Source organism: Hypanus sabinus, unplaced genomic scaffold (genome assembly GCF_030144855.1).
Source record: "Hypanus sabinus isolate sHypSab1 unplaced genomic scaffold, sHypSab1.hap1 scaffold_93, whole genome shotgun sequence".
Taxonomy (NCBI): Eukaryota; Metazoa; Chordata; class Chondrichthyes; order Myliobatiformes; family Dasyatidae; genus Hypanus; species Hypanus sabinus.
This window is the reverse complement of record NW_026781783.1, coordinates 216,776-288,864: the sequence shown is the minus strand read 5'-3', so window position 1 is coordinate 288,864 and position 72,089 is coordinate 216,776.

Sequence of the window (72,089 nt, the reverse complement as noted above, 5' to 3'; positions counted from 1 at the left end):
AAATCCAACTGAGCTTGTATATACATCACAAGTGCAGAACACGTGTTGTCCATTATATAGCTCCACATCTCAGTTTCCAATGCAACTCACAGACTTTCTCTCTCTCTCAGTTGCTGAATTAGCACACAAGCTGTTCGCTCCCTGTCTGTTTTTTTTTTAAAGGAACCTTACACTTTAGAAAAATCTTTCTGATCTCATCACGCTCTCCTATTCCTTGCGTATATATCGAGGGTACAGGAAATCCAGTGGGTTTACACATGGTTGGTTTACTCTACATTTATAGCACGGTAACTTTCGACAATGTGCGTTTCATCCTCGGAAATCATCCTCGCACATTTTTCAGATGTGATTCACATACAATTGCACCACGTCAACTTATGCCTCGCTCAACGTTATTCTCTTCCATCGATCAGCCTGTTTTGCCCAAGGACATTCAAAAATTCACGACAGCGTGAGTCGCGTTGCAGGTGTTGGTCCAAAGATTGACATGTGGACTAGTGGAACTCGTCCAGTAAACCAGACTGCGTGGAAAGTAAAACCAGTTAACACTCACCCCCAGAACGGGGCCAAGAATATAAATGTGACAACTTTCACCATCGGGAACATGGAGCTTTATTCAAAGAAAGTGAAGCACTGACTGATCTTTAGGGTTTTATCGCACTCGGACGTGAACGGGACACGTGTATCACCATGGAATCGACGAGAGGGCAGCTCAGCAACTTTAAGCAAAAAAGAAACTCAGTTCAATCCGGATAGTTGAAAAAAAAAACACCAATCTCATTGCCCATTGTTGTAAAGTGCCCAGTTTGAAGTTTCGATCCTCCACGATGTCCTCCTGTGCCCGGAACTTATCCAAGTCATTGCCTTGTGACCACAAGTCATTTTTCTCCTCTCATTTATGTTCTGCTTCACAATGGCAGCTGAGTTGGCCGCAGTCAGAGAGAAAAGTCTGAAAGAGAGTGGGATAATAATTAAATTTTGACGACAAAGGGAACAGTCAAACACCCAAACCGATCTGTTTATTTCTCTGCTGTAGGGGAGATATCATTCTGAAGATTGAAGGTGCAGTACACGTCTAATTCACTGAGACATTTTCTTCCATTAGAATGAATATAAGAAAGATTACGCTAACTTTCATTGAAACCTACACTTCCACGTATCCTTTGTCCTTTTCTTAGAAGCAACTGATACAGAGAAATAGTCACCACTGCTGATCACAAGTATCTGGATAATATTGATGTTTGAGTTTCCATTTACTTATCTCTGTCTTCATCAGCACTCCCGATATCTCCGGTCTCTCTTTCTGAATATCCTAGCCCCAATCACGCATCGCAGGTGTTCATCTCGTAGATCAGTATTGACCCCTGTCTGCATTCACTGGCGCTTTAAGAAACTGATAAATTTCATCACATAACAGAGGACACTTTGGTTCAATACTGCGGACGAACTTCGTGAGACGTGGATGGGTGTTCTTGTGAACTGTTCAGCTCAGTCCACTGATAGTCACATTGATCGAGGTAGTACGTCACGGGAAAACAGAATATACAACGTTGCATTAAATTTACAGGAAAAAAAGTGCAGTCCTTTGTTAAATAACTGGATACGAATATCAATATAGTTACCAATTTAGTGTAGTGGCAAAACAATTCTTCTACAAATAATATAGATGCAGATGCTCAGGCATTGAAGCATTTACACCAATTCGAAGATCATGTGTACACTGATTGAATTACTTTGCTTCATAACGGTGCAGAATCTAATCATAGCTGGTTTACCACGTCAGAGACTGCATCACTCTGGTGCACGGAGCAGGTCACGCAGCCGGATGGAACGGAATCAACAGAACGAAGTTTCGGGCTGACACCCTTTATCGGGGCTGGAAACGAGGAGTGAGGTTGCTAGAACCAGAAGGATGGTAGAAGGGGAGCAAAACAAGTTAGCATGTAGCAGGTGAAGGCAGGAGTGTGGGCTAGGGAGTAACATGTGTCTGGGTGGCGATTACTGCATAAAAATACAAATCACTGCAGAAGTAAGCTGATATTACTTTATATTTTAACAGAAATTCTATTGCGCACATAACCTCTGGTGCCGGCCGGCTAGAAATGAACGCAGCGAGAAAAAAAATGTTTACGAAACGTGAGAACTTTTCTTCGTTGTACTCTATTTTATTTTACCTTTCAGTTAATTAAGAAAATCAAAGAATACGAGTTTTCAATTTTCATTCTAAGCATCCATATTAGTAGGAGCCACGGATCTTTCACGTCTTCTAACTATTTCCTGCTCGGAGTATTTGAATCACATTCAAATAGAGGGGACACTGATCTTCACAGTGCAGATAATATTTCATTAGACTAATAATGCAATAGGATGACAGAAACTTTGCTCATTTCACGATTTGTTAAGAAGGTGACAAACGTTTTGAATTCCTACGTGTTCCATATAGAACTACACATCGGTTGAAATATCACTCTCTGCGTTCCTTTGAACATAGTTAGCTGTGAAACAGATCTGACAGGATCCAAGGATGGGTATTTAAACAAAATATAATTGGTAAAGACGTACGCTAAATGAAAATACCTTATAATAAAATATAAAGTAATATATCTTTCCAATAGGAGAGAATTGGCTCAGTGATCGAATATAGAGATCTCTGTAGTTGGGGAGAGAGGTGAACCACTGTCTGCTGGATGTGCCCAGGCTCTCCTCTCAGCACACGGATCAGGCTGGTGGTGTTATTGCCCTTCCTGGTCTATCACTGACCGCACTAATAAATGTGTTACCTCTGCGGAATCATCACTAAGCAGATCCTCATAAACCCTGCAGTAATGGACAGGGTGAGATCAGACATTTGCTAGGGAACTATCGGTAATTGTTTTAGTTATGTGTATAACCAAAGTGGTAAGTGGTAGAAGTAATATTATGAATAAAATTTGAAATATGCCTGAGCATGGTAAAAATAGTCGAGAAACAAACACAAACAGTTCTAATGAATTGTCTTCATCCTGTTAATCCGTTTATTATTGCTAAACCTGCCGAATTGTTTCTGAACAGCTTATGAATCTACACAATTTTCATGTGGGAAATTATTTAACAACACAGCCCCACTCCATCCACTTAGCTATGACGCAGAAAGGGATAACCATTGGTTATTTGATAAAATCGATATAACGTCATTTCCCCAGAGTTTTCGGCGTCACCAGGGAGTTCCCACGTCATATTAATAAGCGTTGAACAAACTGAATTCTCCCAGTATCAGCCTGAGATTCGGCTCCCGCACTGACAGCGATTGGCAAATCCACAAATCGCGACAGAGAGGTCATACTTTGGGGAATGAAGATTTGCTGTCTCCGAAATGGATCAGAGTCGACGAACAACATCGTGGAACGTAACGGGAATTCCCCGGAATGCCTTCTGGGCTGCTGAATTTCTCTTTGCAAATTATGAGTGGATTACCTTAGAACATCGAATCGAGTACACAATAAAAGTCATTCTGGTGATTTTCTACCCCGTCTTCGCTATGGTTGCTCTTCCCGGTGAGTCACTCTCCGAAGCTTAATTATCCAACATTATTCTCATTCTAATGTGTACCACCAATTTGAAACTATCGCTGCTGTCACACACTCCAGTCAGGAAATCTTCAGCGGTTTAAATTCTGCAGCCGATGTTGTTCACTGTTCCTCTTGGGACTCTGCTGGTGTAATCACCATTGATCTGATCGGTACACTCAGTTCAATCGTTGCTCAAATCAATTCGTGTCAAAGCTCTATTTTAGCTCCGTAAACGTTGCCTCCTTTCAGTCGCTCCATCCTTCCCACTGGAATATATGCTGCTGAATCAATTTGCTTCATCGCGTCGTGTTTCTATTGAATTTGATCTGATCTCCTTAAGCGCAATATTCCCGGAGTCAAGCGCTCTGTTTTGTACTTCCCGTGGCCACTGAAATCTGAGATCCCAATCCACACTAATCCAGTAAGGAATTGTTCAGACTGTGTCTTCCGCAAGCCAGGGTCACTGCACACCAGCCACAATCCACAAGCGTGCTGAAGCTTCGTACATGAATATCATATCATCAATCGGAGCATTCCGCCTTTCCTCTCCTCTCGGAAACAGCTGTTCATTCTGACACTCTCGCGATGTCAAGAGAACCCCAGGTTCTGTCCTCACGGTTCAACATTTGCATTCGTCCCACTGCAGCTCCATCTCCACAATATCAACACATCACTTGTTCCTCCCCTTCGAAAGTTTCCATTGTCCTTTACTGCCTGCACAAAAAAAAAATGAATTTATTATTTTCCTTTATTCTCTGACACAAAGCATAATGTAATAATGAAAGCAAAGGGAGACGGTCTTCTCTGAAAGGAGGCATCCGATTATGAACACTCCCGCCTCTCTCGTTCTCTAGTCATTTCAAAAACATTGATCCTAATATCAACTACATATGTTTCGGCGTTCTCGCTCTAAGTTTGGAATTATTTCTTGATTTCCATTTGAATATTTTTCCACAAAATACAGGGATCACGACTTCCACTATCCGTCCATATGTTCGGCGATTTACGGTATTCGTCGTCTAAAACTGATTCCAGTCTCCCACAGCAATTCAAAAATGTCCTGAGCTTATTATTTTATTACCATCTGCGTTTGTCTTGTATTGTCAACTGAATTCTTGTTCAAAGGCGGTAACATATCTGCAAACTGAAAGATTGCGAAAACGCCGTGGTATTCTCACTGCGTTGCGCTGATTTGGTGATTAAAGAGGATCTTCGGTGCAGGTAAATTATATTTCATCAGGAATGGGAAAAATGCGTACGAATGGAGGAAAATGCCTTAAGTACCAGGAACTATTGCAAGGAAATACCATCTGCACATTTACCCTTCAGTCTGTGGTCACAACATTGGTGCAGCGAAATCAGATCGTGTCCTGAACGGTCCACCAATGTCTTCAAGCTTTGGGTCAGATGTTTCGAATCAGTTAAGGGTCGTGTGAAACTTGATGAGATTCCGCTGCCCTGTGTCACTCGCTCAGTGAGCAAATGCAACCGAGCTACTGCTGACAGCTTGGCCAGTATGAGCACTTTATTGGTTAATGTCTTGGACCGTGGAAAAGTCGGACACAGTTAAATAGTTAGGATGCCCCAGATCTTTTCTTAGTACTGCAGTAATTTCATGTATTGCCCCATAATGGAGCCGCAAACAAAATAGCTGTCGTCTTTGCAGACGAGAGTGATGTTAAAACCTGATTCTGATAAGGGTCTCTGTTGTGGATAGAGAAAGGGGTGGGGGCAGCGAATGTCGAGTCATGGTTGGGAAAACGAGAAGGGAGAGGGGAGGGAGAGGGAAGCACGACAGAGATATTCTGTGATGAGCAATACAACAATTGATTTGTATCAAATTACCTTGCCTGATATCTCAGGACTCGAGGAGTCTGCACCCGCGCCAACTCGCCCCAGCACTCCTTCTCTACCACCTGCCCCACATCTCCACCCTGTCCTTTACCGAAATACTTTGCTCCCGCCAGATCTATAACCACGCTATCCGCTCCACGTTGATAATTGAAGTCGCGTTTCAAAGTCAGAGGCATCCCAGTTATATTACGTATGCTTAGGACTACTGCATATTACTTTATCACGATCAGGAGCGGGGACAATGTCAGAGTTGCGGTCACTTATTTAATGGCAAACACGTTTCTGCGGAGTTGGTTTTTAATGGCCCAGCTACCTCTTTTCCCTCAACGAGTTCAAAATTGGCCAATAACCATTGATCGTTATCTGTGTTATTCAATGCAGTTTGTTGGGAAATACGTATTCGCAAATTCTGCTCGATTTTTAACTGAATGAATTTGTATTTAATACTAATAATTGATTTTCTCTCCGAATATGTACATCCTGAGATACAATGATTTGAAAACACGACCAATCACAGTTTCAAATGAGATGAATTATATATGGTTTTTACAGCGAACGTTACCCGATGTGTATCCTCTCATTATTTTATGCTCCTCACAGTGAACCTGTTGACCATTTTAATCTTGTCCAGAGGGAAGTGCGGTCTCTCCAGAGTTGTCACTCGCTACCTGGTTGCCATGGCAGCGGCGGATCTTATGGTTGTTGTCCTGGACCTGATATTGAGCAAGATTCCGAATATTTACGCGCCGGTCTCAGTTTTCTTCTGGTCTCTGGCTACTCCGGTGTGTAACATCCATGCCGTCCTGCTTTACATCGCCACAGATTGTTCAGTCTGGTTCACCGTCACCTTCACATTTGATCGATTTGTCGCCATTTGTTGCCAAAAGCTGAAAACAAAATATTGCACAGGGAAAACCGCAACTTTGATTCTGGGGTCAGTAACTGTGATCATCTGTTTAAGGAATATTTACTGGTATTTTCGGTTCTCAGGATATTATACACTGAATATTGCTCCATTTATTTGTTTGGGAAACGTGTATTTGGACTCCTTATCTATATCGATGACTTTTGACTTATTGAATTATATCCTCAACCCTATAATCCCATTCCTATTGGTACTCCTGACGAATGGATTAACCGTCCGGCACGTTTTAGTCAACAGCAGAGGGCGCAGTAGACTCCGGTCTGTTAACAAAGGTCAGAGTGCCAGAGATCCGGAGATGGAGAGCCGCAGGAAATCCCTCGTTTTACTGCTGATCATCTCTGCCAATTTCGTTCTGCTGTGGGCAACGTACACTGTGTATTCTACGTGGTCACTGCCAGGTTTTTATACATCGACTACTCCACCAGAATATCTGCGAGATCTGGGCTCGATGTTGCAGCTTCTCAGCTGCTGCACAAACACGTCCTTTTACGCCGTCACCCAGACCAAATTCAGGGAGCAACTGCGGATCATAATAAAATATCCAGTGGTTGTCATTGCTTCGAGATTAAGGCGTTATTGATGCCTACTGAGGAGTAACGTGTGCAGATTTGTCATTTACCTAAGGATAGATGAAAATTAGATCGATGGAGGCAGAAAAAAATTCAGGGCTGTTGCTAGGGAAAATTAGAAACTTAATTTAAAAGGAAATAATTAATAGGTTAGAAATGTGTTGTTTACTACGTAGAGGATTGAGGGGACATTCGATAGAGGTTCACACAATTAAGAGCGGTATAGATAAAGTAAACGCAGCCAGGCTTTATTCTGCTGGTATGCAGGTGAAGGGTGAAAGGTGAAGTTGGTGGTGAGAGTGCGGACCGAACTGCCAGCGCAAATGATGTATGCTGTTTCGATTTTAACCTTTAAGAGAAGTTTAGATAGGTACACGGATTGAAGTCTGCATGGATTAGTCCGGCCTGACCTGACTAATTCTTCCAGCATGGCAGGTAACTCCTGTAACATAGGAGCCCGGCGCATTTCTTCTTCGACTCGATATTCACCCATTTCCCTGTGAATCGTTACTCTCTGTAGCGAATGTTCCTTGCAATCAAAATTTGGAAAACATTGATAAAGGTACAAAAATAGGGCAAATGCAACTCCAGGGCCGTCGGAAGCGACCTCGCTGATGTACGATTATTGAATGATTGCCGAGTACGTTGATGTAGTCACTAAACTTCCCAGTCTATCTCGCTGTGATTTCTGTCATTTTTGTCTACTTTTTGTGCCGTGTACCTGCAGTTGTTTCACTCTATTCAGCATTGTTGTTGTTTTACCTTGGTCTACTTCATTGTTCTATATAATGATTTGTTTTTTTTTACGATCAGTACACACGATTTTCACAGTATCTCGGCGGAGCTGATAATATTAAAACGACTTGAAATCCATCCATCCGCGGTGTAACACAGAATAGATCTAAGGAATAGGTCTAAGACTTCCTACCACGGGGGAGTCACACTCCAGGGACACATCAGGCCGACTATATTGAGAACCACAGACAGAATAGAAGATCATATCACGGGTTCACAAATTCATAGAATACGAAAAGGAGTCACACCATTTCCGGGTCAGGCATTCTCACTGACTAGAACTTGATGATGATATTTCCATGACCATACGAACCAAATGTCCATCCAAATACTTCTGATGTGCTGTCAGACACACAGCTTTCTTCGGGAGCTCACGTAATGTGCTTCAGATCTCTAGCAAATTTCACTGTGAGGAAAAAAAAAACTGATATTCTCTGTGTTTGATATCATTCGTAACCTTTTGTGCCCGACTTGAAACGCGTACATGCCTGGAATAGATTAAAGTTGGCTACCATCTGCAGATAATTGCTGTACACTAAGCCTCATTGCGTTTCGCTACAGTCGACGCAGACCTATCCAGAATATGTTCCCTCTGTGTTTATTAGTCTCCCACAGCTTTGGAATTATTATTCACACACGTACCGAGATACAGTGAAAACGTATCTTAGGTTTCGTTCCATTAAAAGTCCAATGTATTGAGTAAAACAGTGTAATGCAATATTACATTTCCGTTCCTGTATACTCTGCCTCATGTACCTAATGGCATTATCTAATGATCTTCCCTTAGACAACATCGGTGGAGTCGATAGAGGAGACATGCAGCTTGGGCAACTGCCCTTCTTACACCAAAAAAAAACCTTGCCCAGGCTTGCGCCCCGGAAAATTTCCAAGGTGCAAAGCAATGGTCTATCGAGACTAACGGAGGCCTACTACTACTAATGGAAGTACATATTGCAGTTTAGATGGAAATGCTGGATGGTGGTACATCGTCCATTGGCTCCGGGAACCGGCTGTATCCAGGAAGCCATTGTCTGCTTCCGTCGGTCTGGGCAAAGAAATCCACATTAACAACAACGCACATTCTTCCGAGCAGGTACCTGCAGCTATGCATGGAATTAAAAGTCTAAAAGGGCTTCTCCCTTCAGGCTCAGCGCAGACCAACTATCACTGTCATGTGTTCTAAACGAACCAGCATTAAAGCCATTGAGTCAACGGACCAGCTGAACAAATTGTATGAAAAGTGGCAAATGAAATTTCCTTCAGATAAGTGGTAACTTTAGTACTTTGCGAGGACCTGCGCAATGTTAGTGCATCTTGGTGTGCGGTGGAATGGAGGGATGGGGGATTACAGATGCACAATTTATCGATATTTGCACCACAGGTATTCAGGGTCTTAAAGACAGGCTTTGGAACATTGGCTCATAAGTCATCGTGTTGCATATAGGAGCTGCAATGTTATGCTGACGTTGAAAAATAAGTTTGAGACACCTAATTGGCGACATTGCATGCAGTTTCCTTATGTATTTCAAAAGGAAATACATATGTAAGATCGAAAGAGTGCATAGCAATATTAAAGGGATGTTGCCAGATCTTGAGGACCTGAGTTATAAGGAAAGGATAAACAGGTTAGTACATCATTCCTTCAGTAGCAGGGGATTGATGGGAGATTTAATATTTTGAGGGGTACAGGTAGGGTAAATGCAAATAGGCTTTTTATTCCTCTGAGTTTGGGTAAGACTAATGGTTAGGGGTGGAAGGTGACATTTTAAGGGTAACATTAGCGGCTATTTCTTCACTGGGAGTGTGGAGAATAAAAAAAAAACTGTCAGCGTAAGTAATGAGTGCCTGTTCGATTTCAACATACAAAAGATGTCCGGATCAGTTCACGGATGGGAATGGCGAGCTGTCCCAAGGTCCAGGTGCAAGTCAATGGGACCGGGCCGAATAGTTCAGCATTACTGCGCAGGCCGAAGGGATTGTTTCTCTGCTTTGGTTCTCGATGTCTTTGGAAATTTCTTCACTTGATTCTTCCAACTAAACACACCGCGGGATAAGTTCTCACAGCCTTGGGGAATTATCCATATTTAAATACATGAGGGTATCAACTTTATTAATGGAGATCCGCACCCTTTTTTAGTGAATACTGCAGCAAAAGTCCGACTTCTTGAACAATACCGACGGAAATTCTTAATTTATTCCTTCCTCCATACCATCTGACTCAATTTAGATTGCGCATGCAGTCAAAACTATATTCGCAATCACAACACTATCCACGAGCGTTCCTTTGTCCAGGATAAGCTGAAGAAAGACTACGCATTGATTTTCCTCTCCAGCCAGTGAATCCCTTTGATCAACACTTGCACTTGCTTATTTCAACCTAATCATATTCAAACTTTCATGCACATGACAGGCCACAGCTTCTCCGCACAAACCAGACGATGTGACTCCAGGTATCTCTGGAATGAGAGCAAACTTTCCAATGAATCGAGTAATACTTCATCGTATAGCGTGAAGATTAACAAGCAAGGGTGAAATAGCTTTGTTGTACTTCTCGAACGTAAGTGAGGTTATTGGTGTGGTATCCTTTTTTAAAGTGATCCGTCACTTCAACAAACAGTAAAAAGAACTCTCCCGACTGCTAGGGGCACATCACTGACCACACTGTGTATTTAGAACTGTCATTGACCACAGAGTTAACGCCACTACTGGTCTGGCTCCCTCAATGAAGGAAACAATGTTAGAAATCATTTTTTTATTTTCAACTCCATGAATATCCAAACAGATGTGTACTTTCACTGACTAAACTACCACTGTCAGCGCGTTTTCATTCACAAAAGTAAAGTCCAAATTTAAACTCGTCATTTAGCACAATCGTACTGTCAATAATTGGACCCTACCAACACTGACATTGGTAAGACATTTCATTCTCAATGTCCGCTAGCATATTAAATTGCTGATTTTCTAGGACGCTATAAATTGCACAACCAAAATAACGGAGAGTACACCACATACGATTAAAGATTTTAACTTTATACTTTTCAATTCCACTGAAGGGTTAGTAAGGAGAAGAAGAAAAGAGGCTCGAATCACGGTCTAGCGCAGGGTCGAAATTTCTGATCCCTTCTCACCGGCGTGTTATCTCATCGTCTCCCATCGAAGAAAGCCCCAATCCCAGCAATAGTGCCCTTACCAGATAAACCTCCCCGTAAATTCGACATTCTAATTGGATGGCACACATTCCTACATATCTTTTATCTTCAGCAATAACCCAAAGAAGATGTAAACGGAGCAAGTTGAAAACAAACAGCTCTCTTGAGCTACCAAATGAAACACACACAGCATAACAGGAGATATATAATCCAAGGAATTGCACCTGGATGGATGATTTGTCACGGAATGGAGGGTTATGTGGAGAAGGAGAGACGTTAAGTCTCAGCAGCTAATAAATCAACCGATAGGATACGACGGACCAATCTCGGTGGGGCAAGTAGCCTAATTTTGCTCCTATGCCATGTGGTGTCATATTCCAGTTCCTAACAACAATCCACATCTTCGGTTCATTCGGCCTCTCTATCTGTCTGTCCACCTATCTATCTATCTATCTATCTGTCTATCTATCTATCTATCTATCTATCTATCTATCTATCTATCTATCTATCTATCTATCTATCTATCTATCTATCTATCTATCTATCTATCTATCTATCTATCTATCTATCTATCTATCTATCTATCTATCTATCTATCTATCTATCTATCGATCTATCTATCTATCTATCTACATCGATCCATCTATCTATCTATCTACATCGATCCATCTATCTGCTATCTATTCACTCCATAGACATACAGCCATAAAGCTCAGAACAGGACCTCCTAGTCTGACGACGGACGATTCGAGGGTAGTATCATAGTGGGAAGCTGGGACTGGAGAGGTTACAGACGTGTGGAAAGTTTTAGGTGCAAGTATGTCCAGCAGAACTTGGCGGCAATGTTTTTTTTTCTGAGTTGGACTGCAATCAATGCCCGAGTGGGAGCAGGAGATGAAAGCTACCTTTTTCACACAGTTCCGTGCTCAAGGTTAAATCGACAACACTTCGCTGCTATCTATCGGAATGTGATTGCGACCAGTCGCTGAGAGTGTTTCATTAAAAAGCGCATATAGAAATAGAAACATCTAATGTCTAAGTGAAGTGGTCATTTATGGAGTGGATATGGTTGCCAGTGGGTCAGTGTTTGGAGATGCTTTGTCTCATCAGTCCGGCGAGGTCAGGTGTCGGTAAGGTAAGTGTATTTCTGATAAGATTCTTAGTTCTTTCGTATTTCTTTATTTCCCGTCCATTCGGCACAGTAGGGTAGCGAGAATGCTTCCAGCGATAGTGTCTCGGTCTGGCGTTAGATGTGGGCATTATGGCATCCGTCCAGTCTTCTGGATAATAAAAAAAAACATCTGCACTAAGTGCACACAGCTGCAGCTCATGGGCAATGTAATAAGCAACTGGAGCTGCAGCATTATGATGAGAGACAACGCAGCAAATCTTCCAGAGCCGGCAGTGCTCAGGAACTCTGCGGAGCGCCCAGACCTTGGCCTAGACAGGCAGTATGAAGGCTCAACGTCAAACCCCACGGGGTGGGATGATTCCGACAAGGGAGCCGAGCGAACTGCGCCTCTTTTGTGCTGTAAGGTAAAAACGATAATCTGAACCTTCAACACAAACCCCATCCTCCTCTTATCTCGGTGCACAGAGCTGGCATCACAGGCAAGCAGGAATGAGATCTCCATCCTGAGGATACAAGAACACAGTAATGTACACCCAGATGGAAGAGATAAGGTTCAGAAAAGTCGAGGGGATGCACCTCTTCACCAGGTCTGCATGGAGAGAGCCGACAACGATGTTAGCACAAGGCAGAGCAGAGCTGAGTTTGAACCGCAAGATGAAGAATGCACTGAGGGTTATAGTCTGAGTTAGAGACAGAATCCTTACTGCGGAATTCGACAGAAACCCTGCGACCTCTGTCATCATCTGTTACTCCCCACCCAACTGCAGCGAGGAGACTTTCTACAGGAAACTTCATGAAGCTACTACATCAATACCAGCACATAACCTCCTGGCTGTGCTCGGCGATTTCAATGCCCAGCTCGGAATGGAAGATATCCCATACACATACCGCGAATTTCCCAACAGAAATGGAGAATACCTAGTTGATTTTATCCAGGAAGACAGTCTCATTGCCGCCAACACACAATTCAAGAAGCGAGCAGGTGAGCTGCGGACATACGAAAACAGAGCCACCCTCGGAAAGAAACATCTCGAGTACAATCTCGTAAGAAGAAAATGGCGTAATTGTGGGATCAACACAGAATACTACAGCACCTTCAACTTGGTCCTTTCTGACCAAAGAGTCGCGTCAATACAAGTGAGACTGAGCCTGCGGCAACCCATACCGCAGGCCCCAAGGCGAAGAGGGACAGGAAGACGTTCTCCTCACAACTTACTCTTCAAGCCCAGTCTGAGTGAGAAATCGCTTCGGCCCACTGGAGATGGAGGATGAAGAGTTTGCCAGTAACCGCTATCAACGGCTCATAGACGCACAAACCGATGCAACAAACAGTCTGCCTACTGTGAAACGAAACAAAAAGAGCCGGATCTCGAAACATCCTGCTTGTCATGCCGAACCTAGAAGGAGCGAAATAGGATTGCTAAGAGAAAAGTTCAAGACAGCGAAGAGTAATCCCTTTGTCACCTATGACCGACTGAAGGAAGAGGAACGCACTGAAAGGATTAGAGGGGTAGAGGCTGCTCATGAAGACAATCAGCATGGAGAAGCATGGTGACTACTCAATGAGATCTGCAGACGGAAGAGGCTCCATCAGGTCAAATAAGTGGTAAAACATCAGAGCACCGTGTCCAGGCATGGTTTACCTACTTCAAGAACCTGCAGGGAAGCCCTCCAACGATCACGGAAGACGGAGAGGACATACCCACAATCCTAACGCAAATCGATATCGATGACGGCCCATTCACCATTGAGGTCATGAAGGTGGCCAAATATGCACTCAAGCAGGACAGGAGAGCTGGACCAGATGGGATACCACCAGATGTCATTAAGATCTACGACCTGGACGACATCTTGCATGATTTATGTACTACAGCACTGATGAAAGGCGACAAACCAGTACAGTGGCCACTCTATAAAATTGTCCCTGTCTCTTAGACTGGATCCCTCACGAAAGCAGATAACTACCGCGGTATCAGCTTGACCTGCATCTTAGCAAAGCTGTACAATCTGATGATCTTGAACAGGATTCGCACCGCCATTGCCCCTAAGCTAAGATTCCATCGGAATGGTTTTCGGCAGAAGCACACAACAGTAATGCGTATACTTGCTCTCCGTAGAGTCATCGAGGAGGTCAAGAACAACCTACCATCCGTGCTTACTTCCATCGATTTTCGCAAAAATTTTGACTCCATTCTCCGAGGTAAAATGTAGAAGATCCTGAACGCTTACGGAGTGCCAGAACGTCTACTGAGAGCAACAGAGTCCAGGTATACCGAGACCATGGCGAAAGTTGTATCACCAGAGAGTGAAACAGCAGTGTTCGAGCACCTAGCTGGTGCGCTGCAAGAAGACACTCTGGCACCCTACATCTTTATAACCGTCCCTGATTACGTTCTACGTCAAGCTACCAAAGATCATGAAAGCTTGGTTTTACCTTAAACCCCGGACGAATCAAAAGGGTCAGACCAGTTATTCTCACAGATCTCGGTTTTGTAGATGACATAGTCCTGCTCTCTGACCAGACGGAGGAAGCACAGCGGCTACTGACAAAAGTGCAAATTGAGTGCAATGAAGTTAGACTTCACGTAAACGCTAAAAAGACAGAGTACATGGCGTACAACTGCGACGAAGGTAATCTCAAGAGCGTAAACAACGATACCGTTAAGAAAATCTTAGACTGCATGTACCTCGGGTCAAGAATGATGAGTTCGGAGAAGGACATAAAAATACGAAAAATATGAACGATATGAAGGAAATCAGGACGTCGAACCTGTCCAGTGGGCTCAGAAAGAGGATCTTCATAGCAGTCATGCTTACGTACGGAAGTGAGACGTGGAGACTCAACAAGACCATGAGAAATTCACTAGTAGGATACTATACTCGAATGCTCCGGTTGGCTCTTGACGTGATTTGGCAACAGCACGTGACGAACGTCGAGCTCTATGACGACCTACCGATGCTCACTACTATAATCGAGGCTCGAAGACTTGAACCAGCGGCGCACTGTCTACGCCCTCCCAAGACAATGGTCAACAGCTCCTAGAAGATAGCGGCGCCGCTAATGTAGATGAACTGAAAACACTGATGAGGGAGAGGGTGGAGTGGAGAGTCCTTCACTGTGCCAGATCCCGGCTCCATAGTCGTGAGTCGACGTTGTAGTAGTAGTAGTAGTAGTAGTAGTAGTAGTAGTAGTAGTAGTAGTAGTATAGTAGTAGTAGTAGTAGTAGTAGTAGTAGTAGTAGTATTAGTAGTAGTAATAGTAATAGTAGTAGTAGTAGTAATAGTAGTAGTTGTGGTAGTAGTAGTTGTTGTGGTAGTAGTAGTAGTCGTCGTCGTCGTCCAGCAAATATTAAAAAATTCTAAACCCTGATGTAAATAGAAGGGAGGATGATTTTCGTGAGGTATAACAATAGCTATCTGTAATTCCATGCTGCTTTGGGTACAGCAGTAACAGACCAATCAGCAAAACATCCGAATAGGTCGCATTTTGCATTGCTTATGTAAGGAAAGAAATACGGATCGGCTTGTGAAAAATAAAGTACAGGTGGGATACTTCTCCGGAGCTTCTACTTAATGGGGCAAGAGAAATTGTTCAGTTTCAAAGATCCATTTAATATCAGAGTATCTTTACAGTATAACCCAATGAAACAAGAACTCCAATAGAATGAATGATAAAATTTCCGAAGTTAACCGCACCCCTACCTTCCTGCACCCGACACCCGCGCCGTTTGCGTGGATGTTGTGAAATGCACATTGATCCAAACTCGCACACATAACATTAGACCGCACACCATGTACATTTACAGAGTACACTTACTAGAACTAGGTATTTAATAGTGATACAGTATGAAAAGAAAAGAGAAGGCGCCAACCTAATCAGAGATCAATTTACCCGTGCACAACCGTTGGAGCTCAATTACCGTAGCCTTCGGTCCACTCTTCGATCTTCTCCGACCTCCTCGACCCGCCGCGTGGGACCAACCTCGGTGCTCGACCAGAGCGCGTCCAGCACGTCCGTCCATTCCCGGGTCTCCTTCCGAAAAAGCCCGCGCACTCACTCCAGGTGCCCACACATGCAGATAGAACAACATTGCTGACATTGATTAGTTGCTCCGTTATCAATAATTATAACCCAAACATCGTAACTAAACAGTTACCCACAAAGAAGCAATTTCATTATAACTCTACAGAGCAGGCATTTTATATATGCAGTTAGCAGTTAACATACAGTTAGTAATCTTTGAACCCTACAGTTGTATGATTTTTATTATAGATTATTTGTGAACTATTCAATACTTAAACGTATGGCGTGATCTGCGAGGGTTTACAGTGTGGTTGTATTGTGAATATACAATATTTCACCAGTACTGGACATTTGTGAGTTCCCTTGAAAGGGAAAGAGAGGTAATTTGTGCGTGAACGAGCGGAAGGCAATCATGTGCTTGTGAGGCCTGTATTGACAAAATCTTCAAATTAATCCTCTTTTTCACAATAGATTCTCATTGTCTGCAAATGCCTGCTTCCTTGCTTGCAATAAACGTGCAGCTACTGATGTGCATTCTAGAGGCTGCTTCTCTTTCCGAAATTGTATAAAGTTTTAGTATATAGGGTCGGCAACGACACACATCTGTTTTCCCTTTGTTCTTTAGAATACTTAGTAAGGACTTTCACTCTGGTAATTAACTGTATATGACAGTTATCTGCGACGGATCTGAAGGAAGAAACGTCCAAACTTAGATTTTTGTTTTCCCATACCTGCATATTTAGATTGTGATTGTTCTTGTTTCTTTGCTTTGGCAGTGATTACAGAGGGAGAAATGGATGCCACACTCGCCATGTGAAATCAAGGCTAGAGAGATCCAGATATGAGTGTATCTATTCCGTGTGCGATGAACCCACTGTTCAAAGGCAATTGACAGTAAGGCAAATTCGTGTGTATTTGAATTGGGAATTTGAAATTGAGATTTTGAGAGGCTGGTTCATTTGTGGAGCACCAAAGGATGCTGCTGAAGACTTTGAAATACTGATTAATACCGTGTGAATTTGGCACCAAAAGGTACAGATGCGATTCTTCCCCTTGTGATTGTAAAGCCTCTGTGATAGTTTGGAATTTATTCACCAAATGTAACAATTACTGCAGCTCATTGGCCATTTGCCCAGTTTCCTACTTGAACCTCATGAAATGTGCAATCTTCCGTGGACTTTTCGATTAAAGGATCGCCAGGCACATAGTTGTTTGAATTTAAGACATATTTGACAAACATAATGATTTTAATACTGTTTTATTCAAAAACTGCGCTGAATTGCAATTGGAGTGGGCGTTACCTACACGGACGGCCATTTAACGTGAAAACATACTTCATTCCATTCCTCAGCTCTTGTCTGAATTTCTTCTGTGTCAGTGAAAAGATGCAAGTATTGGAGCACATACTCAGAATTTGCAACATTGACCCAAATTGCTGTAGTATATATACCGGAGAACTGAAATATCTGTCCTGGTAAAAGAAATTTTGCACTTGCCATTTCAGGGAATGAACTAAATAGGCCATCCAAAAATAATATGAAGTGAGCTGATATTGCAAACAAAAAAAATCATTGATTTTCTGCGGTTTTCTACGTCGGTATCTTTCTGTTTATCGCTGCTCTTCCGAAGTCCTCTGCGGACTCTATTTGCCGCAATAGCAACGGTGATAAAATGCTGTCCAACAATCCGTATCCTTTCCACACGGGTAAAGTAGCGAATTCATGTGAAAAGGCGCAACAGCATGGTATGTTGTCAATGATGATGTAAGGTTCAAAAGCAAAGTAATACGGGACACTTCTCCCGCAACTCACTATAACCACCGTCACCATCACCACCGTTGCTGTTCTTACAGTGCAGTATCGCTCCCGCAGCTTTCGACAACATATTGCGATGAAACGATCGAAGGTAAAACTGACCGTACACCAAGCAGAACAGTCCGATGCTACAAACCTAAGTACAAGTGTCAGAGCACATACAGGAGTGATGAGCAGGGATCTGGAATAGATATAAATATTGTTGGTCTGTTCCACTAATGCGAAAAATATAACCACCATCAGATCCGCTGTTGCCATTCCAACCAGGTAAAGGGTGATGCATTTGGAGAGTCCGCATTTTCCCCGAGGTAGAATCACGATCGCCGTTAAATTAACCACAGGAAATTTGGAGGGGAAAAAAAAACAGATTTATCGTTCGTTGCAACTGTCTGAATGCTGACTGTTCTTCAAATGCTATGCAGGGTATGGTTTTAGAAGAGAAAAGGTGAAATTCAATGTGTGCCGGCCCCATCGGTGCACTCCTGCTGGAGGACCATAAAGGACTGGCGACTTTCCAATAGTTTTGAACTGGGCATTTGCTTTCCACGACTCACCCACCGGTGAATGGTCGATCCATTCAGTAATCATCACCATGAACAACGCCATTTCCATTATTAGAGGTGAAACAGTTGTAGGGTTTATTTATACTAAAATTAAGAAAATTTTAAGCCATGAGTTATAATTGAGTGATTAAGGAAGAACTGACCTGCGTGTCGATATTTGAATGGGCGGTCAGTTGAAAAGGCTGCTGATCTGGAAAAGCGACCAGTGTCGCTTAAGAAAGATGTGACGTGTCAAATATGAAAGTATGCTAATATCGGCAACAATGTACTTGGCAAAAAACACATCACATTGAAAACTTATGGAAAATGTAATAAAATAACCTTTCAGATGCCTGAATCGTGAATTCTGCAAACACATTTCAGGCGACGGTAGCATCTATGATGATTAAAAGTCCGAACAGTGCAGCAGAACAAAAGCAAAACCACGGCACCATACATATGGTGACCAGCTCCAGTATCTTACCAGGGTTACTGATCGCTACAATTGCAGGATAGAAAACGCCCACGATGTAGTAAATCGCTGGATAACCTATATTCCGTCAGAGGCAGCGTTCAGGTGTACGGAACGTTCCAAATGTTCATATAGACCGGCGATCGATTTTACAGAATTATATACAACTCAGAGTAATTCCAGTGAGGCAATTAGTGTGGTTATCACGTCAGTCGCATTAGGAACATCCAGCAACATACAAACTTAAATTAAAATATTTTCTCACTTTATCTCCCGAAGGGAGATATTAACTTTTAAGACAATTTATTAACTTTTAAGCAAAGTATGAGGATTGCGAATTTAATTTAAAGGACACCTGGATTCAATTGTTGATGTGTTGTTTTCTGATCAGTGTTGTTTCTATTCATAGACAATCATCCTGAGCAATCAACGTGGACAATCAACTTTAAACAGATTTATTTTGTCACATTCGCAGAGCACATTCGTTTCTGACATGGAGGGCAGGAGATTAGATTGGGGCTGAAATGAGGTTCACTTTATTGAAGGGGGAGATAGAATCATTTTTTCTTTCGCTTGTTCTAGTCATTTCGAGTCACTTGAATGAAAGTACCGTCGACCGCGCCAAACTCACGCGTGAGAGAATGGTTTGTGCGGTTCTCAATAGGAGATATGCAAGTGTTTCTGACCGACTGGCCAAATTATTGCAAGAGTGTGTTGTTCTGCCAACGCTGCAAAAAAAAAAAAAAAAGGTGGTGTATCTGGCGTTGAATATATTACTTTCATTGACGGCGTGAATATACTGATCTCGTACTGGTCAAGTAAATGCCATAAATATTTATTATGCTAAGTATCATCAACTACAACTAACATTGAATTAATGACGGCTCAGTGAAACGTATGTATTCCACTTTCAGGAACAGGTTTTCATTTACTTCATTTTACCTGCCAAAAGCCTTACTTCCTCTAATAGAGATCCATTGTGCTCTTTCAAAGAGAAGAACTGATACTTATTTGTTGCTGATTGTTCATGTTATAAAAATGACTCTTAAAATTTCTCAAATTTGGCAGCTTATGCTCAGTGTCAAAATAAAACCTCCAATAATAACCTCCAACAATTTTCAAATTGTTATAGGCAATATTTTGTTTGGCACTTCCTGTGGCGGGCTTTGTTCCCCACCTGTCACCGAGCTCTCAGTTGTGGTTCCCAGTAACTGTTGGCATGCCGCTATGGCAACACCCTGGTACGCCACTTCGACAGGTGGGCTAAACCAGGTGACAGTAGCCGGGAACATTCAGACCTGGAGAGAGAGGGAATTCCTTACCTTAACATGCAATACCAGATCGCGGAAGGTGCGGATGAGATCAACCGCAAGATCTAACGCCCAGGAATGCTGTGCTGCAACGAATAGTAGTGAGCGTAGGGTAAAACAATGCACAGAATGCTATAGAATGTCATGGCTGTTCGCTGACGCTGACGTAGTCTCCAATCTCCACGATCATTCGTGCCATTGGGTCAAAGTTTTTGAGTCGAGAGAGTGGAAAGGCATCAGTGCGGCTTTTTCACAATGAAATTCATCCCGACCTCATCATTGACCATGAGGGACAACCTACACCAGCAAAGAATAATTTAAGATGAAATACAAATAAAATAACAGATCAAACCAGTTTGGAAAAAAAAAAAGAAGTGCTAACATTGATAAACCCGGTATTTCATCTTGCATGATTTTCAGAATCATGCTGGAACGCATTTATTTTCTAGTTGTGATCCCATATATTCCAAATAAATTGTCACCATGTCTATTTCAAGGAAAGAGTTTTCAGTTTATCGCCAAGGCACGTGTATAAATAGATAGATATATAGGCCAATGGGGTATTTCGCTCCTCACTAGCGATCCATTACTGCAATTAACACGACTATAACAGGTCTACCGGCACATCACTGACCACACTGATGTTATCAGCGCTTACTCTGACATGCCACCAACAACATGGATAACGGCTCAGCTTCGCCAGTTCACTCAATATTGCAATGTTATTATCTCAGCTCATTCGGTCCCACGGCACCTCACACAGAGAATATCACTTCATTTAGAGCCATCAATAAGTATGCTGAAAATCTCATTGTTTTTCCGGCCTTAACATGGACACAACGAAGACAAGTACGACCAAAAGATCCTAAACCCTAACAATACCTCTCTTTAAAGAAATGTTCCGCAGCACAATAGCACTGCCAGTGATGATGCCCAAACACCACTGGCTACACTGTCACTGGATATCAGAGCCTATTACTCATGTCTTTATTTGCAAATGGCCGCTCCCTTGGAGCAAATGAAATGCAGATTAAAAGCTGCAGAATCAATAGATCAAATGTGCAGTCAATAATGCCACTCACAGTACACAGCTCGGCAGGGGACCGCTACCTGATGTGGACAGATTTTATGTGCTTCGTATCATTATGGATTTCATTTTAACTGTGATGCAGTTCAGACGTACAGTGAATGTACCAACGAGTCACCGAAACAGAAGTGGAACATAAAAGAAACAGTGAACCTTGAGTTTTGTTGTTATTTTCATACTGATATCAAGAGTGACCCAGAGGTTAAGGAGAGATATTCGCTCCTTTCTTTTTCATTAATCACATTGGGATGTGTTTATACTTCGAAGCCCTTTTTTTATTTTCATGTGTCAAATAAAATTCGGTGTTATTTATTTGCAAGTCTTAAGACACACTTTCATTTAGTCAGACCGCACAAATCATGTTCAGTGGTTTCGCAGATAAAGAACCTCAATGACGAGAATAGGTTCAACTTGCATTCAGTGGATTCAGATGAAGGAAACCACCGGGAAAAGTCAGAGTACCGCGCATTCATCACTTACACCTTTACTCAAACGTTATGTTACTATTTGGTATCCCATACCAAGAATAAAATAATAAATATCATTATTAATACATGCGTACATGTGATCTTACGTCAGGTATACTTAACCTTTGAAAAATTGTGCGGGTTGCTGCGTATAGAAGTCCATCTTTTATATAGTTTCAAGCAAGCGGTCTGGAACAACAGGAGGGAATTATTGCACATCGCTGGTCAGATAAATTATAGTCAAGCTGTGACGTAGTTCGGTGCTTGCAGAACGACGGCGTAGCCTTAGTTATGTCCTGTGGCGATCGTGTGGACGCAGCAAAGTAACAGGACGGTAGTCAGACTCACAGCTGCCGGGGTCTAGTATGTTTCTGATCGCGTCCAGGATATCGTGAAATGGGAGGGAGACAGCCAGAGGTCGTGGTACATATTGGTACCAACGACATAGGTAGGAAAAGGGAGGATGAACCTGCAAACAGATTACAGGGAGTTAGGAAGGTAGTTGAGAAGCAGGACCTCAAAGGTAGTAATCTCTGGATTACTGTCTGTGCCGCGTGAAGGTGAATATAGGTGCAGGATCAATGCGTGAACGAGGGATTGGAGCAGTGGACAGCGATTCAGATTTCTGCATCATTGGGACCACTTTGGGGCAGACGAACCTTCACTGAGCTGGAGTCTAAGGTTCTGGACAGTCTCTCGGCAAAACCACAATTTCTCCAAAGACACCCCGTGCCCAATTCTCGTCAAATTCTCAAGGAGTATTTAATTGTCCGGCAGACAATATGGCCCTGTAACAGAAGCTATCAGGATATAGACTGCATACAGAATGAGCGTTGAATATTCTGACAGCTGGCATTCGTAAAAATCAGTTTTAACTGCTGCGGCATAAACTGCGGGCTTTCGATATACCCCTGGGGCAGGCGTGTCTACGTATGTTGCTGGTTCTTATCATTAAAGGCAAATAAATACGGGCTATCTTTGTGCAAAGGGCTGGAGAAAATGCTGAGCACAGATTGATTACTATAAAGGTATTAGTTTCTGCAGGTATGGAAGTAAGAATAGTGTTGTTGTCCGGCACCAGTGAAGCGATAGGGATGACTATCTTATTGATGGTTCTTAATAAGTATCACTTAATTGCTGGAGTGATACCTTCTTAGGCTTCACTAGCTATACGGTACTGTTTAATGCAGGGCAGTGGAACAATTCGTTGTGGAGTAACTTTATTCTCCGGAACTGTTTGGAATTTTCCCACATGAATTTTATATTGGGCCCATAGCTCCACTGGTTCCCGCGCTAAGGTTGTAGGGAGTAGTAAGGGGTCTTCATGCTGGTGGCTGCTGTTTTTCAACAGGTGCTTTCCAGCTCTAGGTCCTTAACATAATCTGTCTCTCCTTTTCGTTAAATCTATTCGCGCTTTTTGACCCAGTACGGACAGAGCTGTAGTAGAAACAGCATTAGTTTGTTTGACTAATTGTCTTGTGATCGTCCCGATACCATTGGGTTTTGCTGGTGGCTTTATGGCCACTGTCAAATGAGGGTTTGAAGAGTGCCCTAGTCGGAATCTGACATCCCGATCCTCCACTAAGTCTTCAGGACTCCTAATACCTCGGGACCGAAATACACATGAGCTGTTGCCTTAAGCTTTTCTTTACCGTTTAAATAATGGTGTACAGCATGATTCCAGTGCCCGTCAGTTTGCAATGTACAATGGAGCTGTTTCTTTTCTCGGCTTCAATTAATCAAATATTGCTGATTTTGCTCGTCCTAAGATTGTGTCATACGGTATCCGGACTTGCATAGCATGTGGATTGCTATCCAGCTGCAACAGTATAACATGGGTGCTGTTCTTTCCTTTGCCAGCCCTTTCTTTAATTTTACCGTCCCTAATTTGAGGAAAACTCCATATATGTACCTTTAACCGTGCAGTGCACTTTTCCCCCTAATTCACAAAGGGTCTGACGACCCAACAGGTGAAGCGGACCTGTTTTAGATATAATGAAGGTGTTTGATAAAAACTTACCCTTCACCTGCAGTAAGGCTGTCGTTGAGATAGGCTCAGTCATGGAAATTCAGTGGTTTCAACAATTGTATCACTCAAGAGGATGTCCATGGAATGGCTTACAGAGGGCATCGTGGCACCCGTGTCAATCCGACAATTCAAATAACTGTTCCCTATTCTTACAGAGGTCATGGGTTCTTCTTTCATTTTCTTGGACAACCTGATTACCACCGGATGCACCACTTTTTCTCCGCGGCACCCCTAGGCTGACTAAAAGGAAAATTTGCTGATCCCGCAGCCGGAGGTGGAAACTCCCTGGACGTCGGGGCCGCTTTATCGTCTTAATCTTTTTGGCGGTGCTCTTTCCTGCCTGCAATTGTGTTCAAAGTCTTCACCTTACTTCCGAACCTTGTCGGTTTATTGGCAAGATCAACGCTAGCTGGCCGACTCCTGGCGTTTCATGTTTAAGATTTCAATTACAGTTAAGACAGAACGTTTCTTTATACAGATTATGTTCACAGTGAGCGCCCACTGAATATCAATCTGCGTAGACGAAAGCTCCTCCAACATTTTTCCTTCCGTGTTTTTTTTTTTGTTGTCCTCGCTTGACTGAGGGCTTCCACCAGCCTCAGCCGTGCAGGCGTCTTGCCTTATTCTGAGTCACCGGCCGGACGCTAGGCTATCGATTAACTCCTCTATTCACAGGGAGGTCTTTGGCAACTACCCCGTTCCTGCTAGATCAGGACTGTAGTAATTCGGACGCTACCCCCATTCAGCTAGAGCTGTCCCTATTTAACTCTGCTCTATTAGCTAGCCTTTATTCGGATCTCGTTTAATGGAGATCCCATCCACGTCGCCAGATTCTGTCGTGGAAATTTTAGCTAAGGACACCAGAGCGACTTCGAGTTTCGTTTTAAGAGTTTATTGATACGTTGTCATGGAGAGTCTGTAGCGGTCTCCCCGCCACCAGAGCTCTGGTTTCTAGGTTATACATAGCCCGTATTTATATAACAAGACATACAACTTTGCATGACGTTGTTTTTGTATCTTACAGTCGGTACATGATCAAACTTTTACATGAGTGTCAATTATCTCTGAGCGAGAGTCCTGGTCGATGGACTCCTTGGTAGGGAGATCTGTACCTGTGATGGACTCACGGTATCAAAAGCTATTCCATGGTTATTCCACTCACAAGGATTGTTATTTCCAAACGGGACCATGAGGCGATCAGTCAGGAAGACATGGAAAATATGCACAAAATGACATAAATAATCTGTAAGTGCTGGTAAACCTTTTTAGGATACTGCAAGCAGTATTACTGCAAACCGATTCTGAACTTTAAAGCCTCTACACTAAGAATTCCAGTCCATTTTGGGGAAATTATAGTCACACACCACTCTGGTACTTTTACAACTTTCCATAACCTACCTACGTTTCTGTTCCTATTTCTCCTGCTTGCACTTCAAAACATTTGGAAATTGAGGCACACAGCATTTCAAAGCACCCCTTTATCAACTCTACGTTACATCTTGAAAGATGCCCAGCGGGAGGCATGTTATTGACAGTGTCCATGAATTACAGTTCAGTGTCAGGGTTAAATAGGTCTCAATCCTTGAAGCTTTGTGTTTGTACTAGTGTTTAGCTTCGGCGCAGTGTGTTGGGCGTGCATAGATCTATATGCTCATTGCACTATGTTCGGCGTTTTATCGGTCTGAGCCCTGGTATTGCAGGTTATGTTATGATTGGAGACTCGATAGACAGGGGAGCAGACAGGAGATTTTGTGGATGTGGGAAGGACATCCGAATGGTTGCCAGGGTTCGGGATGTCTCTGACCGGGTGCATGACATCCTGGTACGAGAGCGAAAGCAACCAGAATTCGTGATACATGTTGGTACCAACGACATATCAAGATAGGGATGAGGTCCTGATGAACGAGTTTCGGGGACTAGGCAGAAGGCTGAAGAACAGGACCTCAAGGGTGGCGTTCTCAGGATTGCTGCCAATGCTACGTGATAGTGATGGTAAGAATTGGAGGAGATGGCATTTGGATGCGTGGCTGAGGATTTGGTGCAGGGGGCAGGATTTTCGATTTTTGGATCATTGGGATCTCTTCTGGGAAAGGTTGGACCTGTACAGATTTGATGGGTTGCACCTGAACTCGAGGGGGAGCAACATCCTTGCAGGTAGGTTTGTTAGCATAGTTCGGGAAGGTTTAAAATAATTTGCAATGGGGGTGGGTCATGGTGAGATAGAGCAGTGAAAAAAGAGCATGGAGTAAAGCCAGATCTAACATATGGAGAGGCTTTGAAGAAAGAGAAGCAGCATAAAGGTTGTAAAGGCAGTAAGGTAGAAGGGCTAAAGTGTGTTTTCTTCAATGCAAGAAGCAACAGGAACAAAGGCGATGAACTGAGAGCTTGGATACATACATGGAAGTATAATGTAGTGGCCATTACATAGACTTGGCTGGCACCAGGGCAGCAATGGATTCTCAATATTCCTGGATTTCAGTGCTTTACAAGCGATGGGGGGCGGGAAGGGGAGGAGATGTGGTATTATTGGTCAGGGATTACAGCTACAGAAAAGGTGGGTGATGTAGCAGGATGCTCTTTTGATTCAGTATGGGTGGAAGACAGGAACAGGAAAGGAGCAGTTACTCTGCTGTGGGTATTCTTTCGGCCCGCTGATAGCAGCAGAGATACCGTGGAGCAGATTAAGAGGCAGAGTTTGGAAAGATACAAAAATAACAGGGTTGTTATCATGGATGACTTTAACTTCCCTAATAATCATTGGCACCTGATAAGTTCCAAGGGTTTAGATGGGACAGAGTTTGTTAAGTGTGTCCAGGACAGATTCCTGTCATAATATGTTGACGGGCCGACTAGGATAAATGCCATATTAGATCTAGTATTAGGTAACGACCCGGGTCTGGTCACAGATCTCTCAGTGGGTGAGCATCGGGGAGGGGGGGGGGTGGACATTGATCACCGCTCCCTGGCCTTTACCATTATCATGGAAAAGGATAGAATCAGAGAGGACAGGAAAAATTTAATTGGTGAATGGCAAATTACGAGGCTATCAGGCAGGAACTTGCGGGTGTGAATTGGGATGATGTTTTTGCAGGCAATGGTACTATGGGCATGTGGTCAATGATTAAGGATCTCTTTCAGGATGTTAGGGATAAATTTGTTCCGGTGAGGAAGATAAAGAATGCTGGCTGAAGGAACCATTGGTGCAAGTGAATGGAAAAATCCAGTCAGCTGGAAGAAGGCAGCATACATGAGCTTTAGGAAGCAATGATCAGATGGGTCTATTGAGTAATATAGGGTAGCAAGAAAGGAGCTTATCAAGGTGCTGAGAAGAGCAACCAGGGCGCATCAGAAGGCCTTGGCGAGTAGGGTATAGGGAAACCCAAGGCATTCTCCAATTATGTGAAGAGCAAAAGGATGACAGGAGTGAAGGTAGGACAGATTAGACATAAAATTGGGGAGATGTGCCTGGAGGCTGTGGAAGCGAGCGAGGTCCTCAGTGAATACTTCTCTTCGGTGTTCAACAATGAGAGGGAAATTGATGACGGTGAGGACAATATGAGTGAGGTTGATGTTCTGGAGCTCGTTGATACGGAAGGAGAGGAGGTGGTGGAGTTATTAAAATACATTAGGACGGATAGGTCCCCAGGGCCTGACGGAATACTCCACAGGCTGCTCCACAAGGCGAGGGAAGAGATTGCTGTGCCTTTGTCTAGGATGTTTAGATACTCGTTGTCCACGACAATGGTACCGGAGGACTGGAGGGAGGCGAATGTTGTCCCCTTGTTCAGAAAGGGTAGTGAGGATAGTCTGGTAATTATAGACCAGTGAGCCTCACGTCTGTGGTAGAGAAGACTGGAAAAGATTCTTGGAGATAGGATCGACTGGAATTCAGGGAATCATGGTCTAATCAGGGACAGTCAGCAAGTCTTTGTGAAGGGCAGATCGTGTCAAACAAGACTGATAGTTCTTTGAGGAGGTGACCAGGCATATAGATTAGGGTAGTGCAATGGATGTGACCCACATGGATTTTATTAAGGCATTTGGCAAATTTCCACGCTGTAGGCTTATTCGGAAAGTCAGAAGACATGGACTCCAGGGAAGTTTGGCCAGGTGGATTCAGGATTGGCTTGCCTGAAGAAGGCAGAGGGTCGGGTGGAGGGAGTACATTCAGATTAGAGGGTTGTGACCAGCGGTGCACCACAAGGATCTGCTCTGGGACCTGTCCTTTTCGTGATTTTTATTAACGACCTGGACGTGAACGTCGAAGGGTGGGATGGCAAGTTTGCAGCCAACACAAAGGTTTGTGGCGTTGTAGATAGTGTAGAGGATTGTCAAAGATAGCAGAGAGACATTGATAGGATGCAGAAGTGGGCTGACAAGTGGCAGATGGAGTTCAACCCTGGGAAGTGTGAGGTGGTCCACTTTAAATGGACAAACGCCGTGGCAGTAAACACAGTACTTGGGAGTGCGGAAGAGCAGAGGGATCTCGGTGGTACATGTCAACAGATCCCTGAAAGTTGCCTCACAGGTAGATAGCTTAGTTAAAAAAGCTCATGGGGTGTTAGCTTTAATAAGTCAAGGGATGGAGTTTATGAGTCGCGATGTAATGATGCAGCTCTACAAAACAATGGTTAGACCACACTTGGAGCATTGTGTCCAGTTCTGGTCGCCTGACTATAGGAAGGATGTAGAAGCATTGGAAAGTGTACAGAGTAGATTTACCAGGATGCTACCTGGTTTAGTGTGTACGGATCATGATCAGAGATTAAGGGAGCTAAGACTTTGCTCTTTGGAGAGAAGGAGGATGAGAGGAGATTTGATAGAGTTATGCAAGTTATTAAGAATGATAGATAGAATGGATAGACAGCACCTCTTCCCCAGGACACCACTGCTCAGTATAAGTAGACATTACTTTGAGGCAAGGGGAGGGAAGTTCAAGGGGGATATGAGAGGAATTTTTTTTTACTCTGAGAATGGTTGGTGCGTGCAATGCACAGCCTGAGTCAGTGGTGGAGGCAGAAACACTGGTGAGGTTTAAGCGACTGCTAGACATGTATATGGAGGAATTTAAGATGGGGGGTTATATGGGAGGCAGGGTTTGAGGGTCGGCACAACATTGTGGGCCGAAGTCCTGTAATGAGCTGTACTATTCTACGTTCTATGTTCCACGTTCCAAGCTCATGCAGCTCTGTTTCAGCACCACCGTTTTGAGTTTCTCATTTTACGCCCGCCAAAGCGGATTCATATCAGATTTTTAACTAATTTACTTCTTTCCATACACCGGATTTCTAAAGAAAATACATACTTATTTCTTATTGAAGGGACATGTTGTTCTGTTTAAACAGTTAAAGTTACCGAAATACCGTGTGATTTTTCTTTTGTAATTCCAATATATGTAATAATAGCAGAACTGATCTACACACATCTCCCTCAGCTACTGGGTAAAACAAGGGTTAACTGTTATTGTCATTTCGTGGAAAATAAATTGCGTCAATTCAGGGTAGGCTGCTGACGTCAGCGGAGCAACTATCTCTTATTAATACTCAGTATTACTCACTCAGTTCCCCAGTTTCAGCGAGAGCAGCCTCTCCTGCCACGGACAGAGATCCGGAGCGGCACCAAGAGGGGGAATAAGAACAGACTGTTTGGTTCTGTCATGGATCACACACCGGGAGGGACAGCTTGGAATAAAACAAGAAATGAGAAAAATATCTTCTTGATGGTTCCATATATTTTGGCAGAGGATGATTGGCTAACGGTAGATTTTCGAATGATGAGTGTGTTTATCACCATTCAAGTGATTTTCTTCCCCGTACTCGCTATCATTGCTCTTCCCGGTGAGTCTCTTTCCAAAGATAACTTATGAAACAGCATAGAACCGCACGTTTTCTTGTCACGTTTTCCTTTCATAATAATAATTAAGGCTGCTCTCGCACATCCCAGCTGTTGATTAAGCAAATCATTACCCTATGATATTTGGTAATTTACTGTTCTGATGATCCCGGTCTACGAAAATATGTGCTGTCAGTTGTGATGATCCAGATCAGGTTTACGAGAATGATTTAGGAAATAAAATATTTAATGTTTGAAGCGTGTTTGATAGCCTATTGCCTGGCTTAGCAGGACTTTATGGGAATAGGGCAGAAAGACTGGGGAAGCTTACCTGTAGCTGAAAGTCTCAGATGGAGCCGTCATGCAGAGGATGCGTCCAACAGTGTGAGAGTCTAGGGCCAGACAGCACTTAAATCAACATGGATGAATTCCACTTGGAACAGCACTGCCGAGGAATTTCTATCGGCAGAGGCAATGTGTCAGTGGATCTCATTGCCGTGGATGGTTGCTGAGGCCAAATGATTGGGTGTATTTTAAGCAGAAGTTAATAGGTACGTAATTAACAGGGATATCAAAGTTTATGGAGAGAAGGCAAGAGACAGTGTTGGGATGAAATCTATCAATTATGGTTGAATGGCTTCTGATCGCATGCTTGGTCAGGCTGCCTTAGTAAATGCTGCGGATGCAACGGTTAAATTGCTGATGAGTTCACTTATAGACAATCGTTGCACACAGCAGCCTGTCGGTGATCATGACGTGAGTCGGTGACAAATCACCTTCATTGTTGCTGAAAAAATAACGCATCATCGATACTTCAATGAATGACATTCAATTGTAAAGGCGAATGTACAAGATGCAAACCGTGAGACTCGCGGTGTGACTTGAAGGTGACGTCGCCAAACAAGAGTAGACGTGCAATAATAAGGTTTTGGTCTGCTACCCCATTTGCTGATCCAGACGCCCCGGGAAACTATCAGGGACGGGGATCTGCGTTTCAGCTAAATCGGGTAGGTGTCAAGGTCACTTATTTCACAATAAATGAGTTTTCAGAGATTCCGCAGATGCATCATTCAGCTCTTTTCCGCCAACACGGACGGAATTTCCTGATCATCAGCCATCTTCATTTGTGTTGGTCTCTGTCTGTTTCGCTGCCGATATTGGATCGATCAGATTGCACTGATTTTCCACTACTTTGCAAAACCGTTTAGTTTTATTGATTGTTAATCTTTACAATTATGTTATTCTGTCAAGTAGACTCATTTCTATCATTGGTACATATTATATACTTGCTTTAAGAGAACTCTGTCTTCTGTGTTTACTGTGATTGTTTATTTTGTTCGTAGTGAACACGGTGACCATATTCATCCTGTCTCGTGGTAAGTGCGGCCTCTCCAGAGTTGTCACTTGCTACCTGGTTGCCATGGCAGTGGCGGATATTCTGGTTCTTATCCTGGACCTGATATTGAGCAAGATTCCACTTATGTACACGCCATTCCTCGTTTTCGTCCTATCAATGCCCAAGGTGTGTAATATCCAGGCTGCTCTGATTTACACCGTCACCGACTGTTCGGTCTGGTTCACCGTCATGTTCACCTTTGATCGGTTTGTCGCCATTTGTTCCCAGAAGCTGAAAACAAAATATTGCACCGGGAAAACTGCGGCTGTTGTTTTGGGGACAGTGACTGCGATCAGCTGTTTGAAGAATATTTACTGGTATTTTCGGCTCTCAGAGATATACACATGGTCAATCAATCCATTCATTTGTGAAAAGAGAGATTATTATTTGAATTTCACTTCTCAGGTTGACTTATTCTATTACTTCCTCACCCCTGTATTCCCATTTCTGCTGGTTCTAGTAACGAATGCTTTCACCGTCAGGCACGTCTTGGTCACGAGCAGAACTCGCAGGAGACTCAGGGTTCCCGGAAACGGACAGAGTGTCAGAGACTCGGAGATGGAGAAACGCAGGAAATCCCTCGTTTTATTGCTGATCGTCTCTGGTAATTTCATCCTGCTGTGGGCACCTTTCACCGTGTTCTCTGCGTGGGATCGGATATGCGATCTTACCAATTTTCTGCTTCCGCCCGAATCTCTGCGAGAACTTGGCATCATTTTGCAGCTTCTGAGCTGTTGTACAAACACGGCCCTTTACGCCTTTACACAGACCAAGTTCAGGGTGCAACTAAATAACGTGGTCAAATCCCCGCTCGCTCTCTTTGTAGTGAAGAAGTGGTGACTTAGCGGTGTCTTCCGACACCCAACCCACACAATGCCTCCCTGCGCCGAATCCAACTAACGTTTATACATTGTGGCGACTTCCTGTTCCTCTGGGACCGGCGTTGTCCTTCTTCCATTCACTCCTCTCAAGGGCCCCTAACATAGCAGGTTCACAATGCACTTCCCTCATTCTCCAGCCCATCCTCCCATTTCTGCCCAACAGGTCTCAGTACATTTTTCCCCACAGTTGCACCGTGCAGTACTTCTGACTGCCCGGATACATTGGTCCATCTGCAAATGCCGTACTCTTGCGAGGGCGTCTGTGTTCCCGAAACATCCCGTTCATTCTCGACAGTGGTGACTGAATTGGTACTACAAACCATTGAAGACTGAATTAGTGCTGCTTCCTGCACCCACGCTGAGCTCGTCAATTTCATCTACGTTGCCGACAACTTCCCAGAATGCCCTCAGATCAGTCTGTCCCATTTTTTTCTCCGCTCTTGTCTCTCAAACTTTCGGTCCCGAATTTCAGAGATAGACCATTCAAGACATCTTTAACAAAGCCTAGCTACTGACTCCCACAGTTATAGTGAAGATACCACCTGCCACATGGACAATCGCCCAAGTGCTGTTCCATTCTATCATTTCCTTGGATGTGAATTTCCTCTCAAGATATTTTATAGTAAACGGAGGCTCCCTTCAGCCCGATCAATGCTGCCTTCAGCAATGTCTGTTGCTCTTCCTGCAGGTAACATCACTCCATCCCACCCAGAATAATAGAAGTGATTGGATTTCTTTGCCTTCAGTCAACAAGCCACAAGTCTCTGCATAAAAAATATTGTCACGTAACTTCCACCACCTCCATAGCGACTCTACCACTAGGCACGACCTTCCCTCCCCTACATCCTTCTCCGAAGATCGTTCTCCACACGATTCCATTGTTTACTCGTCGTTGCCCACAATTCTCCCCTATTCCTGTCTCCATTCTCTAGCCGTTATTTCCACACGGGCTCTGGCTATTGAAGAATAACGGAGACCACATTGGTAACACACCTCATTTCCAGCCTCAGTTCCTTTGCGAAAAATAAAATGTCGATTATCCATCCAGCTACAATCGAAAAAACCCATTTTCTGCAATTATGTCATTTATAATCCCTGTCAGACCAAGATATAATCGGGGCCGCGGACAAAGTTGTTCTGAAAGTCGTCATGAGCTTAGAGGAGAGTTAATTAGGGACAAGGGCCCCATCGAGTGACCACACTTACTGAGGAAGATATAGGCAATTGACATTCACTTTTGTTATTGAAATATTATCGGGAATGACCTTGACGGCTGACAGAAAATCTCGCTGTAATATTTTTGATCTTCACAATAACGTTGCTCCTTATCCTGTCGCATCACTAAAATAACGACAATATCTGAATTTAAACACGTCCGGCAGCTGAACAATACAACTAAAGACCTATCGCAGATATCACCAGCAGGAATGACAGTGGTTCTCCAGTCCCAACTCAGAGTATATTCGATTAAATGTATTGAATTTGCAATTCTGGCTTATCCGGTAACAAGTACAGCGCCTATAGAAGTATTCACTCCCCCACACTGGGAATACCATTGTAGCATGGACACTCACGTGGATCTCAGGTATGCCTTCCTCTTGGCCGGCGACGTGGAACAGTGTCTGTTCCGAGCTACACTCGTGTTACTCCCCAACTGTCCTGCGCTACATCGACTACTGCATTGGTCTGTCTGCGGTATGCATGCGGAGCTCATCGTCATCAACTTCGTCTCCAACTTAGACCCTGGCCTCAAATTTACTTGGTCCATTTCCGATATCTCCCGTCCTTTTCTCGGTCTCTGTCTCTATATCTAGAGACATCATATCTACCGTTGTCTACTGTAAATCCATCGAATATACCGCCTCCCATTCTGTTACTTGTGAAAATGCCAGCCCCTTTCACTAAATTCCTCCCATCTCCTCGGCTTATGCTATCAGGATGAGGCTTTTCAGTTCAGATCAAAGAAGCCATGCGCATCTTCCCTTCCCCCTCCACAATCTTAGATTTCCACAGGGATGAGACTCCGTTGTCCATTCCCCCCTCGCCACTAATCTCCCTCCTGTCTCTTATCTTTGCAAGCTCAACAACTGCTACACCTGCCCCTACATACTCCCTGATTGACATTTAGGTCATCAACCTGTCCTTCCAGGTGAGACGACACTTCAGCTGTGAGTCGGTTGTGGTCATTGATTGTATCTGCTGCTTTGGTGTGACCTCCTGTATATCGGTGAGACACGACGTTTATTAGGAGACTGCTTAACCGAGATTATACGCTTCGTCCATCAGAAAAAGCGAGACCTCCCACTTAAATTTCACTACCATTCCCATTCCGACATGTCTGTCTATGGACTTCTCTACTCTCGAGATGAGGCCACATTTATTTTGGTAGACCATCACCTTATATTCTATATGGGGCGCATCCAACCTGATGGCAGGAACGTCAGTTTCTCGAGTTACCAGTAATGTTCTCCGTCTTCAGCAGTTCCTATTCCCATTTCCCTCTCTAAACTTATCTCCACAAGTGCCCGTCACCCCTCTCTGGTTCCCTCTCCCCCTTTTCTTTCTTAAATGGTATTCTGTCCACTCCTATTAGACTCCCCTTCTCCACCCTGCACTACTTTCAGCGATCAACTCCCAGATTTTTACCTCTCCAATGCCCCCATCCTGATTTCACATATCCCCTGTGATTCTTCCTGCCTTTCCCCCACCTACTTAATCTGCCACCAAATATTTTCCCTCCAGTCCTAATGAAAGGTCTCGGCCCGGTACATTTTCCATAGATGCTGAATTCATCCAGCATTCTGGGCGTGTTTCTCAATAAAGAGAACTCGGTGACTATTTGGTTGAGTAGAGGGTGTAATGCCCTGGTTCAGATCTTTACTGTTATGCTATATATATTTACTTTATTAGTTCTGTAAGAGCAGTCTCTTCTGCTTCCAAACTGTTTGGTTTATTGTTGAAAGTAAGTGATGATGAGGAATCCGGGCCATCTAAATACAATACTGGAACTGGGGGGAGATTTTTGTTGAGGGACTCCAGGGTCCGTCTTGAGGCTTTTTCTCGGTGGGACATGAAGAGAGTAAACGCTGGGGAAAACCGATCGTAGGATACGACCCGGATTATTCGAGATGGATTGCGACCGACTTTGGGAAGGTGGTATGAGCTTTCACGCAACCGACGGACCAGTCCGTGAGTGCAGAGTCGTTCACGCTGAGCTCCTACTTGTAAATATTTGACTGGTTTTAATACTTCATTTTTTTCCGCTTTATTTACTGACCTTTAAGTTAAGATTCATAAATATAATTACTTTAATTGTAAGTACTGTGCTGTCTGCTATTTCGTTCCACTAATTTGTAACAAGGTAGCACATTACATAGCATCTACGCAAACCGATGTTTAATGTGGGGGACTGTCTCAATCTCTCTAGTTGTTCCGGAATGGAAGACGGTATTCCCTAGACTTAGGAAGCTAAAGAAACCAGGGGGCTTGTCCGGGATCGATTTAGTTTGATAACTTGTGATCGCCCTGAGCATTGATAGAGTGTGTTGTGTGGTTAACCCTATGTTAAACTATCGTCCGGTACTATTTCCGATACGTGGTTAAGGATGCTGCAGGGAGGGAGGGGTCGTCAGCTGACTATAATTCCCATGAGGAAGGGAGTGTTGGCGAGCGTGCGGAATCACAAGCCGAATCTCCCATAGCTGTGGAAGCGGATTTCAAAGGCAGGTTGCTCTCGTTTATTTGCCGGAGCGAGGGGAAGGAATGGTCTGATTCAGAATGTCGAATAAATCTCGAGCGAGGAATGAGGATTCTGAGTTGGAGTCAGCCCTTACCTCCTTGGCCAATAAAAGGCGAATTGCACATGCCTTCGGTACTAGCTATAAAATCTTGTATGTTCTCAAGAGTGAAGTCCTCCCCCGAGGGGGAAGAGGAGTCTGAGACTTGGACGGAGCAGACCTATCAGAAGCCGGTTGAGTGAAAGTGCACTAATGACATCAAACACAGCGATTGTTTGAAAGTTTTAAATGGGCTGGCTGCTGACGGAGGGAGAATCGTACAGACACAGAACTCCTTTGCTACCTCTGCAAGCTACACGGAAGCGATAGACAGTGTGTTTGGCGCGACAGGAAGCCCAGTGGGTTTCAGGACATGCTTCAGGAGGAAGTTGGAGAGAACTTTCTGAAAACATTCACCATTACCCTGTGTTCCGAGCTGCTTTTGAGGAATTGCGTGGCCTTGCTGGGCAGGGTGATGAGCAGAAACGGGGGATTCTGTGAAGCACTGAGTCCCAACGGGTCATGTTACGGTCTGGGGAAGTACTGTTCCTACAGTGACTGGAAAACCCAAATTTCCCGGAATACCTGACGCCGAGTTCCTCTTCTTGGATGCTCCAAAAGACCACGAAGAGGAGTCATGCTTACCAGATGGGATGCGGCAGAAGCCCTCGGTTAAACAGGTGAACGGGATGGCAGTGATTGTCAGGAAGACTTCTGAGAGGAACGGCAGACTCAGGAGGGGGATGCCTTTGGCACCTCTGTTTCTGGTTACGGAAATGTCTAACGCCAAAATTGTCCTTGTTTACGAGTCGGTGCTTTTATCTGAGAGTATCTCCATGTTTCCGCATTCGCTGTGTCAGTGACCAGAAAGAAGGAGGAAGTTCAGTCCTTTCGGAATTGTATTTCTTTCAGGTTCTTCCTCGTACTCACCTTTGTCCTCGTTCATCAAGTTATCAAGTTGTGTTTTATCCTCTTTATCAGGACCATGCTGGTAAAGAACATGACACGAACATTGACTTCTCTAACTTCCTCTAATGACACTCAACCCCTTCTTACCCCATCCCTGACATATTTAGTTGTTTCGTTTTTCTTCTGTCTCTCTGCCCATCACTCTGCCTGTTCTCCATCTCCCTCTGGTGCTCCCGTCCCCCCTTCATTCTCACTAGGCCTCACGTCCCATGATCCTTTACCTTTTCCAGCTCTGTATCACTTTTGTCAATCACCTTTCCAGCATTTAGCTTCATCCCACCCCCTCCGGTCTTCTCCTATCATTTCGCATTTCCCGCTCCCCCTCCTTTTTTCAAATCTCTTAGTATCTTTCCTTTTAGATGCTGCCTGGCCTGCTGTGTTCCACAAGCATTTTGAGTGTATCGTTCGAATTTCCCGCATCTGCAGATTTCCTCGTGGGTACTTTGCATTTGCCTTCACCGGTGCACTGGTCATGGTCTCTCCGGAAACACTTGATTATGGTAGGGTCCCGGAGGACTGGAGAATTTTAAATGTCACTGCACTCTTTAAGCGGAGAGAAAGTCAAAAGAAAGGAAATTACAGGCCACAGCTTCACCTCACTGCTTGGGGAACTGTAGGAGTCTATTATTAAGGATTCGGATTCGGGGAGCTTGGAAAATAATGGTACAATAAGTCGAGGTCAGAATTGTTTATGTAAAAGGAAATCTTGTCTGAATAATCTATTAGAGTTCTTCGAGGAATTGATAAACAGAAAGCAAAGAAATGAAGCAGCGGATGCCATTTACTTGGACTTTCAGAAAGCATTTGATAAGCTGCCAAACATGAGCCTGCTTCCTCCGGCGTTGCAGCAATGTTACTGGCTCAGGTATCGGAATAGCGGACAGGCCGGAGGCAGCGGGTGTGAGTGAAGTGGCTGCCGGTGACTAGTGGTGTTCCTCAGAGGTCAGTATGGTGACCGCAAATTTTCACGTTGTTTGTTCATGATTTAGATAATCGAATAGCTGGCTTTGTGGCAATGTTTGCAGACGATACCGATATAGTTGGAGTGTCAGGTCGTGCTGAGGATAATGCGCTCGCAGAATGACTTAGACAAATTGGAAGTACGGTCAAAAAAGTGGCAGATGGAATACAGTGTGGGAAAATGTAAGTTTAAGTATTTTGGTAAAAGGAACAATGGTGCGGACTATTATCTAAATGGGGTGAATTTACAAACATCAGACAGCTGGAGTGACCTAGGAGTCCTCGTACAGGAGTTAAATTTACAAATTAAGGCTGTGGTAAAGAAGGCAAATGAAATGCTCTAATGTATATCAAGAGGAACAGGATATCAGAGCAAGGAGATAATGCTAAGACGTTATAAGACACCAGTCAGGTCACAATTGAAGTATTGTTAACTGGTTTAGGTCCGCATATCTCAGAAAGGATGTATTCTCGTTGGACGTATTCCAGAGGGGTGTCACGAGGACGATTCTGGGTATAAAGTTGTGAATATGTGAAGAGCGTTTGGCAACGTTGCGACCGTAGTCACTGGAATGTAGAAGAATACGTGGAGGAGTGTCTGACTGAAACGTCTGCTATGCAGAAAGGACACGATAAGATGGATATCGAGAGGATGTCTCCTATGGTGTGGTGTTCAGATATAGTGAACACAGCCGCAGAATTGAGGGGTACATTTTTATAGCCGCAGAGTAGTGAATTTCTCTGCGGCGGCGGCGAATGCCAATTCCGCCAAATACGTGGGTACACTTCAAGCGGAAGTGGTTCGTTTCCTGATTGGTCAGTGTATCGAAAGACATGGCGAAAAGGCAGGACCATGGGTTTTGAGTGTGTTCCGGCACTAGCCTTGATGGAACGGCGGAGCAGACTCGATGTATTACATATCCTAAATCTGCTCTTACGTTTGCTGGTCTTATGGTTTCTTCGTCACTTTACCCACGGTCACTCAAACTCGCGGCTTCTTCCTGCTGGTCATGTACTATGCCACTTTTCGGACACGACGCAACCGCCATTTATACAGGACGATGGACAGGGGCTGAATTAAATTTTCACCTTCCCCGTTGTCATTCTGTACAAGTATTTAATTATCATTTCTGATGTGCTACTATTGAATATTTTAATAGACGTTCTATTCTATGACTTCGTATGGTGAGTTTCAGATTGAAAAAAAAGCCGTGAAGTTCATAGCTAGAAGGATAACGGGAGCCTCTTCCATTTAAATCTGGAAGGTACATGTCTCTGCAGAAGTGAGGTGATGTAGGCAGAAAATCTGCGCAAGGCTGCGTGGCTCCGAACACATGGTGTAATGTGAAGAAATTTGGAGGACCCGAGGAACCCTGGGAAGCACGTGGGCAGATTTCTGAAAATCCGGGTTTTGTTCGGTCTGTCACTCAGCAGACGGATGGGAATTTGTCCTTGTTGGGTGACGGCACTGGTGGCTGGAGCAGATAACGCTGCTAGTACTATTTGAACGTAAGTTTTTCCCACTTTTGAACCGCTGTGTACGTACGATCAGTCTATGTATATAGTTAATCTAATGTATTTACCAGCACATTAAAGAGTGACTTCTGCACTGTATTTTATAGTATTGCGTTTATATTTTGTATTTATTGTGGTTTTATACGTAATGTACTTTATAAAGCTCATCGGTTTCGAGTAATACACGTTTCGCTTTCCTTAACGCTCGTGGACTGAGGACTGGCAATAACCAATCCCAAATCTTGAGAAATGATACAGGGTTGTAATCACAGAAAGGTACAGACTGATGAGAGAGGGAAAGATAATGCCGAAAACGCACAAACGAAACTATAGTTGGCCGCATTCGAGGAATTTTACGAGGAGATTTTTCGGTGTTTCTGAGACTAGATTATACAATGAAAATTATTGAACTAAATTCAAATCAACGCTGCTAAGAGATTTTAACCTTACGTGGCAGGGTCATCACTCCCTGACCCATGATATTTAGCAACTTCACAATAAGCACAAAAATGCGTGGCCGAGCGACTATTCTAGTTGCTGGTCCAGTACAGTTCTTGAATGGTTAGCAGTGGAGTGAGCGTTGGTGAGGGATGAGTGATATCAGAAATGAAAAGTCAGAACATCATTTTGAAACCCAGTACATTAGTATAAAGGGACATTCAGACAGAGGATAACGTTTACCGTTGTCAGCTCTCTGCAGTACAAATATATCCGTCGGGGCAATGCATAGCGTTGATAAAGAGAAAGCTTTCAACGAGGATCATTAATTACAAGGCAGAACCTGAGAAAAGTATGGGTGCAAAGTTAGTCATCTTTAAGCAGACTCGGTAGGATTCACCACGGAGTCAAGGACTCCAACTATTGTTTTTTTTTGGGTGGACGTTGATGTGGAGTTGGGGACAAAGGCTCCGGACACAGGAAAATGTAATTACCACTGGCGATTGAAGCATGGCTGGCAGATATATCTATTCGGCAGATATATCTAGTTATTTGTGCAGTTATGTTGCCAGCGTCGCAGGTGAAACTCCTTCTGTGACAGAGCAAACGAAACAGAATTCCGCTGGTGGCATATTACCATCATCTTCTTCCTGCTGGTCATGTACTATGCCACATTTCGGACACGACGCAACCGCCATTTATATAGGGCGATGGACAGGGGCTGAATTAAATTTTCACCTTCCCCTGTATCAGTCTGTACAAGTATGTAATTATCATTACTGATGTGCTACTAATGAATATTTTAATAGAATTTCTATTCTGTGACTTCGTATTGTGATGTTTGAGATTGAAAAAATCCGTGAAGTTCATAGCTAGAAGGATAACGGGAGCATCTTCCATTTAAATCTGGAAGGTACATGTCTCTGCAGAAGTGAGGTGATGTAAGTAGAAAATCTGCGCAATGCTGCGTGGCTCCGAACACATGGTGTAATGTGAAGAAAGAGGCTTCGAATGCAAAGGAGCAACATCTCTGCTCAGGTAAAGCAAGGCAGATTGGCCACATGGGTATTAGTCCGGGACAAGGAAGGGTACCTGGCCAGCGTATACATTATATTTTCTATTCTTTAGCTCATTATTGCTGGGGGGAGGGAAGAGTGTGTCTGTGAAAATTAGTAGGAGTATATACAGCTTTTCGGTTGTGTAAACGGACTTGTGTTTTAGTTGATACAGTAAGTACAGAAACCGTCTCTGCATAACTGATCATTATCAATAAGGGGCAATCCTTCATGCAGTATAAATTGGTGCCATGGAAGGCAAAGCATCATGCACTGAATAGGCTATCCAATATATAATGTTCTCCTTTCGAATAAATCTTCACAACATCTGAAAATTTAATAACCCATGCACTAGCTAATGAGCTGCTATGATAAAGTGACTACTGAACGATTGCTACCATGACGGTTCAGGTTGCACTGTAGTGTTCGTAATGTGACAGCATATGTATTCGTAGGTATGCAGAACATTATCGCTCAGTAGCTCTGATTTTGGCATTATTGTGTACAGTGTTTGTTTCACTTCATGACCTCTGACACCTGTAATTTCCATCATATCACTTCTATGCAAAATACTTATTTAGTCTGTCCTTCATTTCATTATCACCCATTACTAGCTCTCGATCATCACTTTCCAGCCGTCCAATATGCACTCTCGCCTCTCTTTTACACCCTCTGCATCTAAAGAAGCCTTTGACATCCTCTTCAGTATTATTGGCGAGCAGAACTTCTTATTCATTCTCTAAATTCTTAATGACTTTTAACAGTTACCTTCTGTTAGCATTTAAAAATGTCCCGGTCAAGTGGGTTCGCACGAATTCATCCTCTGTTGCATTATTTCTCTATGCCTATTACGTTGGCTTTGACTTCTCTTCTTCGTCACAGTTATATCATCTTGCCGTTAAAACTCATCTTTTCTTTCGGAAGTATATATCCTGTGCTTTCAAATTCCTTTCGAAAATTGCAGCCAACTTTGTTCTACTGTCACAGCTGCCAGTGTTCTTTTCCAATGAATTCTACTCTACTGTACTTTTGATGCATTCCACTTCAGCACCTGTTTCTCAAATTTCAGATTGAATTCGAACACATTGTGATCATTTTCACCAAAGCCCCTTAATAAATTGCCCTTTTGGTAGACATCTTCTATCTCATTTTGTAATTTCTAGACCACATCCTTACTCTTGTTTGGATGGTCTGTATCTAACTCACATCAAAGTCTTTAACCCTTACACTTCCTTAGCTTCATTCGCCCTGATTCAATGGTTTTAAGGCTTTGTAATGATAGGATTACATTTTTAACTATCAGAGTGACACCGCTCAAAATAACTTCTTGCCTGGCCTTTTGCTCCAATGTGTATCATTGACATTAAGCTCCTAGCTATAACCTTCTTTCAGAAAGAATTCAATGATTCTTACAAACACCGTATACACGTATGCCAATACGCAACAGTGCTAGAATTTCTTCAACCATATCCGGGATAGTACGTGCATTCAAATATAAGGCCTTCAGTACAGTATTCACTCATTTCTGTTTTGTCCTCCTTTTACTTGACGACTCATCTTCTTGAATGCAATTTTGTTTAAACCCACACGAAAACTCCAGCCTACCTGGCCGCAAAGGACATTAGACACTTTGGATTCCGTTGTAATGCACGTTCCTTTGGTACAGGTTGTCATCTCTCGAGAATCTCCTGCACAACCTCACATATAATCGCACTTTAATCTGTAATATCAATGAGCAAATCGGCAATAAATTGCCTCTGTGTTCGAGGACCCCAGCAATAATTGCCGTTTGCATTCAATGGTCGCGTAACCATGACGTGTGGTATGTACCAGCTGCTCATACGGCCATCCTCCAGCACCCTCCATGACCGCATGTGAACTTGATCGATGTGTAGGATGGGAGTAGTGGGTTAACCATGTTCAAGTGTGACCTGCAGAACAGCGGAGGAAAGGACCGGCTTGCATCTCTTTTATTTGGTCTATTTGCAGAAAAATAATTTCGGACATTGGTCAGTGTATAAGTGGATTGATAACCTAAAGTCTGAAAGGAGGTGGAGCTTGTATTCAGTGGTGCAGGTAATGGAATACCCCGGGGAACGTAAGAATTTGGAGTCCACCTCACACACAGCTTTATGAGATGTATTATTTTAAGATTTTCCGAGTGTCATTAATATAGTAATTATAATTGATAGCAAATACAGAATGCATGTAAAAACGTTTAACTCATTCAAACACGCAATATTGTGGGGAATGCTGCAAATAAATATTCAGGTTCGCGTTGCTTCAACCAGGCCGTGTACAACAACAGACAGAATTATTGAACATTACCAATCAGTTTAATTACCGTCAAAAATAAATGTAGTTATCCCGTTCTAGTTCAGCACATGCAGAAATATGAAATACGCCACACGTGTATGAAATAAAATAACATACATTATTATAAAGAGTTTGCAATAATCAATATTTTTGCTCTAATAGGAATAAATATTCCTATGAAGAGGTCTCTGCAAAAGGGGCAGGATGTGAAACACAGCCTTGATGAATCGGACCGAAGTCTCCGCTAATCACTATCAGACACATCTCTCCGACCTCTTGGACAGTCACTCCCTAGAATGGAACTAGAGGACAGCGGAATTACGATTACGGTTCCGATTACTGGTTCTTGATTTCAATAAGCAAAATATTCTGTACTTTCAAAACAGGCCACTGCTCACACTAATGTTGTCATTGCTTCAATGACAACATCACGCTCACTGATGTAGGACCTCAGCCCATTGTACAGAGATGATGATCTGAGAACTGGCCAGTCTGCCGACGTCATTGCTATTCCCCGACCATCGTTGACCATGCTAATGATGTTGTTGTCTCTGGAGTCATAAATCTGACCAGTGATTATGTCACAACGTATCCTGGTCACTGACTGAAATGCCTTCCAAAGACACCAATATTTTAAATTCCACCTCTGTGCACAGAATTTAGTTGGAGAATTATCCTCTCCTTTTGTGATCCCTGCAGCCAGCCTGATGTTCGATTATCCAGATGAAAGTAATAAGCTAAGTGTAATACTGTTTTCTGTACATTACTTCTTTCGTTGTTAAATGCGTGGACTGCAATGGCAAAACGACCCAAAATGACAATGTAACTAGCAACACCGTTAGAAAATTATTCCAGATGCTGCTGTCCTGCAGCTTCGCCGCTAATCTCTGAAGTAGGATACAACCTATATGCTATTGTGGCTTTTACCTTGAAGGTGCAACTCATATGGGGTATTATAATACCAATAGATTGTAATTTGCCAAAATGCATCTGTTGTTGTTTCTATATAGATAAACCACGACGGACTAGTTCGGAAATTATATCAAATGAATAACAATAGATTGATCATGCTTTTACAGATCGACGACGGAACAAAGTGACTGAAGATCGCAGTAATGCAATTTGTTGTAGACACGTTACTCATTTCAACTTTAGCCTCCGCTCCGATAATGTTTCAAACTCTACGTGTGTTCCATAAACTTATGCACTAGATAAATCATAATCAACATTTTCTTCATCATATCCGGCGGTGGAAATAATCAACACGGGACTGCATTCTCACCCTGCGAGACGTGTTTAGACAATAAAATTGTGCAAAGGAATTGATACTATAGAGGGCTCTGAGGAAAATCTTTTCTAAACATGGGTCAGAAGTAAACTGGAACGCAAAGAATAAAGTGAATGTTGTAGCGGGTGAACACAAACTACTGAGAAATATTCAATTGGGAAGGTTACCAAGTAGGAGAAAGGCAACTTGCTTTCCCTTCTGGAACCTGACAGCTTTCACGGGCGTAGATTATTTCGTAAAGGGATCTTCCATATCAATAATTATATAGTCCCGGATCTCAGATGCAAATCGCTAAATATGCAAAATTAGAACTACAATGATGTTTAATCTCAGTGGCATTTGTTGTGAAATGTGTTGTTCGGCGACAGCAGTACTTTGCAATACATAACAATTCAAACTATAAATCAAGAAAATCTTGGTAAAAATAGTTAATATATTTAGTACAAAAATGCGAGGATGGTTTCGCTTACCTTCTTGATAGTCCATTGCAGCGGCAAACCAACCTCGTGTGATTCATGCACAACCACTCGCAAGTCCCCAGCACATCAGCATGGTTCATTTTCTTTTAACATTTAACAATAATGTGCTCTTTCATGTTTCCTATCAAGATGGATGACTTCGCAGTAACCAATATTGTACTTATAACCATATAACAATCACAGCACGGAAACAAGCCATCTCGGCCCTCCTTATCCGTGCCGAACCTTAATCTCACCTAGTCCCACCTACCCGCACTCAGCCCATAACCCTCCATTCCTTTCCTGTCCATATACCTATCCAATTTTAGCTTAAATGACACAACTGAACTGGCCTCTACTAATTCTACAGGAAGCACATTCCACACAGGTATCACTCTCTGAGTAGAGAAATACCCCCTCGTGTTTCCCTTAAACTTCTGCCCCCAACTCTCAAATCACGTCCTCTCGTTTGAATCTCCCCTACTCTCAATGGAAACAGCCTATTCACGTCAACTAACAGCCTATTCACGTCAACACTTCATCTATTCACTATTCAAATATTCACTTCATCTAACAGACCCTTGCCCACTAACAACCTATCTATATCTCTCTGCAGAAAATCCCTATCTTCTGTACAATTTGAATTTGCACTCAATTTTGTATCATCATCAAACTTAGATATACTACAGTCGGAATCCTCTTCCAGATGGTTAATTTAAATCGTGAATTATCAATAAAGCCTCCACTATAACTTCTGCCACTTCTTTCAGTATTCTCCGATCCACTCGAAAAGGATCAGGGGCTTTATATATTAACTGAACTACAAGTTTGCTGAGGAACTACCTCATCATAACATCCATAACTTCTCTCTTTGCATGGTGGACGTTTCGTCTACCGTGAAAACCGACATTAAGTAGTCATTCAAAGCCTTTATCATTTCTTCATTACCCGATATCAGTTCCCGTACTCGTCTTCCAAGGAACCTATGTTCACTTTTAAAACCCTTTCCAGCTTTATATATTCATAAGAATATTTCTGCGAGTTTTTTCATAATCTATCTTCTTTTTTATTGTTCGCTTTGTATTCTCTGTTGATATTTTAAGTTTTCCCAACTCTCCAATTTCTCAATACTCTTTGCGACTTTGGATATAAGAGCTTTTAATTCGATGCTTTCTTTTATTTCCTTACTTATCCATGTCTGTCCCTGCCCAGCCTTGATATCCTGGCTTTTAACTGGAATATACTTTTCTTGAGCAGAGTGAAAGCTCTCTGTGAAAGACTAACACTGTTCCTCAGACTTCCCAGCATATAGACTGTGTTCCCAGTCCACTCTAACCAAAGCCCTCCTCATCCCACTGGTGCCTCCTGTGTTTAGTCTTAATACATTGGCTTTAGTTCGGGCTATTACACACTCCATTTGCCTGCGAATATCAATCATACTGTGATCACACTTTCCAAGAGGATCCCTAACTAGATCATCTCTAATAATATCTGTCTCAATTCACGGGCGAGATCTATGATCTTGTAGCTTCAGTCACATGCTGTTCAAGAAAGCTATCACGGACGCATTCTATGAAGTCCTCTTCAAGACGTTCCTCCCCTATCTCTGTGCAATTTGAAGCCCCAATGGTACCTACTATTCAATTTTTAAATGTTTCATATATTTCTCCGTCTGTTCCCTGTGCCATTGTAATGTAATTATTCGGTGGCCGATGGAGAACACCCACCGGTGTTTGTATTTTTTGCTTTACTATTCCTAATCTCCACCCAAATGGAATCAACATTCTGCTCCTTAGGTCTTATATGGTCTCGCAACACCGCCCCAAACTCATCTTTAATTAACCGCACTTACCCACTTCACTTAATTCCTGTCCTTCCGTATTGTCCAATATCCCTGACTATTTAATTCCCAATCCTGCACACCCTGCAGCCTGGTCTCTGTATTGAAAGTAAAGTGTCCTTACACTCATCGTGCTTTTAAGGTCCTGCAATTATTTACAGTACTTTATTGCCCTTGCTTTTCTTGAGACTACTAACGTTATTTTCTTCATCACCGAGAGAGTTTGATCAGTGAATCCTCCGAAATCTTCAGGCGTTTGTGAGTTATAACAATTGCGGGTACTTTTTTTGTGGAGGTATGGTTGATGTATGCACACGATTGGCATCTCAGGCTTCCAGGATATGAACATGAAGCTAAAGATTAAATTAAGTGAGGGGAAGTGTTTCACGCGTGACTGTGGAGGACTTCATGGTAGTTTACAGAAGATATATCTATGGAGAAAACGACCCTCTCTTCTCTGTCCAATTTAAAAATGAATCACCCAAATTGCAATTTTACGATATTTAAAATTACAATGTAAATTTATTAACAATGAACATGTATGTCACCATAAATGTAGAAGAGTGAGATACATTTGCTGGCCAGCATATTCAATCAAACCAGTAACCATTGTAGAAACAATGAAAGGCGGCACCAACACGGGTAGTATATCCAGTGTGTAAAAAACAACGATTTGAGGCATATAGCTCCTAGCTATTTTCTCCTGAAACATACAACATCACATGCACGTACGCCAGTCTGTGACTGTGTTACAAGATCTTCTGCCATGTTTTGTATAACTCGCGCATTCAAATTTCACGCCTTAAGTCTGCGATTTCGATTTTGTGCAACTATTAAGTTTCAACTCATCCCCTTGCTTGCGATTTGCCGAAACAACAGCACTTCCTTGTTTGGGGTCTCACTACACATTTCATCTGATTTGTCAAATTACTACTGTTTCTTCAGCATTATCACGGCGGTTCACAGTCCACTGACAAATTAACTTAAACCCGCACAAAACAGTCCGGCCTACCTGCCCGCAAGGTTATCAGACCAATAAAACATAGGAGCAGAATTAGGTAATCTGGCCCACCGAGTGTGCTTCGCTATTCAATCATGGCTGATCCTATTTACCATCTTTCTGATTTCCAGCGAGTACGGACCCAGAGCTTTCAAACGTTCCTCGTATGATAACTCTTTCAATCCTGGAATCATTCATGTGAATATTCGCTGGACGCTCTCCAACGCCAGCGCATCTTGTCTAAGATTTGGGTAACAAAACTGTTCACGATCCTCCAGTTGAGGCCTCAGCCATGTCTTATGAAGCCTCAGCATCACGCTGCTGCTCTTATATTCGGGAGCTCTTGAAATCACTGCTAACATGGCATACTCCTTCTTCACCACCGACTCAACTTGCAAGTTCCCGTGCAGGGAGTTCTGCTCAAGGACTCGCAATTCCCTCTGCATCTCAGATTCCCCGTGAAGACAATGGCCCGCACGGCTATTTCTACTATTAAAGTGCATGACCATGCATGCCCTAAATATGTTCCTTTTGTCACATTCTTGCCCATTCTCCTAATCTTTTGTATCCTGTTTCCTCAAAACTGCATGACCCTCCACCAATCCTCGTATCCTCCACAAACGCGGCAACAATTCTATCATCTAAATCATTTATATACAGGATAAAAAAAGCGGTCCCAACAACGCCACCTGCGGAACACGACTAGTCAATGGCAGCCAAATAGAAAAGGATCCTTTTATTCCCACTCTCTGCCTCCGACCAATCAGACAACGTTCTAACAAAGGACGTTTCACCTCGCGGGTTCAAGAGTAACCCGTCCCTTTTGTCCTGGTCGTACCCTACCACGAATCGCCTCCACAATCTCATTCAAAATCGTTAATGCCGCTGATCAATACGGAAACAAATCACCCCTGTGTTCGATGACCCGAGCGATGTTTAGGACCCTACAGAGACTGCCTGTCTGGCGTCAGTGGTCGTTAACCCAGTAGTTGTGATATGTAGAACAACGGCCATCCTTCATCAGCTCCCATGGCTGCACGTGGACGTGACTGGTGGTCTGGGGTTTTTCCATGATCAGGGGCTACAGCTTGCTCAAGTGTCACCTGAAGGCTAGCAGAGTGAAGCAGCGACTTACAACATTTTTATTTGGTCTATCTGCTCAAAATAATTTCGAACTTTTTCTCAGAGTGGATGAAGAAGAGAAAGTATGAAAAGAAGTGCAGCTTGTATTCAGTGATGCGGGTAATGGAACACACTGGGGATCCGAAGAATATTGAGTCTCCAGCACCTGCAGCTTTATAGAGCTGCTGCTTATTCTGATCTCACAAAATGGCAGTACCACAGTAAACAGAATTGTCTAAATATACTCTATGCCCTGAAACATACGTAAACACTTAAAATATTGAAACGATTGCCGCAAATAATTGTTCAGGGCTGTGTTGTTTCAACCAGGCTGTGTACAACAACAAAGAGAATTATTGCACATCGCAAATCCGATTAATTGCAGTCAGAAATAGATGCAGTTAACTAATTGTAGTCCTGCACAGGCAGAAATATGGAATACGCCACGTGCTGCTATAAGATGACAATAAGAGCTGTGATTATTAAAGATTTTGCAATAATTTGAAATACTTGATCCAATAGGAGTAAACATTTCAAGGCAGAGTTCTCTGCAGATGGGGACGGATGTGAGACACAGCCTTGATGAATCTGCCCGAAATCTCCATTAATCACACTCGGTGTCATTTCTCTGGCCTCCAGGAGAGTCAATCCCTGGGCTGGAACTGCCGAACAGCGGACACGAACAGGCACATTGAATGCAACGCTGGAAAGTCAGGACAATGACGGGTTGTGTATGCGATATATAGAATGGTCTGCACTTTGAAAACACGTCACCGACCGTACCGATGTTGTCATTGTAATTTTGGATGTCAGCCAGCTCAGCGAGCTGAGATAATGAAATCTTGACCGGCCAAGATACCGACGTCCATCGTGACGATGATAACGTTGTTGTCTCTGGAGCCTTAATACTGACCACAATGATTTGTCTCTGGAGCCTTAATACTGACCACAATGATTTGTCTCTGGAGCCTTAATACTGACCACAATGATGATGGAACAGCGTGTCCCTATCATTCACTGAAATGCATTCCTTAGACACCCACATTTTAAAGCCCTCCCCTGTGCATGAAATTCAATTGGAGATTCAGCTACTCCTTCATTCAGCTGATAATGAGGAGCTGGATCAAAGGAGCCAGTAAATGCCGTCCTGTATTCTGTGTATTACTGCCCCATATAACTGAATAGTTCACAAACCAGTGGGAGAATTAGTCTAAATGCTACTCTCCTATAGCTTCAGCGCTAATCTCAAAGGCAGGATCTCCGCTTACGCCGTACACCAGTTTGCTTTCTTTATGTTAAAGGTGTAACTGATGTGTTTTTGCTGCAATGCCAATCGATTGCAATTTGTCAAAATGCACCTGCACAAGAGAAAGTCTGCAGATGCTGAAATCCCAGCAGCACAAACAAAATTATGGAAATATCAGCAGGCCAGGCAATATCTATGGTATAGAGTACAGACGACATTTCGGGCCGAAACCATTCGACAAGACTGGAGGTAAAAAATGCTGAGTGGATTCGAAAGGTGGGGTGAGGGGAAACAGAAACGACAGACAATAGGTGAAACTTGTAGGTGGGGGGATGAAGTAAAGAGATAGGAAGTTGATTGGTGGAAAGGCAGAAGGCCATGATAGAAAGACAAAAACGGGTGTGGGGAAGAGGACCAGAGGGAGGTGATGGCGTGTAAGGAGCTAATATGTGAGAGGGAGAAAGGACTGAAATGTTGAAGGGGGAGGCATTACTGGAACTTTGAGAAATCAACATCCATGCCATCAGGTTGAAACCTACCCAAACTGAATATAAGCTATTCTTCCTCCAACGTAAGTGTGGCCTTAACGCGACAGTTACGAAGTCATGGATGAACATATCAGAATGGGAAGGAGAATTAAAATGGTTTGTCACTTGGTGATCCCGCCTGTTCGGGCAGACGGAACGTAGGTGCTAGGCGAAGTGGTCTTCTAGGCTACGTCGTGGTCTCAGTGATATGCATCTGGTCAGCATCTGGTCTGGTTTCCATATGGGTAAGACACTACACAGCAGAGCGGGAACTGCATGATATGAACAACAAGAGAAATAACTTGTTTTTATCGCTCGGACGGCGGAGTGGAGCGGCTGAAGAACACAGTAATGTAATTTGGAGGCACAGGGGTTGAACATTTCTAATTTAGCTTCTGTGCAGTCAATATTGCAATATCCACGCGTGTAGCATAAACGTATACACGGGATAAGCATTATTAGTGGTAGAAATAATCAAAACGTGACAGCTTTCTAGTAATGTCGCTGCTACTCGATCACCATCAGTTACAAAGTGAAAATCTGTCTGTAAACACGTCACTCAGCACAACTATAAAACCAAAGTCGATTTTCAATTATCATTGACAGCGCTTCTCCCTATAGATGCTGCCTGGCCTGCTGTGTTCCACCAGCATTATGTGTGTGTTGCTTGAATTTCCAGCATCTGCAGATTTCCTCTTGATTGCTTTCAATTATCATTGATCGCATTTTCGCCCGTTATGCACGGTTAGTGTGACAACATTCGCATTATATTGAATTGTTAATGCCCGCTCACACCAGCAAATATAACGATTATTCGTTTAGCAATAATACAAAACTGCACAGTCGATACCTCAAATCTGGCATCACTGACGAGATTTCTAGCGCATTAACATTAAGATCATATGATTTTATTTTGTTTTCACAAGAATATCAGTAAACACCCAAGATGTTGCGGAAGAATCCGACAGGAGAATCTAATAATACATTTACTTCGACTCTGACTGTGGAATGATCTATAGAACATTACAGAACGCTGCTTGCCTGACATTTTGTGTGAACAAGAAATATATTTTAATGTAACCTATATACTTTCAAACAAACATTTAGCCCCTTTAAAAACCTTTCTTTTTAATATATTGCGAAAAACAAATCCAATCAAAATGCCCCATCCGCACTTTCTACATTCCTATGATTTAACAGCAGCTCATTGCAAACCACAGAAGAGATTAATAATTGTCCAGAGGAGATGTGCTTCACCAGTTTCTTTTCGACCTCAGCACGCTCGCAGATATGCTATGGTATTAGTCTGGAGAAAATGAAAACAAGACCAGTTTGCAAGTATTTACAAATAAGATGTGAATAGGTTACTGCTCAATTAACAGAATAACACACTTATCCTAATAACTGCTTTAGAACTCTGGTGTTTTTTTTTTTTGGTTTGTTTTTCTGTGATCTTCAATAGAGGCTAAATTGTTCAAAGCTAGAGCGTCACCTTTGCTTGCCAATGATGCCCCTAGATTAAAGCCGGTTCTGCCATCGATCAGAATCCGGGAAGGACAAATTTAAATGTAACCGACACTTTACACCCAGCAGAACAGCACCAGCTGCAATACACTGATAATCCTGCCAGGATCCGGGATGTTTCTGATCGCGTCCACGGAATATTAAAGTAGGAAAGACAACAACCAGAGGTCGTGGTGCATTTTGATACCAACGACATGGGTAGAAAAATAGAGGAGGTCCTGAAAAAAAGACTACAGAGAGTTAGGAAAGAAGTTGAGAAGCAGAACCTTAAAGGTAGTAATCTCGAAATTGCTGCCTGTGCCACCTAACAGTGAGTATTGGAATAAAACGTGGTGGAGTATAAATGCATTTCTGAGGGATTGGAGCGGAGGGCAGGGATTCAGATTTCTAAACGATTGGGACCCCTTCTCGTACAGATGTGATCTTACAAAAAAGACGGGTTGCAGTTAAATCTCAGGGATAAATACCCCTGCGGGAAGCTTTGCTAAGGCTATTGGGTTGAGGTTATACTGGAATTTCTGGGAGCTGGGAACCGAACTGCAGTGACGGTGGAGAGGGAGCTTGGCTCACAGAGAAGGTTTGGAGACAGTGCGAAAGGGAGGATAGGAAGGTGATAGAGAAGGGGCGAGCTCATTCCGATGGTTTGAGATGTGTCTAACGTAATGCGAGGAGTGTTGTGAATAAAGCGGATGAGCTCAGAGCGTGCATCAGCACTTAGAACTATGAAGTTGCTGTCATCACGGAGTCTTGGATGGTTCAGCGGCTGGAATGGTTACTTCAAATGCCAGACTTTAAATATTTCAGGATGGATAGGGAGGGAGGCAATAGAGGTACGGGCGTGGAACTGTTGATCAGGGACAGTGTCATGGTTGCAGAAAAGGCGGAAGTCATGTAGAGGTTATCTATGGAGTCTCTAGGGGTGAATGGTACGAATAGGAAAGTGTCAATAACTCAACTGGGTGTTTTCTATAGACAACCCGAACAGGGATATCGAGGAGCAGAGGGGTAGAGAGATTCTCGAAAGGAATAGTAATAACAACAGGGTTGCTGTGTTTGGAGATTTTAATTTCCAAAATATTGATGGGCATCTCCATTGAGTGATTGTGTTAGAAGGGGTAGAGTTTGTTAGGTGTGTTCACGAAGGTTTCTTGACACAATAGGTAGATTGGACTACAAGATGAGAGGCTGCACTTGATCTGGTATTGGGAGATGAATTTGGTCAGGTGTCAATACTCTGTCCGTGAGTAAGCATTGTTGAGAGATTGATCACAATTCTCTCTCCTTTACCATAGCATTGGAGAGGGATATGAGTAGACAAATTAGGGAAAAGTTTAATTGGAGTAAGGGTAACTATGAGGCTATCAGGCAGGAACATGGAAGCTTAAATTGGAAACAAATATTCCCAGGGAAACGTATCGAAGAAATGTGGCAGCTCTTCAGGGGATATTTGCCTGGGGTTCTGAACAGGTACGTTCCAATAAGACATCGAAAGGATGGTACGGTACAAGATCCGTGGTGCACAAAGGTTGTTGCAAATCTAGTCAAGAAGAAAAGAAGAACTTACGAAAAGTTTAGAAAACTAGTTAATGATATGAATCTAGAAGATTATAAGGTTTGCAGGAAGGAGCTTAAGAATGATATTAGGAGAGCCAGAAAGGGCCAAGAAAAGGCCTTGTCAGACTGCGCTTGATGGCTCTGGGCCTGTGTTCACGGGCATTCAGAAGGATGAGGAGAAACAGAGCGCGAACCATCAAAGTTCCTCATATGATAACCTGTTTATTCCTGCAATCATCTTTGTGAACCTCCTCTGGACCCTCTCAAATGGCAGCACAACTTTTCTAAGACGAGGGGCCCGAATGTGATCACAACACTCAAGGTGAGGCCTCACCAGTGCTTTATAACTTCCCTAGCACTGACGACAACTCAACCTTTTTGTATTTTGCAGGTTTTTCCCTCATTCCCGTTTGGAATAATGGATGGGTTCTCACGAGTCCCTACGTAACTCGCCGGTGGCTAGAGAGGTCATATAGAAATTGAGCAAGTCCTCAGCTATCCCTTCACTTGTCTTACCCTGGGTCATCCAACATGGATGAAAGAGAAATGGAGGTTTATGAGGTAGTGCGGATTTAGTACATTTTTTAATTATTATATTGGTCGGCACAACATGGAGTGCTGAAGGGTCTATTCTGTGTTGTAGTGTTCTATGGTTCTATGCTTTGTCAGAACGTCAGAGAATTCAGCGAGTGTGCAAAGCATAACCTGCTTTCGCAAAGCAGCACTGACTATCCATAATCAGGTTATGGTTCTCCAAATTGTCGGAAATCCTATTTCTAGGAATACTGTTCAATATTTTGTCAACATTGAAGTAAGACTCACTGGGCATTAATTTACAAGGTTTTTCCTACAGCCTTTTGTGAACCAAGGTCTAATATGTTCCACTCTCGAAATCTCTGAAGCTACTTCTGTGGCCAGTGATATCTGAGCCTCAACCAAACATGTAAGATGTGTTGGCCATTTGGATTCATAACTGGCTTGGCTGTAACAGACAGAGGGATGTAAACGAATTGACTTATTCGAGCTGCAGGTCTGTGGTTAGTAGTGTTCCGAAGGGATCTGATTTGGAACCTCTGCAGTTGCAGATATTGTTGGGGAAGTGGCAGTTGGTGTAGTACCTAGCCAAATATTAAACGTTGCAATTCGACACGGATTCTCAGAGCCGGGAGTCAAAGTGGGGATAAGCTCCCATTACCTATAAAGTGTTCCAACTGGCGTGCGTCACTAACAGCCTCTATGTACTCTTAGTCTCAACGTTTGACTTAGTTATTAGGCCCGGTGGAATTGTTACTGCTGACAAGAGAAGAGGCAAAGACGGACCACTGGCACCTCAAAACCATTTACTTCGGGAAAATGCGGCTTGTCAGCCTTGGGCAGCAGCCCGCCTAGGAGAAGAACGCTGATTTTAAAACTCTGCATCCTTGCAGCCACACCCACCCGTGAGAAACTATTCGGGATTAAACCCCGAGGAAGAAATCCGGAGCCGGGGTCCCTAAGGCAGATTTATGTTACCTACAACATTAGCCTCTGCGATGACACTGGTGCCAAGCTGTACCGACGCCTGCCTTTCCCTTGGACTACATCAGCGATGTGCAAAGGGGGAGGACCCTGCGTGTCCAAACTTCCAGCCCAGGCTTGCGCCCTGGAGAGCACACAATACAGCAGATACGTTACCCGACTCTCCCCTGGGACCGACGCCTGTCTACTACTCCTTATAGCAAGTGTGAAGAGACATTACCCTGTTAAATGAAAGAAGCTTAAAAGTGGTGATGAGCAGAAAGATCAAGTTCAATGACCAAGTTCATAATTCCCTTTAAGTGGCTACATTATTTGATCAAGTGGTGAAGAAGACATATAGCATCTTCGCATTTGCTAGTCAAGAAATTGAGTTTAATTGTCAGGAGTTTATGTTGCAGATTTATAAAACTGAAGTTACGTCACATCTGCAGTATTTCATACAGTTCTCATCACCCCATTATATATAAATGTCAAGGGTTTGGAGAGGGTTCTCGATGAGATTTACCAGTATGTTGCCTGGATTGGAGGGCGCATGCTATAATGATTGTTTGGCCAAACTTACGTTCTTTTCTCGAAGTGGCGTAGTGGGGAATGCGGGTAGTATTGGAAGAGGTTTTAACGATGTTTGAGAGACATAGACAAAGTAGACAAACGCTAATTTGTTCCCAGTGTTGAAATATCTACTACCAGAAGCCAGGAATTTTATATGAGAGGAGATACGCTCAAAGGATGGATGAGGCAAGTTCTTTGACACATAATGTTGGGTGGCTGGAATACGCACCAGGTGTGGTGTTGAGGCAGATACATGTTCTATGACTATGTTCTGTAACATTGTTCACTTTACAATGTTTCAATGCGATATTCAGTTCAGCATGTGTTATTTTTATTGTTTGCCATACGGAACTCCAAAACTTCTTTCAGCATTTTGTTCAACTTTGCCGACCTATTCCTCACTTCCAGAAACGATTTCCACACCCAAGTCAATCCCAGCGACTGGGAACCTTTCCCCATCACCAGGCCGAGGAAGAGCCGGGAATCCTCTGTCGGGGTTCCCTTCTCTGTGAGTTCTGTGATTTCCTGTGAACAATGAACTTGTTGAGTGAAAGACAGAGTGAAGAAAAATGGAAATTAAAAAACAAATATCAGCTGAGTGATGGGACGTCCCAGTGACTTTGAGCACAGGAACAGTCACTGGGCAGCCTTCTCACCTATTCTGTAAATTTCTGGGTTCAGTCATTAGCAACAAAGAACTGTGGAAATTACAAATCAGAATATTATTAGAGTCACAGAGCACAAACGCACAGAAACACACCCTTCGATCCTTCTGATTAATGCCGAATTGATTTTCTGCCTCGTCCCATCTGCTGCACAAAGGTCCTCTCGCCACCTCCCATCAAAGTGCTTACCTGACGTTCTCTGAAGTGTCGAAATCGAACCCGCATCCACCATTTCCACAGGGAGCTCATTCCGCACTCTCACCAGCTTTGAGTGAAGAAGCTCCCTCCTCAATTCCCCTTAAAATAAATCACATCCATACTAATCTGGAGGAAGAAGGTAGAAGATGGTTTGAAAAAGAAAGCGGGTGTTGAGGGGCAGGTGCCGGAAGGACGAGATAATGGTAGGGAAAAGAAGAGGCCAAGTGTGGAGAGGGAAACCGAACGGTTTGTTTATACTTACCATATTTCAAAAAAAAAAAATACTTGAGCTTACTTACTGCAAAGCTACTGCCCATACCCGGAACATTCACAACCAAATTAGTGATATAGATGATAAGTAGCAATGGGCGTAACGCTGGGAAGCATCAATAGGCACAGGTTTCAAGTCCAATAGACAATTTCCCACCATCACTCTCTGCTTCCTACCATCAAGCCAACTGTGCATCCAGTTATCCACCTCTCCCTGGACCCCATGCCATCTGACTTTCAACAGCAACTTTTCATGCTACACGTTACCAAAGGCCTCACCGCTGCCATATAAGCCATATTCCTGCAGGGTCTCAACGTCAAAGAGAATAGATTTAAGCAGAGAAGCTGAGGACAAAAACTTTTAGCCAAAGGGTAGTTAAAATTTAGAACAATCTACCCGAGGTGGTGGGGGAAGCCGTGAAAGGGCATTTAACCTGCAGAGGAGCAGTGGGCTATGAACCCAGTGCTGATAAACAGGACCAGTGTAGACAGTAAGAGGATGGTCAGAACAGGTATGGACGGCCAAAGGCCTATTTCCATGCTGTGCGATCCACCACTCGGACAAGACAAATTAACGATGGTGGTACTGCAAGGCATTGAGTTCCAATTCCACACCCCTCCCCAACTTGGAATAAACCAGACTGCATCATTTGTCGCCACTGCTAAATTCTGTTTCTGTCCAGGTAATATATAAACTTGAACCATCTCACTGAGGGTCTGGTGGAGACCCATCCCCTGCCCTCTGCACATGTGATCACATCTCTCCTGCTTCTGAAATTTCAAACACCCTCAGAATGATTTTTTAATTAATTCTGAAGGTTATGGCTCGTGGTCAAAGCTGACAAGCTTTCTCACAGCTGGTTCCATCTGTTGGTGTGTTCTCTTTCCTCCACCTCCAGGGAAGCTGCATCTCCACACGAACTCCTCACTTGGGACGACTGTCTGTATCCGTGACACAGGAAACCACGTCACGGTCACTCTCCTGATACCATGTCTGATTTGCTCACTTCTGGGTATCCTCCTGGATCACTCTTCTTCTCAACAAAACTCTCCCTCAGTTTCCTCCTGTGAAATTATAAACATCAATTAAAACGATTTATCAGACAGCTCCTGTAGACTCATCAGGCTCATTTCTGATCATGAGTCCCCAGTAAATACCCGCTCTTCAACCTTACCCTTTTCCTTTTGCAACCTCTGGATATGCCAGCTGATCTGAGCTCATTGTTTGACCATAAGGTATAGGAGCAGAATCAGGCCATTTGGCCCAATAAGTCTGCATTCGCCTTTTCAGTCTGGCTGATTTAAGCTTTCTCTCGGCTCTAATCTATCCGCCTTCTTCCCGTATCCATCCATGCCCTGAACAATCAAAAATCTCTCCAAATCTACCGTAAATATATACAACAAGTTGAATTCCACAGCTGACCGTGGCAAAGAGTTCCACAGATTCTCCACTCTCTGGCTAATTAAATTCTTCATCCTCTCCGTTCTAAAGGGACGTCCCTATGTTCTGCGGCTGTGTAAGGACATTTGTCTCTCCCCAGACCATCACATGTCATTCTCTGATGCATAGGTTGCTCACAGCATCTTCCCTGTCTGCATATATTGTCGCTCTCCAGGGTAATGCTGTCTGAAAATTGTTGTGTTCCCGATGACCGTCAGTAAAGATCAGCGTTGTCTGGGTAATCCCCTGAAAATGTTGATACGCACTCTGTGAACGTTGTATATTTTAACGCTCATTCCGGACTGCCCCTAAACTTTGACCCTTTCACGGTGAGCCCTCAGAAATATTTACGCTATCTCGTTGACTTGCGATCTCCTTCTGACTCTCTCTCTCTCTCTCTCTCTCTCTCTCTCTCTCTCTCTCTCTCTCTCTCTCTCTCTCTCTCCATCTCTCTCTCTCTCTCTCTCTCTCTCTCTCTCTCTCTCTCTCTCTCTCTCGCTCTCCCCCGTTTACATTTTGATGCTGTCATACTGAATCTCAATAAATATTAAATATTAAATGAACTCCATCATAAATTCGTGCTTTCTCTGTAACCTCTTGTTAGTATTGAAGCTGCCCCTCTGACCCATTGTAATTATTGATGCTTTCTGCTGATTCGATCAAAGCATTCATCTTCTCCCTTTGGCTATAAGTCCAACATACCAATGACACCTTGGTATTTCTGAACTAAAATACTTCCTGTACTGATGCATATTATTTCACAAAGAGATTTGAATGTGCCCTCAGATCCAATGAATGACAGTTCAACAGATGTCTGTTTTTTTTTTCTTTTTTGACACCCCAATAAATTTAATGGCGTTTATCATCCTGTCCCGGGGTAAATGCGGTATCTGCATTTGCACCAGACGCTACCTGGTGGACATGGAGGTGGCGGATCTGTTGGTCATTGTTACTGAAGTTATCTTGTTTCAAATTAATTATCATTACTTCTCACTGAGTTTCCTGGACATCACACCAGTGTGCGCTGTTACAGACATATTGAGTCCAATAACCACAAATTGCTCAGTCTGGTTCACCGTCACTTTCACATTTGATCGATTTGTGCCATACGTAGCTAAAAGCTGAAAACTAAAAGTTGCACCGAGAAAACTGCGGCTGTTTTGCAAACAACAACTGGAATAATTCTTTGAAAAATATTCCGTTTTACTTCACAATGGAACATGGGAAATTATTGAAAATATCCCGTGGTACTGCGATCCCAAGCCAAGTTATTTCACTGACAAATGTAGGGTTGGACCTGACTGGTTCGATACCGCTTTAACACCACTGCTGCCATTCGCTATAATTCTGATGGTCGGGCACTTATTAGTCGCCAGTCGTGTCCCGAGGGGACTCAGAGGTCAGAGTAAATGAGCGAACAGTAGAGACCCAGAGATGGAGAACAGGAAGAAGTCTGTGGTTTTGCTCTTCACCCCCTCTGGCAGCTTTAACCTCCTGTAGCTGACGGTTGTCGTATAATTCGTCTATAACCGCGCAAATGGGCAGAAGAGGCGAGCATTGGTTCCGGAAATATTTTGACACAAGTTGGCTCCGCGTTAGCGAACTTAAGTTGCTGCACCGATACCTTTAACTACGCAGTGACTCAGTCCGTGTCCAGGGAGCAGTGAAAGAGCTCGTTGAAAGATTCAGTCACCTCAGTAGTCCGGTTCTTAAAAAAAAAAGCTGCGAACTGAGCACAGTCCAACCGCCCAGGACCAGACCCCTGCTTTGTACCGTCTCAACTCCAGTTGCTGAGAAAGTACTGAACACCCAGTATTCAGCAAGAGTCGAGATCTCCCAACATTCACTGACCCAGCTTCCAGTGCAGCATTTATTCACGATTTCTCTAGGTTCAGCACCAGCCAGAGCACAGGTAAAATTCTCATGTTTTGTGTGTCTGTATTCACAAGAATAAAAGGAACATTTTCAAACAGTCAGCCGGCTGGACAGAGTATATGCAAATAGATAGATCAAAAGACAGATCAGAAAATGAAGATTGCATCACAGTCTGAATAATTTCGGCTCTCTATTTTATCCAATAAGATGACAAAACCAAAGATATTTTCTTAGTCTACATCGACCTTCCTTTCCTGATTCCAGTTTTATGTCTTCTTCCATATTTTCATTTCTTCATGGCCAACACTTCTTGTTCTGCGAGAACTATTTCCAACTCTAAATTTGCCTTCGGCTTCATTAACCTTCTTCACACCATGGTCCAGTAATACCCTGGTTTCATTGGTTAGGTGGGGCAGTCCATGTTCCAGGCCTACACTCGTGACATTACAAAATTCTTCAGCGGTATATCGACGGCTCTATTGATGCTACTTCCGGCACCCATGTGGAGCAAGGACATGTCAACAGCTTCCACCCAGCTGTCAAATTTACCTGCTCTATTTCCGAACCCTTTCTTCCTATTCTTAGTCGCTGAGTCCTTTCCCTTGGCATGTCTGCGGAAAGCATTTCTAAATATCCTAAATCTCAGAGGGCTAAACACCGAGCACCAGCTAATATCCTACTATAATAAAGAGACTACTAAACGATTGCTGCCATGAAGGATCAGGTAGCATTGAAGTACGTCTAATGTGACAGGAAATTTACTCGTATGCAGAACATTATAAACTTAGCAACTCTGATTGTGGAATTATTCATGAATCCTGATATCTGGAAAATCCACCACACAGTTACTGACTTCCACGGCGAAAACTGATGCAATATGTTACAGCGCGACCGCCATTTCATTGTTCCCATTTACTGTCTGTGCAGCATCGTTTTACAGCTGTCCGATATCCAGTCTCGACTCTTTCTCTTTCACTTTGTATATCGAAATAAATGTTGCTACCTCCTTTAATATGATTGGCTGGCGTTATTTCTTCTTCCTTTAATACCTACTTATTGACTTTTTTTGGTTGCCTTCAGTTTAAAACGTCCCAGTTCTCTAACCCCGCTAATTCTTTCTCTTTTACGTGCCTAGTGTTTGACTATTAAGTTGGCTTTGTCTTCTCTTTTTCGACACAGTTCTGTCATTTTCCCTTTATGATACTTCTTCTCTTTGTAACTCATGTATCGCGTGCCTTCCCAAACCTTTCCGTAATCGCAGCCATTGCTACGACTGATAGAATCCCCACCCCCCCAATCAATTCTGGCTAACTCTTTTCTCGTGCGTCTGTAATTTCCTTTACTCCACTGACATTCTGATACATCCGTCATCAGCTTTTCCTTCTTAAGTTTCAGGATGAATTCGATCACAGATCTATCTAAAATGAATCGACACCTTCCGATCCTATGGGTCTTTCTAATGATTTGATTTAACCTTTAGACAACAGATCCAAGCCGTCCTTCTATTTTTCTGCCTATCCTTCGATACAATGTGCATCCTTGACATTAAACTCACCGCTATAATCTTCTTTCACCTATGATTCAGTGATGCACCTACACGTCTGCCAATCTGTAACTGTGCTGTAAGTTCTTTTACCACATCCAGTGTACTGCGTGCATTAAATACAACATCATCAGTCCTGTATTCATCCACCTCGATTTTGCCTGCTGTTAACGTTGCAATATCCTCCTAACTGCAATCTGCAATTTTGCCCTATCAACGTCCTTTTTAACTAGGAATCTCACTAAACACTGCCTCTGTTGGTAAACTAACTACAGCATTTTCAGCACTTTCACGCCGGTCCCCAATTTCCTGCCAAATTATTCTGTGGAAAATAAAAATAAAAATAGCAGTTTCCATGGATTTTCTAATATTATATGAATGTGGATACTACTCAAGTAACAGAATTATAAAATAAACCGAATTACTGACTTCGAGCATTGGTGTTTCTTGGTGTGATCTTCATTGGAGAGTAAAGTGTACAAAGCCGCAGCTTTTCCCTTTGCTTTCCAATAAATATAAAGTAATTTCTTACAAGGATTTTGATGCCGCTGAATTAAAGTATTTTCTGACATGCCTCAGAATCTGTGAAGGTTAGCTTGGACTACAACTGAGGCCTTACCCCCAGAGGAACAGCCTCTACCGTAATTCATAGCAAAACATAGAAACATAGAAAACCTACAGCACAATACAGCCCCGTCGACCCATAAAGTTCTGCCGAACGTGTCCTTACTTTAGTAACTACTAAGAATACCCATAGCACTCTATATTTCTATGCTTAATGTACCTATCCAAATGTATTTTCAGAAAGCCTAACATATCCGGCTCCACCAGCGTTGCCGGCAGACCGGTCAACAGACGCACCACTATCTGAGTGAAACAACTTAGTCCTGATACCTACTCTGTAGCTACTCCCCAGCACCTTAAACGTGTGTCCTTTTGTGGCAACCATTTCAGCCCTGGTAGTCAAAAACCTTTGACAACCTACACGATCAATGTCTGTCATCACCTTCTACACCGCTATGAGGTCACCTCTCATCCTCTGTCGCCCTAAGGAGATAAGGCCAAATTCTCTGAACCTATTCTCATAAGGTATGCTCCCCAATTCACGCAAAATCCATGTAAATCTCATGTGCACCCTTTCTTTGGCTTCCTGATCTTTCCTGCAGTGAGGCGACCAGAACTGAGGACGGTACTCCAAGTGGATCCGACCCGGGTCCTATGTAAGATTACCGTTTGGCCCCTAAATTCAATTCCACGATTGATGTAGGCTAATACACCGTATGCCTTATTAACCACAATGTCAACCTGCGCAGCTGCTTTGAGCGTCCTATGGACTCGGACTCCAAGATCCCTCTGATCCTCCACAGTGCCAACAGTCTTACCATTTATACTATAATCTACCATCTTATTTGACCTACTAAAATCAATCACTTCACACTTAGGCAACACACAGACAATGCTGGTGGAACGCAGCAGGCCACGCAGCATCTATAAGGAGAAGACCTGTCGATGTTTCAGGCCGAGATCCTTCATCAGGGCTCAGAAGACTTAACGCTTCTCCCTGTAGATGCCTGGCCTGCTGTGATCCACCAGTTTTTGGGTGTGTTGCCTGAATTTCCAGCAACTGCAGATCTCCTCGTGTTCACTTCACACCTATCTGAGTTGAACGCCATCTGCCACTTCTCATCCCAGTAAACATCCTATCAACGTCCCGCTGTAACCTTTGACAGCCCTCCACACTATCCACGAACAGTCCAACCTTTCCGTCATCAGCAAGCTTAATAACCCATCCCTCCACTTCCTCATCCAGGTCACTTAGAGTGATGCAATATAATGATAATGTCTGTATAACTGAGGCGTGGCCTCTGGTATGGGGTTCGGCTACTGGTATGGGCTGCAATGAAAGTATTTTTTTATTTTTTCTTGCTCTTTTATGATTCTGCAAAATTGGAAATTCGCAGGAAAATGAGACACAATAGACATCTTGAAAATTATTAAACTACAACTACTTGTAAACAACTACAGTCAGCCACTTGTATAGACTATGTGCAAAGAATGACTACCGGCCACTCAGTGACACGATCCACATTCTGCTCCATGACAGCTAATTCCATCATTCTCTGTTATTATAATCCTCTCTGAATCTCACTCCCTGTCTTCTCTCTCTCCCCATGTCTGCTTTTCTTATTTACTTGCTAACCCTGTTTAACATGTGTGCACGTTTGTACAGAAGCGGAGAGACTTTTTCTCTGTCATAACATAGCTGTTGAATTAGAAAGAAGCAAAGGACGGATTTTAAAATATTTGATTACAACCGAAGCTGTGCACAAACCACAGTTATACAGACTGCACCAGATATAGCAGTTGATGCTGCTCCGTTGGGAATAAAGAGGGTGAGAGAACACAATTCAGTCAGATGCACAGTCCTGTATGTATTGACAATTGTCAGATGCACAGTATGTATTGACAAAAACATAAAAAATAAACCCTGAGCAGTAAACGCTGTGACTTTGCACAATTTGCCCTCCACGAAAGAATACAGAACTCGATCTGCCGTAACTGCACAAAGTCGGAAATGAGGCATAACTCAGGCACAGAATCGCAGAAGGTATCAATATTCCAGTTCTTAAAATAAACAATCTAGTGAACGGAAGCAGGAACGGCGGCCCATACGATCCGTACCGCCGAAGCTGTCCTCATTTGGCCATATACCGTTGAAGCGTTCCCGTGGATGGACTGCTTAATTACAGTTTGAATGTTGTGGAAGTGAATACTTCAAACAGATCCACGGACAGCTCTTTCCATCTACTCGCTCAATACATTGGTCAAAAGTGGCCCCTCACCTTCCTATTAATTCTCTCTCGTCACCCAAAATCACTGTAAATCAGTTCATGATTTTCTAAACTAGACGTCTGCAGAGACAACAGAATTTTTTAGTCTGGTCGGTGATGCTCCTAGATTACCAATGCCGTTATCATCATGGTCAGCAGTGACATTGCCAGTGTGTGCAATCAATTATTCTGGAAAAACATTAGTATTGTCACTGACGTTCTTATAAAATAAAACAAACTGTTCTCTGTGTTAAACTGAGGTGTCTCTTCCAGCGACGCAGCTTCTCCTGTGTTCGTTTTCGTACTGCAGCCAGTTTGTGTTCTTAATGCTTGCTTGGCTTCCTTTTTTTCCAGCTGTGGCAGAGAGAGGGGTCAGTGTGCTGAGTCCAGAATTGGTGAAAGTGCAAACCCCTCATTCACATATTATTTCAAAATATACACAGCCATGTCGATGCAATGAAGCAGACACATACTTCACAATATATTCAGAAAAGTCGTTTTAATCTGTTACATATCTATTTAGTAGGATAAAGAATATATTAAAGCATATTTTAAATCTTTTTATAACTCGAAAGCGCAGTAAAGTTCATTTCTACAGTATAACGCTCTACACACTGTCGCACAGTAAGTGTTTTAGTGAAAATACTTTTCGATTCCAAGATCGGGACTATTACGTCTCGCCACTGAATACAAATGACCCTTGTTTTGCAATTTCATGTCATATTTCCACTGATACGTACACGGTTCCAGATTTAAATTTGAACGAATGGGTCAAAGAAATAAATGTGAGTGGACTTCAATGTAAATGCACCAAATTCCGTTTCGTCTTAAAAATGAAAAATTGCGTCCCGAAGCTGGGAACTGAGAGAGAGAGCTGAACGAGAAGGATACCTCTTAGTAAACACAAAGTGCACTGCAGATGCTGTGGTCAAATCAAGACGTACGGAGAAGCTGGATGAACTCAACAGGTCGGGCAGCATCTGCTGAAAGAAGCAGTCAACGTTTCGGGTCGAAGCCCTTTGTCAGGAATGAAGAAGGAGGGGTCAGGCGCCCTATAAAGAAGGTGGGGAGAGGGTGGAAAGCCAATCAGATTAAGGGGTAGGTGAGGGGAAGCAGTGAGGGGATAAGCAGGAAAGGTGAAGAAGGAATCTGAGGGGAAAGCACTATGGGTAGTAGAAGAAGTCAGAGTCATGAGGGGTGATAGGCAGCTAGAAGAGGAGACAGATTAAAGGTGGATGAGGAATTAAGAGGGAGGGAAGGTGGAGAATTTGATGTTCATTCCAAGGGGCTGGAGACTACCCAGACGGTCGATGAGGTGTTGTTCCTCCAAACGAAGTCAGGCTTCATCATGGCAGCAGAAGAGGCCATGTACATATCCGAATGGGAACGAGAGGGAGAGTTGAAGAGAATGCCAACCTGGAGGTCCTGTCTGTTGTGGCTGACAGAGCGTAGGTGTTCGACGAAGCGGTCCCCCAATCTGCGGCGGGTCTCTCCGATGTAGAGGAGGCCGCACCCGGAGCACTAGATACAACAAATTACTCCAACAGACTCACAATTGAAGTGTTGCCTCACCTGGAAGGACAGTTTGCGGCCTTGCGTGGTGGCAGAAGATGTGTAGGGGCAGGTGTAGCACTTACGCTTGCAGGGATAAGTATCAGGTGGGAGATCTGTGGGGAGGGACGTGTGGACCAGGCAGTCGCAGAGGGAACGATCCCTGCGAAAATCTGAGAGGGGTAGCGAGGGAAAGATGTGCTTAGTGGTGGCGTCCTGTTGAAGGTGGCGGAAGTTGCGGAGGATAATACGCTGGATCCGGAGGCTGGTGGGGTGATAGATGAGGAGAAGGGGAACACGTCCCTGTTGTGGCGACGGGAGGATGGGATGAGGGCCGAAGTGCGGGAAATGGAGGAGATGTGGGTGAGGACAACATTGATGACGGTGGTGGGGAAAACACGATTCATAAAGAAAGAGGAGACTGGGGATGTCCTGGAACGGAAAGCCTCATACTTGGAGCAGATGCAGCGGAGAACGGAGGAACTGCGAATAGGGAATAGAATGTTTGCATTTGGCAGGGTGGGAAGTGATTTAATCAAGGTAGTTATGGGAGTCAATGAGTTTATAGAAGATGTCAGTGGACAGTCTAACTCCAGAGATAGAGACCGAGGGATCGAGAAAGGGAAGAGAATTTTCCGAGATGGACAAAGCGAATTAGGGCTGGGTGAAATTTCGAGGCAAAGTCAATGAAATTGACGAGCTCAGCATAACTCAGGATAACTCCTCCTCCTGGTTTCAACCACCATCTTCTGGAGTTTGTGCATATTCATCTGGTTGTGTCTCACACTACTGCCCGTCTGCGGAGACCTCTTTATTTTGCTGCCTGTCATGTTTTGTCTCATTCGTGCAACATTTACAAATTATTTAAAAATCTTTAAAAAAAACTGTCTCGTTTTTATTGTACACTGACATATCACTGAACATACTCCGTAATTCTGCAAGTACCGAACTATAACTGGTTAACTACAATTGATCTTGACGGTAATTAATCTGACTAGTGATGTGTATTTTTTTTTTCTCGTTAATCTGCAACGCCTGCTTGAAATAACAAAGACATGCACATTTATTTGAAGCATTCAGCACATTTTTTTCAATAGTTAAGGATATCTAATTAATATTTACCTGCATACGGGGTGTATTGACAATTATATTTACTATTTTGTTCCAAGTATAAGGCATCAGAAGAAAACAACTCGGCTGTGTAAAGCCGTTAGTGATAATGGTTTGCCAATCTTATGTTCCCCGGTGGTTTCCATTATCTGAATCCGTTGAATACCTATTTTTGTCATTCAGGTTCTTTTTCCACGAACTCATTGAACTTGATACGATTTTTCTTCATTCGGGCTGAATAAATAAAAGAATGTAATAAAACTTACAAATGAATAACACCGAATTCTATTTAGACATTCGGAAATAGAACTGTGCCAGTGCCTTAAAATATAAATAAGGCCCAATGTAATGATGGCAAAAAAAAATGACTGGATAATCTCCTTAATCACCAGGTCACTCATGACCCAGAAAAATAATACCGATATCCGAGTTTCAACGTCTTGTTTCACTGCTGCTCGATAACTCGTTTAGTGGAAAGATGTTGATGGTGACAACGCGGCCAAACTTTAGCAAACTCTTTTGGGTGGATGCTGTGCGTGTCCCCTGTTTCAAATCAGTACTCCGTAATGACAAGCCGTACACAGGATGCGGTTAAAATGTTATGATTTAACAACTCTTACTTGAACTATGGGGTTAGTAGAGAAACAGAATATAAATAAAGTGCCACTGTATCTTTATTCAGTCTGTGCACAAATAATTCGTTGGCGCTCACGCAATATCCCCTTTCTAACATTCGATCTCCTCTGAAATCCGCTGGTCCCGAGGCCCCGCTCACGGTCCGCTCTGCTAGCCAGCTCACAGCACCATTTCGTGTGCGTCTTCTCTCTTCATCCCCATGGCACGTTCCCGTGCAAACAACAGCTTTCAGATACACATGAAAGAATAACAACTATCTCAATTGGTTAGAAAATGAATACAAGTCCTGTTATCACTAATTATAACCCTAATATGCTGCCACAGAAAATCCACTACCTCAGTAGTTAACATTACGGAGATGCCGTTTTATTAGTCTTAGCCAGCAAGATGAAAGAAGAAACCCTTATAGTACATTGACGGAGCATCCCTCTCCTCTGAAGTGTACAACCGGTAAAAACAAGTCCATAGCGATAAGTTTCATTAAAGTACTTTCCACGTAACATAGCCATCTAATGCTGTGCAGGGAACTGTAAATCACATTATTGATTGCACACTTGAGGTACTGATTCTCCAGTTTGTAATTTGCGGCGTTATCAACATTTTATTTGTTGCATGGAACGGGCATTGACAAACAAAGACATAGCCCATATATTCTAATGTCCAGCCACAGTGTGGTTGGTGTTGACTGGGTATCATCAGTCACAGTGTGATTCTGCTGTGAAGCTTTTTAATAAAGAGCAAGGTTATTATGTTGTTATGGTCATATGGCCCTACATCTTGTTTTTGCTGTGTCCATCATGAGACTGCAAGCAAGGAAATTATCAGTATTCTTAGAGATGGTTTTGAACAAGCAATGATATTCTCTTTGTGAGAGATCGTTGGACTGAATGAGATGTGAGAATAACTGAGGGGTCTGGACAAGTAGTGACATTATCCATGTGCTTGGTGGCATGTCAGATTAATCACCGATAACACCGCGTGGGCAGTGATGTGCCTATAGACCTGTGAAAGTGCTGTTCATTGCAGTAATGGATCAATTGGAAGGAGGGAAATAATCCCAGTTTTTACTCATAGCCCAGAAAGGGAATCAAATTATCTGTCTCGTAAACGTAGTTCTTCCAAATCTAACTATCTATCTTTTATGCACCTGTCTATGTATTTATATGCCTATTGGCGATAAACTGAAAAGCTTTTTCTATGAAATAGCTGTGATGACAATATTTATAGAATATGAAGAACTGAAATACAGATGTATATTTGAAATGATTGTGAAAATCATTCAAGGTAAAATCCTGGAATAATAGATCTGTATCTTCAGGTCTCTTTTTAAATACTGTACACTAAAGTCAACCTATTCAATGTGTGCGTCAAAAACTGTTCTATCTTTCATCACAACGCTGACCATCTCTCACTTGTCCGTATTGAATGCCATCAGCCATTTTTCAGCCCATTTCCTAGCCAGTCAACATCGAGCTACAAACTTGGATAGAGTTCCTGGCTGGAACAACGCCTCCCACATAGGAGCCATCCGCAATGTTTCTGATTCAGATTTCTACATCAATATCTGAGTCATTAAAAGACCGGAAAAACAAAAACAGCAATGGGCCTAACAGAAATCCCTGCACGACACTTGTCAGAGTCAAAGAATCAAACATCCGCTCTCTGCAAATCGAGAAAACAACGTTCATCAATCCGTCCACAAAGCCTTATCTAAATTCATATGGGCGCGTAATTTTTTATTATCATAGTGCCCTGGAATATTACTCTCGATCTCTTTTATGTGTTCAGAAGAACATGCGTGCATTTCATTGTGATACGTGCCATCAGCTGCTACTGTGGCTTTCGTCATTCAAATGACTCGAAATGACTAAAACACGTGACAGAAAAAAATGATTCTGTCTTCGCCCTCAATAAATTGTGCCCTATTTCAACTGCCGATCTAATGTCCCGCCCTCAATGTCAGAAGCGAAGGTGCTCTGCTGAATGTGACAACATAAATCTGCTTGAAGTTGAATGTCTATATTAATTGTTTAGGAGGATAATCTGTGTTAGAAACAACACTGATCAGAAAATGTCCCATTTCAGCAGCTGACGTCAGATGTCTTGGAATGTACATTGGTAACGTTCGTATTATCTTCTGTTTAAAAGTTAACAAGTTGCAACATCCCTTGGGGATACGAATTTATGGCACGGTTATCCAGTGAGAAAAAGATTTTAATATAACTGTATCTGGTTGTCCCTCTTGCGACTGATGTCATAACCATACTAATTGCCTTAGTGGAATTTCTGTGAATTGCATATAACACTGTGAAACCGATCACTGTTCATATGATCAATTGGAACGTACCATACAACTGAATGCTGACTGTGACGAGTTATGGGATATGCAACGATTTACTACATCGCGAGCATTTTCTATCCTACAATTGTAGCGATCGGTATCCCCGGTAAGATACTGCAGTTGGTCACTTTATGTATGGTGCCGTCGTCTTTTTGCTTTTGTTCCGCTGCTCTGTTTGGACTTTTACTGAGCACAGATGCTACCTTTGTCTGAAATGTGTTTCCAGAATTGATGATTTAAGCATCTGATAGTTTCTTTATTCAGTTTCTATATCGTTTCCATGTGAGGCTTTATTTATTTATTTATTTATTTTGTCAATTACGTTGGTGCCGATATTGCCATAGTTCCATAGCTTCACCTTGTAAGGCTTTCTGAACCGACAGAAGTTGCTTTTCCAGATCCGGTCTTTCAACTGACCGGCCAGTCGAATATCTGCACTCAGGTCTTTTTTTCCGTAAAACGTTAAAGTATAACTTATGCATTAAGTCTCATGATTTCACTACAAATAAACCCATCAGCGATTTCACCTCAAATAGTGGAAATGGTGTTGTTTATGGAGCGATCGACCTTCACGTACGAGAATCGTGAAAATCGGATGCCTGGCTCTAATCTGTCGGAAATTCGCAAACCCACTGCTAATTCCGTCCATTATTGCAGGGACAGAGTCCGCACAAATTGAATTTCTACTTTTCACTTCAAAAAAAAAAACACCATTGGAAAAATGGTGGGACTTCAAACATATGCAGCTAACGATACTTCTGTGTTTTTTTTTTCATTCTCCAACTTTCTTGTAGTTAATTTAACGGCGATTGTGATCCTATCACGGGGAAAATGCGGACTCTCCAAATGTATCACCCGTTACCTGGTTGGAATGGCAACGGCAGATCTGATGGTTGTTATCGTTCAGGCTTTAGTGGATCAGACCAACAATATCTATATTTATTCTAAAACAATGCTCTTCACTCCTGTATGCGCAGTGACCGGTGTATTATTTGTGGTAACGAGGGACTGTTCTGTTTGGTTTACTGTCAGTTTTACCTTCGATCGTTTCATCGCAATATGTTGTCGAAAGCTCGGGGAACGATACTGCACTGAGAGAACAGCGACGGTGGTTATGGTGACCGTGGTTATAGTGAGCTGCGGCAGAAGTGTCCCGTTTTACTTTGCCCTTGAACCTTACGCCATTATTGACAATATGCCGTGGCGCTGCGCTTTCTCACATGAATACGCAACTTTACCTGTGTGGAAAGGTTACGAATTGCTGGATAGCATGTTAACACCGTTGCTACCGATCTGCTTAATTCTTGCCTTCAATGGGTTAACAGTAAGACATATAATAGCAGCAAATAGAGTCCGCAGATGGATTCGGCAGATTAGCGATAATCAGAAAGATACCGAGGTGGAAAACCGTAAAAAATCGATGATATTATTGTTTGCAATTTCTGCTAATTTCATATTATTTTGGATACCCTATGTAGCTCATTCTCTGAAATGGCAAGTTGAAAATTACTTTTACCAGGACAGATATTTGAGTTCCCCGGTATATATACTACAGCAATGTGGGTTCATGTTGCAAGCTCTCAGTGTGTGCACCAATACTTGTATCTATACACTGACACAGAGGAAATTCAGACAAGAGCTGAAGAATGGAATGAAGCATTTGTTTACTTTCAATGGCCATCTGTGTACTTAAAGCCATCTCCAATCACAATTCAGCGGAGTTTAAGACTACATCACTGGGTTTGGCAAAATGTCATAAATTCAAATAATCAAGTGCCCAGTTATCCTGAAACGACTAAATTCCAAACTATTGCAGAGACTTGACAATCATCCGGTAAATGGTACCGTGGCATAAAAGCCAGGACCAGCAGCCTCCGGGACAGCATCATCCACCGGGCCATCAAACTGTTAAACTCACCCTGATTTCAGTGTTTTTTCTGTGTTTTGTAGACTGTTCTGTTTATTATAAATTACTAGAATTACACATTGCACATTTAGACGGAGACGTAACGTAAAGATTTTTATTCCTCATGTATGTGAAGGATGTAAGAAAAAGTCAATTCTATCACAAAGGGAAGGATGACTTCCGGACATTTCGAAGTTCAGATGTATCAAAATTCTCACCTTCTGGTAAAAGAGGGTAA